Source organism: Oryctolagus cuniculus, chromosome 1 (assembly GCF_051225735.1).
Source record: "Oryctolagus cuniculus isolate XC-2025 breed Fujian yellow rabbit chromosome 1, ASM5122573v1, whole genome shotgun sequence".
NCBI lineage: Eukaryota > Metazoa > Chordata > Mammalia > Lagomorpha > Leporidae > Oryctolagus > Oryctolagus cuniculus.
This window is the reverse complement of record NC_142867.1, coordinates 15,581,394-15,653,482: the sequence shown is the minus strand read 5'-3', so window position 1 is coordinate 15,653,482 and position 72,089 is coordinate 15,581,394. Positions and strand designations below refer to the sequence as shown.

The following is a 72,089-nucleotide window of genomic DNA, read 5'->3' as shown; positions in this document are numbered from 1 at the left end:
ATTAAATACCTTGGAATAAACTTAACCAAGGATGAGAAAGATCTCTACAATGAAAATTGCAAAACATTAAAGAAAAAATAGAATAAGACACACACAGAAAAGAAAAATAGTCCATGTTCATTGATTAGGGGAATTAATATCATAATGTTTATACTACAAAAGGGAATTTGCAGATTAAAAGTAGTCTCAATCAAAATGCTCATGACATTCTTCTCAGTTCTAGAAAAAGTGATGCCCAAATCATCAACAAGAGACCCCGAATGTCTAATCTGATCTTAAACAATAAAAAAAATGGAGGATATAATATCACAAAAACAGATTTTGATGCATACTGTAGGGCAATTAAAATCAAAACAGCCTAATATTGGCAAAAAATAGAGATGTGGAACATTGGAAAAATAGAAACCTCAGAAATTAATCCACACTGCTACAATCAATATTTGACAAGTGAGCTGAAATAAACTCATGGAGAAAGGACAGTCACTACACCAATGCTGCTGGGAAAACTGAATCTCTGTATGCAAAAGCATGAAACAAACCCCTACCTTACACCTTATACAAAATTTGGCTCAAAATGGATCAAGGATTTAAATCCTGATATCATGCAAATTACTAGAGGAAAACATGAGAGAAATGCTGTAAGATATTAGAACAGCAGCATAGGCAACTTAAACAAAATTTGACAAATGGGATTACATCAAGCTACAAAACTTCTGACCTGCAAAGTAAACCCTCAACAAAGTGAATAAGCAACTGACAGAATGGGAGAGTTTGTAACTCTGCTACTGATAGAGGATTAACATCCAGGATCTATAAACAAGCAAATAATCCAGTTAAGAAATGGGCAAAGGACATGAACAGGCAATTTTCAAAGAATGAAATACAAATGGTCACAAATCCATTAAAAAAATCCCCAGAATCAAGGGACATCAGGGAAACGCATATTAAAACCACAATTGTTGCAGTTGATTTCTCAACAGTGTTGCAGTGGATTCATTTCTGAGAGGAGGAGCGTGGTGGGGGCAAGAGGCCTGGAGTCACCACACAGATCCCGGGAGTCAGGTGAAAGTGGGCTTGAGGCAAGCAGCCCGCAGACTCGTTTATTTCAGTTGGTACAACATGTTATATAGCTAAGACCAGCCAATCCGGTCAAGGGGCGGTCTATGCCCCAACCAATCACAGACTGTTGCCATCCAATCCAAAGCCATCCGATCACAGCCAGGCAGGCTCCATTGCCAGGTGGGAATCAAAGACATACAATCACAGCCTGTTACCAGGCAGGCTCCATTGCCAGGTGGGTTTCAAAGCCATTCCTGAGTAACTGACGCTTGCTTGCCAGTGGCCACCTTGGCATGGCCTTCTCATTCCACCACACACAATGACATTTCATTTTAGTCCAGTTTGAATGTCTATCAGCCAAAAATCAAAAACAATAAATGTTAGTGAGGATGTGGGGGGAAAGGTACCCTAATACACTGTTGATGGAAATGTAAACTAGTAAAACCATATGGAAGACAGTATGGAGATTCCGTAGAAATCTGAAAACAGATCTACCATATGACCCAGCCATCCCACTCCTAGGAATTTAACCAAACAAAATGAAATCAACATATGATAGAGTTATTTGTACCACCTTGCTTATTGCATCTCACTAGATCTTAGCCAAAAGGCCAAGAAGTGATGTATTGCGTCTCAGTTCACAATAGCTAAGGTATGGAATCAACCCTGATGCCCATCAATTGTTGACTGGATAAAGAAAATGTGGTAAGTGTGTATACACTATGGAATAGTATGCATCTGTTAAAAAAATGAAATCCTGTCTTTTACAACAAAATGGGTGCAACTGGAAACCATTATGCTCAAATAAACCTGTTTCAAAAAACAAATATCATATATTTTCTCTGATACATTGCAGGAAACATAGAATACAAAAATTAATAGAAATGAAATGGTCACTTTTGCTTATGATTGTCATTTTTAGCCCTTGTCTGTACTCCTGTGCAGTCAGTTTGTTTATACCAGCACCACCACAAACCCACAAATAATGCATTGCACTACTATGTTATGATGGTTACAACATTCCTAACAAATAACAGGTTCTTAGAACTATTATGATCATATGAGGTCACAGTTATATATGCAATTTATCACAACCAAAGCAGCATTAAATGGCACATGACTGCATCTCTATGTATGTATATATATACATATATACATATACATATATATTTTGTAAAAGTAAATTTACTAAACAAATTAAATTGAATTTTAAAATGTTGACCGTTTCATATATATATATATATATATATATATATGCACACCTTAGCCGATTTTGTGCTTCTCTAACAGAATACTACATACCGGGTAATATATATAAACAACAGAAATTTATTTCTCAGAGTACTAGAGCTTAAAAAGTACAAGATTAAGATTTTTCTGTCTACTGAGGGCTATTCTGCTGTATCCTTAATAGTAGAAGGAACAAAGAGGACAAATAAACCCTTTGTAAGGTGACTTCAATCTGTTGCAGAAAGCAGAGCTGTAATGGCATAACCACCTTCAATAAAGCCCTATATGCCAGCATGGTTGCATTAGGGATTAATCTTATAACACATGTATTGTGGGAGAACAAAAACATTCAAACCATAACTTTCTACTCCTGTATCCCTAAAACCCATGTCCTTCTCACATATCAAATACTCCATGCCAACAAACTAAAAAGTTTTAACTTTTCCAGCATTCCCCTTAAAGTCCAATTTCAAAGTCTTGTGGAATCTCATGAGTTAATCAAAATATCCCTCACCTTAAGGCAAATTATTCTCCAGCTGCGAGCCTACAAAATCAACCAAGTTATGTGCTTCCAAAATGCAACAGTGGGACAGGCATAGATTATTCACTCTCATCTAAAGGAAAGAAATGGAAACGAAAGTGATAATAGGCTCCAAGTCCAACATCCAGTTAGGCAAAAACTAAATCTTATAGCCATATAATAGGCTTTTTTTACTCCAAGTCCTACCAATTCTACATAGGGGCAGAAATTGAACACTGAATGGGTTCTGGTAACCCATCCACAAGGCTTTGTTTGAAGCAGTCCATATTAATCTTAAAGACTGGAGTCAGGTGCCAGTAGCTCTCCCAGGCTAGAATTGCATGTTGCTGATTTTATGGTTCTGGAACCTTTGGGACAGTCTCAATCTCAGGGCTGCACTAGGCAGACCCTCTGTTGTGGCTTTACCCTTGATATTTCTATGCAGCATCCTTTAAAATCTAGGTGGATGTGCTCACATCTCAACACACCACTGCTTAACTACAAAATTAGCACCTTAAGAGCTCTCCTCAAGGTTTATGGCTTTGCCTTCTGGGACAACTGCCAGAGCTGTACCTGGGCTCACTTAAGACACAGTTGGTGTGCTGAGAGTTGCTGCAGTACACTGGGGAAAGCAGCCAGCCAAAATGGTACAGGATAACCAATGCTGAGGGCCCACAGGTGCCCTGGGCTTCTACCTAGAAGTTTGTTCTCAACCTTGGCCTTTCAGACCTGGATAGAAGACACAGCCTCAAGGGTCACTGAAACGCCTCCCATCATTCTCTCATTGCCTTCATGAATATGACCTGGCTTCTTGGCTTGGCTATATCTTGGGCTTTCTCTCTTAAATATTCTTTTTCATTCTTTAAATGACCAGGGTAAAAGTTTTCCAAATCTGTCATTCTTGGTTCTTCTTCAATTCTCAATTACATTTTGAATCATCTTTGAATCATCTCTCTCTTCTTACATCTTCTTGTGTATTTCATGATGCTAGATTATAAACATTTGAAAATAGACACAGTCTTATTCATTATTGTATCTTCGAATATTATATTATTATAAGTATTTTTGTAAGATGCTACAGAGGATGCAGTACAGTATAAAACCTTTCTGTCCTCAATTTACTCAGACACACACACATGGCACATAGACAAAACAAACCCATCCCCAGACTTCATCACACAGCTTACATACACCAAAGATACAAACATACATCTCAGACTCAAGAGAGATTTTAGATTTTTATTGTGATTTGTTGTTTTTGAGACTGTCTAGGTGAGAATTTGTAGAAATTGGAGAGTGATTATTGAATCACAAAAATTTAACAAAATTCAACAGCAGAGACTGTCACAGTAGACACTCTGAATTTTAAGTCTCACTTCAAGAACTTCATAGTTCCAGGCATGGTAGAAACAACTGAACTTTGATAAAATTTATAGGCAGGTAGAAGTAGTCACTGTTAAGCAGGTAGAAGTAGTAAAAGTTATTGTATCTAACACATGTGTTAAACACTGTATATATTACATACATATACAATATTCTAAGTTCACTCTATACACCATAACTATACAAACATATTGTATTGGCAGCTGTGTGTGATTGTGGTAATACGGAATAGGGTTTGTTTTCCAACCTGTGGGTCCACATTCTGACCCTTTCCCACAGTAATGTATCATACAAACTACTGTCTGCTATGCATATTTTCCTAAGTTGATTAATAAATTTCATTAAATTAATCTTAAGCTAAAATTCATCTAACCACTAAAAATGAAATTTGGTACCTATCACCATAAAAGATAATAAAAATTATAAGTAGCAAAACATTAAATACTCAGCCTTTGTGTGCAATGTAAACTTTTCAATTATGGTAGTAAACATTTGCAAAAAATGTCTGTATTAATGTTAATATAAATTCTATTTTAATATGAATTCTTGAAAACTACTTCAGCTTAGTTCATTCCAAGTTATCTTATTATAGATTTCATATTTGGTTGACTCGAGCTCTTTTAATGCTTGATCACTTGTAGGCAATGAAAGCTTGACTTACTTAAGCTGTTAACCTCACAAAGAATTTAATGTTGGAAAAAACTGGAAGTAAGAAACAGCTTCAAGATACATTAACAACCTATGGTTTCATGAGATGATTCCCTGTGGCCAAAGATTATATTTTAAATGATCATTTAATTATAATGAAGAAAAGAAAGTTTTTGCTCTACGATATTTCACACTTTTAACATCAGACAACTTCTGCTAATTCCATAGCAAGCAGTAAAGTGGGAAAACAGACTACTGAAACACAAACATTAATTACTGACAATGTATACTGAGAACAAAACTTGGGGTTATTTTGATTGTATTAAGAAGCTATTTGGGACCAGCACCTCCGAGGCTCACTTGGCTAATCTTCCACCTGCGGCGCGGGCACACTGGGTTCTAGTCCAGGTTGCTCCTCTTCCAGCCCAGCTCTCTGCTGTGGCCCAGGAGGGCAGTGTAGGATGGCCCTAGTGCTTGGGCCCTGCACCCCCATGGGAGAAAAGGAGGAAGCACCTGGCTCCTGGCTTCGGATCGGTGCAGCACGCTGGCTGTAGCAGCCATTTGGGGGGTGACCCAATGGAAGGAAGACCTCTCTCTCTCTCACTGTCTAACTCTGCTTGTAAAAAAAAAAAAAAAAAAAAAAAAAAAAAAAAAAAAAAAAAAGGCTTGGCCGGCGCCGCGGCTCACTAGGCTAATCATCCACCTTGCGGCGCCGGCACACCGGGTTCTAGTCCCGATCGGGGCGCCGGATTCTGTCCCAGTTGCCCCTCTTCCAGGCCAGCTCTCTGCTGTGGCCCGGGAGTGCAGTGGAGGATGTCCCAAGTCCTTGGGCCCTGCACCCCAAGGGAGACCAGGATAAGTACCTGGCTCCTGCCATCGGATCAGTGCGGTGCGCCGGCCGCAGCGCACCGGCCACGGTGGCCATTGGAGGGTGAACCAACGGCAAAGGAAGACCTTTCTCTCTGTCTCTCTCTCTCACTGTCCACTCTGCCTGTCAAAAAAAAAAAAAGCTATTTGGGTTCAGCGCTGTGACTCAGTAGGTTAAACCACTACCTTCAGTGCTGGCATCTGATATGAGCACCAGTTCTAGTTCCAGCTCTTCCTCTTCCAATCTAGCTCTCTGCTATGGTCTAGGAAAGCAGTAGAAGATGACCTACTCACTTGGGCTCCTGCACCCACTTGGAAGAACTGGAAGAAGTTCCTGGCTACTAGCTTTGGATCAGTGCAGTTCCAGCCATTGCAGCCATTTGGGGAGTGAACCAGCAGATGGAAGGCCTTTCTCCCTGTCTCTTTCTCACTGTCTGTAACTCTCTCTCTCAAATAAATAAATAATGTTTTTAAAAAACAGAAGATATTTGACAATTTGTCTCACAATTTTATTGTTAAAATGTGTTTACGTGTTAACATTTCAAACATTTTAGGTAAACAGGGTTCATCAAATTTTAATAATCAAGGGAAAAATATGACTTCTTTTTTCTCCTGAAGTGATATATCTTACATGAAATCCTGCTAAGGAAAAGGCATGCATGGAGAAAACCTTAAGACAGAGTTCACTTCTTACAGAAGTTCAAACTCAGATACATTTGATTAACTTTATTTGTAAGGCCCTCTGATAGCTGAATTCAGCACAATTTTACATGCATTCTGAGGAAACGGTGTTTATTTTGTTTTCCTGTGTGTAACAGAATGATAATAAACCATGCTTAGTACATAGAATACATTTGTGTGGTAAAGTATGTCTGGTTTCAAATGTAACTTTAAGTGTATATAAGAGAGTCCTCAGAAAGTACTTTTTGAAAAAATTTTTTGAAATATTTTTGAGAAAGGATCTTTATGCTAGATGTTTGAAATAAGGACCTCACACCGCTAGCATACCTATTAAAGTTTATTGTCCCAAGTTGGCCTTGGTGATTGCTTTGTGGACTGCTTCTTTCACATCCTTGTTCCTCAGGCTGTAGATCATGGGATTCAGCATGGGGATCACAGTGGTATAGAACACAGCCACCATCTTCCCCTGCTCCACCGACTCCTCTGTGGGCCGCCGGAGATACATGAATATGAGAGTCCCGTAAAACATGGAGACAGCTGTCAGGTGGGATCCGCAGGTGGAGAACGCCTTCCTTCTCCCAGCAGCAGAGTGCATGCGCAGCACAGCTACTACAATGAGGGTGTAGGAGACGAGGACCACTGAGAGGGAATATGTGAAGTTAATCCCAGCTATCACGATCATTGTGTATTCTTTGATGCGCACTCCTCCACAGGCGATCTTGATGAGAGGGGGATCTGCACAATAGAAGTGGTTGATTTCAAAGTTCCCACAGAAATACAAGCCGTATGTCCAGAGTGTGCATATTAGACTCACAGAGAATCCGTAGACGTAAGGCACAGAAATGAGCCGCACACACACTGTCTTGGTCATTTTACTGCCGTAAAGCAAAGGGTTGCAGATGGCCATGTAGCGATCAAAGGCCATCACTGCTAAGATATAGACCTCTACGTGGACAAGGGCAATGAAGAAATAACACTGCACCAAACACCCCACGTAGGAAATGGTTTTTGTTTCTGACAATAAGTTTTCCAGCATTTTGGGGGTAACATTGGAAGAGAACCACACATCCACAAAAGACAAGTGGCTCAGGAAAAAGTACATGGGGCTCTGAAGCTGGGGACTGATACTTATTAAAATGATCATACCAACATTTCCAAACAGAGTGATCATGTAAACTACCAGGAATACCACAAACAAGAGAAGCCGGAGCTCCTGACGACTGGTCAACCCCACAAGAATAAATTCTGCTACATCCGTGAAATTTGGCATTGCCTTAATATAGACAAAGAATATGTTGCCTATGAAGAAATTAAAGAAAAATAATAGTGAATTTCTTTTATTCTTGCAGCTTTTGAGTTACTTTATCCTTATTCTCATAAGATAAATTTTAAAACGTTGAATATTATTCTCAATTGCAAATCTGAGAGTTAAATATGCTACTTTTAAAATAGCATGGACATAATAGACCCTATGGTTATAGTTCTGATCTAGGGCCTGTCTTGCTGTAAATTGCCATAAATGTTGGTGATCTGTTTTCCCGTGTTTAATATTTGAAACTTATTAGGCATGTGAGAATCTGGTTGTGAAACAGAGCTAAAATTAAGGCTTGCTTATGCCAAAAATTCTAACCTCAACTCAGTACACTGTAATTTCTCATTAACATAACTTGATTTGGAGATTTGGAGTAATCTTACTACCATATTGTTTTAACTATAAAACATTTCAGTAAAGCATCAAGGATTCTAAGACACAAAAACTGTCAACGCTTCTACAATTTGGTTTCAGTTTATGTGTGTATTTTTCTTCCTTTACACCTAATCATTTGCTTTTAGGAAATAGAATTTGCTTTGTTGTCTTTAAAACTCCTTAATCTGACATACTTAGTGATAATATTAATGGATCTTCAGAAATAATCACAACTCCATTTTTTTCTAAATGTCCTGAACTCTGGAATAGCTTTCTTCATTGAATACAGTTTTCTAATGCTATTAAAACTCTCCAAGAAAGATTTTTCTGCTGATAACAATCCTAAATTATATTATTTGTAAGAATAATTAGCATTTATTAGATGCTTACTAAACCATTGCAAGTCAAGATTCCTATGAACCAAGTTCGGTCAGCATGCCCCCATTTTACAAATGAGAAAGCTGAAGTACTGATGGATTTAAGATCTCTCTGGGTCAGACATCTATTAATAGGCAGGTTTGGGATGCAAATCAAAATATTTGACTACAGTTTCATATCATCAATAACTTTCTATTTTAATTCATCAATACCTTATTATATAATTATGTTCTATTCCATGTATTATTCAATATGATTGTCTTCCAATACAAAACAAGGTTATCTCTTTAATACTTCATCCTCAATGTACAGAGTAATATGGACTCTCATGACCTCAGAGCAGGCTGAACTAGAGACAGTTAACCACTGATACTCCCTACCCTCCACATTTGGATGATCCCATCAACATAAGATCACGTGACAAATGACTTCTAGGAGAAGCTAAATTTTACACAGATGTGCACCATCTTTTTTAAAGCAATCGAGAAGAAAGGATAAGTAATTCACAAATAAAAACCAAATTCAGCTTTATTAGAATTTCAGGAGATTCTAAGAAAAGCAGTAAAGGTACATATACATTTCTGAATCAGTATTCCTAGACTCAATATCACAAATTCATTCCTGTGTAGTCTTTATAGCCAAATGAAGGTTTTATAAATCTTCATTGAAACAAAATCAAACTTAAAAACATTTGAGCAAACTATGGATATAAATACACAGATTTGCCAGTAATGTAATTCCTACTGATAAATCACACCAATGACAAATAAGTCTATGAATAACATTTCTCTTCAAAATAAGAAATAGAAATTAGATTTGAGTGGAAATCGTAGAAACGATCTTTATGGCAAAGAGTGAAATTTTCAGACCTACCTTCAGCAGATGAGATCAACAAATAGTAAATTCTCCCTATTTATAATAGAGTCTTAAGTGTCAGGAGGTTTGGGAACATCCCTTTGGGACTATTTAGATAATTAGGTCAGGGAAGAATGATAAAAATTCTCAAAACACCTTACAGGTAGGAAAACTTAAGGAGTGCTGATGGGAAAAAATAAATAAAATTAACAGCATCAAAACATAACGTGTCACCACCCTCACATAGATCCTGGCTTCTTTCATTCATAAAGCAGCAACTGCACATCTCAGGAAAATATTATGGATTTGTACTGTGCAAAATTTTAGTCAATCACTTTCTTACTATGCAAGTGTTCTGAAAAGCACCATTTACAAGCCTAGACAATGCCCCCAACAGGTGCTTTATACAACTCAAGGTGGTTTTCTGATGTCAGATGCCTCACACTATAGATTACTTGGTGGTATCTAGAAGAATGAAAATGAATAAACATCTCTGGTGGAGTAGGAGATAGACTAAATTTCAGTAAGTCAGTGCTGGCACCATGGCTTAGCAGGTAAAGACAATGCCTGCAGGGCCAGCATCCCATATGGGCACCGGATTGAGTCCCAGCTACTCCACTTCCGATCCAGCTCTCTACTATGGCCTGAGAAAACAGTACAGGGGATGGCCCAAGTCCTTGGGTTCCTGCACCCATGTGGTAGACACGGAGGAAGCTCCTGGCTCATGCCTTTGGACTGGCACAACTCCGGCCTTTGCGGCCACTGGGGAGTGAACCACTGGATGGCAGACCTCTCTCTCTCTCTCCTTCCCTCCCTTCCTCTCTCTCTGTACCTCTGCTTCACTCTGTGTGTAACTCTGACTTTCAAATAAATAAAAAATAAATAAATAGATAAAGTTCAATAAGTCTAGAGATAGGCATTTGGCCTATGTGTTAATCAGCCACTTGGGATGCCTATATCCCAAATTGGAGTATCTGGGTTGGAATTCCAGCTCCTCTCCTGACTCAGGCTTCTTACTAATGCACACCCTGAGATGCACCAGGGTCAGTTGAAGCATTTGAGTTCCTGTCATCCACACAGGACACCTGGATTTAGTTCCCAGCATAAAGTTTCAGCCTGCCTGGTCCATTGAATTCCTTTGGAGAATGAACTAGCAGACAGGAGCTCTCTATCTTATGACTAAATTGTTCTTAATTTAAAGAATAAAAATATATGTATGTAAAATAGCCTAAATTTAACCTTCATACCAAGTTTAGAAAACTAACAGTTTATGAAACGAACACCCTATATTTTTCATAAATACTAAACCAATATACTATTCCAATTTAGTCTGGATAATTTTGGACAGAACTGTATTCAATCAAAGTTCTTTCCTGCATCTTTCAATGCCCAAGGACCAAGAACCCCTGAATTCCTTCTCACTTGTTACAGAGAAAGCCCATTTGTTGAATTCATTGGCATCAGAGAATTATGACTTAATATGCTATATATTAGAATAATGTATATTTGAAAAGAGGAAAATATGTGGGAGGATGCTAGAGGGGGAAACATGAGAAATACAAGGTGAGAGAACTAGGATTTATGGTTAGATGTCAGACATGTTTAAATATAACTCTGATGATAGGCTCAGAAACAATGATGACAACAGTTTTTGCAAGTATTTTACAAAAACAGCATGAATTTCAGCAGATATAAACATTGTTTTAATTTCTGCCATAGAATCTGTATTACAAGCCACAAGAGAATGTGTAAATGAAAGAGCAAAACTTAACCCACAGCAGAGTGAATGACCAACAGTGTCTTGTCCAGTCACCTGCAAATTCATTTGAAATTTAGGATCCCAAACCATGAATATTATTTATTTTTAAAGATCTATTTATTTACTTGAAAGAGTTACACAGAGAGAGAGTAGAAAAGGCAGAGAGGGAGGTGAAGGGGGGCCTTCCATCGGCTGGTTCACTCCACAAATGACTGCAATGACCAGAGCTGCGCCGATCTGAAGGCAAGAACCAGGAGCTTCTTCCAGGTCTCCCACACTGGTACAGGGGCCCAAGGACTTGGGTCATCCTCCATTGCTTTTCAATGCCAAGTAGAGAGCTGGATCGGAAGTAGAGTAACCGGGACTCGAACCTGCACCCATATGGGATGCCAGCACAGCAGGTGGTGCCTTTTCCCGCTATAACACAGTGCCGGCCCCCAAGAACATGATTTAATCACATCTTAATATCATCATTCTTCACTTAACATTAAACTAACTACTAAATTAGTTCTCTAAAGGGTTAAATGTGCTAAAAATAATGAAGATGACCCAAGTTCACCTACCAACAGACTACAGAGATTAAAATGCTTCCCAATCATATTTTGAATTGTATTCTTTGCTAACCATTTTTTGGAGTTTACTACTAAAACAAATAATTTGGTATAGTACGCCATGTGTTTCATGAAAATGATGAATGTGCATCGATTGCCAAAAGCAATTGCTTTTGGGAACAGCATGGTGCCATATCAGGTTAACCTGTAGCTTTCAGCACCAGCATCCATGTCAGACCAACAGTTCACATACAGGCTACTTTGCTTCTGATCCAGCTCCCTGTTAACATGCCTGAGAAAGCAGCAGAGGACGGCTCAAGTACCTGGGTCCCTCACACACATTTTGGAGACCTGAATAGAGTTCCAGGCTCCTGTCTTTGCCATGACTGAAATCCAGCCATTGAAGTCATTTGGAGAGTGAGAGTAAACCAGCAGATGAGGGGCCAGTGCTGTGGTGTATCAGGTAAAGCCACTGCCTGCAGCGCCGGCATCCCATATGGGTGCCGTTCAAGACTCAGCTGCTCCATTCCAATCCAGCTCTCTGCTGTGGCTTGGGAAAGCAGTGGAGGATGACCCAAGTCCTTGGGCTCCTGCACCCACGTGGGAGATCCAGAGGAGGCTCCTGGCTCCTGGCTTTGGATCAGCATGGCTCCCATCTGGGGAGTGAACCTGTGGATGGAAGACTGACCTTACTCTCTCTCTCTCTCTCTCTCTGTCTCTTTCTCTCTCTGTGTCTCTGTCTCTGTCTCTGTCTCTCTCTCTCTCTCTGCTGCTCCTCTCTTTGTGTAACTGTGGCTTTCAAGTAAAATAAATAAATCTTTAAAAAACAAAACAGTAGATGAAAGATCAATTTCTTGAATAGGCCATCAAAGAAGGAGGTACCTTTCTCTGATGGGAGCAGAGAACTTCCACTTTGACTATGACCTTGTCTAAACAAGATAAGAGTGGCAACTCATGACTAGAGCCTCGGGTGATTACTGATGCCATAAAAAAGAGTGTCAATTGTTAAATCAACAACAGGAGTCACTGTGCACTTACTCCCCATGTAGGATCTCTCTCCTTAATGTGTTGTACAATGTAAATTAATGCTATAACTAGTACTCAAACAGTACTTTACACTTTGTGTTTCTGTGTGGGTGCAAACTGTTGAAATCTTTACTTAATACATACTAAACTGATCTTCCATATATAAAGATAATTGAAAATGAATCTTGATGTGAAAGGGATGGGAGAGGGAGTGAGAGATGGGAGGGTTGCGGGTGGAAGGGAAGTTATGGGAGGGAAAGCCACTGTAATCCATAAGCTGTACTTTGGAAATTTATATTTATTACATAAAAGTTTAAAAAAATAGAAAGATCACTTTCTCTTTATTTATCTCCCTCTCTCACGCTCTTTAAAGAAAATTAAATCAATCTAGAAATCGTTTTTATGTTGCCACCAATGAATCTTATTAAGAAAGAACTTAAAGTCCTTAGGAGTTTTAAGTTTTGCAGCTACAGACAAGTTACTATTATAATTGATCAAAGTTGACAATTCACTTACATATATAAATGCTTTTAAAGAGCTGCCTGTGGCATATGTGTGTGTATGTGGAATGAGTGTATATACATTACTAATTTGTCTCAAATATGAAAATCAATATTGGACAAAAAATGCTTTCCCCTATTGCAAAACTCTTGTATTTTTTTAATTTCATCTTTGCAGATACATATATAATTAAATGCATAATTGATAATGTTTAAACTGCATTTTTACCTATGCATTTCCTACAACAAAGCAGTTCATTTATGTATATGAGACACTTTAATGAAATAAGATCTTAATGTGTTGCTTCATTCATATACTTCAAGAATTGAAGTACAAGATAAATAACAAATTATGCTCACATTTAATGATAAGATATGTTGTGAATGATAACAGAGACTATCCTAAATATTTTATTTATTTGAAATGTGAAATTTAACTAAATATATAAGTATCACATCTTAGCTACAGGTGTTACATTATTGTGGAATTTTAACTTGTCAAGTGAAGTATGGAGAACCTTGGATTTTCAATAACACATGCGCTACCTGATTTTTACCCACTCTTAGTCACACTGAAGACAGACGATCATGTGAGCACTGAGTCCATGGTTAGAGTTCAAGTGTGGCAGGTTCTGGAATTTGCAAAAGACAGAACCTATGTTTGTTTGCTTTTTTCTCTTAAGATATATCAAACATCTTTAAAATAATTAAATACAAGAGTATTGTTATTTTCAAACACAGTCTTTGAACATAAGAATAATAACCAAAGTATAACGTATTAAACAATGTTGTAACCATCAAGAAGAAAAGTTTTATGTATTCAAATTACAAAACAAATATTTGTTTTTTTTTCTGACAAATTAGTTTCTAAATTAACAAAATAAATATTTGTCAAATAAATCAATTTCATGTTTGGAAAAGAAAAGCAAATATTTTGGTCTTCCCCCAGTGCTTAAATAATTTCAAATAGTCCACCTATGAACTTTGTCAAAATGAACTTTTCAATTGACTCCTTTTTTCATTCCTAATACATTTCGCATTTTCATCAGCAAAATCCGTTGATTTCTTTTTTCTTTTTTCTTTTTATCCCACAAAATTTTTTTAGCTTAATGGACTGATTTAGTGAAAAGTGACTCTTCAGGGACCAACACTATGGTGCAGTGGGTTAAAGCCCTGGCCTGAAGCGCCGGCATCCCATATGGGCACCATTTCTAGTCCCAGCTGACCCACTTCCCATCCAGCTCTCTGTTATGGCCTGGGAAAGCAGTAGCAGATGGTCCAAGACTTTGGGCCCCTGCACCCATCTGGGAGACCCAGAAGAAGCTCCTGGCTCCTGGCTTTGGATCAGCACAGCTCCAGCCGTTGAAGCCATCTAGGGAGTGAACCGGAGATGGACAACCTCTCTCTCTGTCTCTACTTCTCTCTCTGTCTTTCAAGTAAATAAAAATAAATCTTAAAGAAAACAAAAGAAGCAACTCATCACCAAACATCTGTGGAATAGAAGACAAAACTCATTCAACATTATTTTATTTGGTTAAACATTCTAGTGATCACTTTGCTCATGGCCTCTTTCACATCCTTGTTCCTCAGGCTGTAGATCATGGGATTCAGCATGGGGATCACAGTGGTATAGAACACAGCTACCATCTTCCCCTGCTCCACGGACTCCTCGGTGGGATGCCTGATGTACATGAAGATCAGAGTACCATAAAAGATGACGACAGCTGTGAGATGAGACCCACAGGTTGAAAAGGCCTTCTTCCTTCCTTCTGCTGAGTGCATTTTGAGAATGGCAATGAGGATGAACAGATAAGAGATGATAACTACAGTCAAGGAATATGTGAAGTTAAAGCCTGCAAGTGTGAGCATTGTGTATTCTTTAACAAAAGTCCCAGCACAGGCCATTTTGATAAGAGGTGGATCTGCACAGTAGAAGTGGTTGATCTCAATTTTCCCACAGAAGTACAAGCCGTAAGTCCACAATGTTGCTGCCAAACTAGTCAGAAACCCATATATGTATGGGAAAGAGATGAGTCGGATACAGACAACCCTTGACATCTTGCTGCTATAGAGCAGAGGATTTCCAATTGCCATGTATCTATCAAAGGCCATCACAGCAAGAATAAAGATTTCCACATGGACCAAAGCAATGAAGAAGAAACACTGTACTAAGCAACCGGTATAAGAAATAGTTTTTGTCTCTGATAACAGATTTTCCAACATTTTAGGAGTAACATTTGAAGAAAACAATATATCGATAAATGATAAATGACTGAGGAAAAAATACATGGGACTGTTCAGCTGTGAACTGATATTAATTAGCACCATCATGCCAATATTTCCCACCATTGTGATAATGTAGACCACAAGAAAAATGATAAACAAGACAACTTGCCATTCACGGTGGCTGGTCAATCCCAAAAGGATAAATTCTGTTACTTCAGTGAAATTGAGCATGTTCTTGATTCTAAATCAATGTAGTTAGAAATCTCTGTTGTAAATAAAAAGAAATAATTGAATTAGGGGCAGTTATGCATAGTACTACTTCTAAAATCAGGAATATTCTTACAGACTTATAACAAGCTCAGTTATAAATTGGTTAAATTATAATTGCTTCGGAGAATCAGTGCAATCCTAGGCAGACTTATTTTATATTTTTCACATGCATTATTAAATGCAGATTTTTTCCTAGACAATGTTCGAAAGTTACATTTTAATAAAATACTAGTTCATTATATAATATTAATAGATATTATGGTGAAAAACAAGTTTACTTCCATCTAATTTTAATAACAGGATACCTTCATATTCTGTCCAATTTCTCAGAGGCACACATATATGGGAAAAAAGCTAAATTATGAGGAGTACTGTGGCAAACACTTTGTTACCTTTACCCAGCATTTACTTAACTAAAATACATATATATGTAAATACATATTATATACAACATATATAAATGCACATATATGTAAATATGAGAGATTCCATTACTATCACTGAACATTCACACTCTGCAAAGATAAATGCATATAATAATCAAATTGAAATCTGGAAGCAGAATTTCAACTTTCAACAGGACATGAATTTGTTATGCATAGAATTATTTTTGTACTTTCAGATGGCTGACTATGCTCTCTAGAACAACTGAATATTCACAAACCTTTGTATCTTCAGGATTACATTTTGTCTTACTACAATTTGGTAGAGCCTATCCATTATTATCACTGGCTCATCACAAGGAATGTCAGTAAGCAAGAAGGTAAACTGCATCGCTATTATGAAATCAAATGGATTCTTACCCATAATCATATTCCAGAACTTTCCACCTACCCAACTTGAAAATAAAATTTTCTTGAGACTACAGAAAATTTTGTAGTAGATTTCTCTTGAAATCTATTACACTGCATCTGTATGACTCCAAATACTTGAGCAAATTAATAAAAATTTAAGCCTTTACCAAATTGGTAAATATTTTTAAAAGACCAGAAAAAGTGTAAACTATAAAATTTGAATAAAATATGTTTACAGATAGGATTCACCATTAATTATATGGTTACAAAAATCACCTGTAAGCTGATTGTGATTACGGATTACAAACATGTCAACAGGTGACACCATATTTGACTCAACAGTATATGCCTGTGGTTGCCTGAGGTGCTTTCACCCTTATGTAACATTCAGAGATTAAAGATAGAAAAATTCTTATTTGTAATTTTTTTTAACTTTTATTTAATGAATATAAATTTCCAAAGTACAGCTTATGGATTACAATGGCTTCCCCCCATAACTTCCCTCCCATCCACAACCCTCCCCTTTCCCGCTCCTTCTCCCCTTCCATTCACATCGAGATTCATTTTCAATTCTCTTTATATACAGAAGATCAGTTTAGCATATATTCAGTAAAGATTTCAACAGTTTGCACCCACATCTGATTGCTTAATGCCAAGGATGATTCAACACAAACGGGATACAGAATAATTAGTACTTCCCCAAACCTAAATGCAATGACACCAGAGTGGTGGGTTTGCCAGGTGATAGATAGCAATAGCCCAATCACAGGGCCCCTGATGAGATCAGGCCTGGATCTTAGAGGGTGGGAGATCTGCTAAGAAGTAGAGGCTTTGGAACCTGAGGAAATTAAGAGGGTTTTCATATCAATCATCTTCATATCAATATATGAACTGATACACACACACACACAAACATAGCCTTTCCTATTTTGTAACTCTATGTAAAGTTGAATTACCAGTAAAGTGTATTTTTCCCCAGACCAGGTATGAATGAAAATTAACTATCTCATTTAAACAGTTATACTTCTATCATCAGGCTTAAGTTGAATCCTGGCTACACGAATTATTTTATGAGGTAGAACATTTTTTACTTTATTTTAGATTTCTCTGGGTCTCAATATGCTTTATTAATAGTAACAGTACAAATTTTATTATGTTCTTAAATAAATGTGAAAGTACATTAATATTAGTACATACTAAATACACAAAAATTATTAGATGACCTTCACTGATCATTTGTAACAAATAATCTAATCTCTGTTGAAAAATAAATCATTTTGTCTCTTTTACAAACACACACTCACACAAACACACACATGTACTGCATGTGGAATCATTGAAATTAATCACATACTTCAGAAAGAATTAAAGAAAATAAAATCTAAGATGAAAGTTTCATGTGATAATTCCAGCAGATATGTTTTTCACCAACCTGAAAATTAAGAGAAATGTTCCTAAGAAGAAGGCAGAGGTGAAAGTGAATACTGTATATGAGAAAAGTAAACAACACATCTGGCAAAAGAGAAGAAGAAAAGTCCACAGGAGAAGCCTCTCTCTTAAATGTTCTCCTTACAAAACAAGTAGCAAATAGTTTTCCTCTAGAAATAACCCTGGGGAAAGACCTCTCTAGAGGAAGCATCAGCTGCTAGGATTTTTCTGTTTTTTTTTTTTAATTGGCACATTAATTTGTAGGATACTATATGATATTGCATACATACAGTGTGCAATAATCAAATTAGGGTAAGTGGCATTTCCACGTCCTCAATCATTTATGATTTCTATGTGCTATGAGCCTAGAGGAGGATGAAGGGTTCAAGTGAGGGTAGGAGACAGGATAGATTGGAAAATATAACTATGTTACTAAATCTGTATATATTGAAACACATGAAACTTGTAAAACATAAATAAAATTTAAAAAATAAATTTTGAAATGCCTATAAAATATTAGGGACTATAATATATGCTATTAAGCTATCAAACACTAGGACTAATTCCTGCTATATACTGTATTTTGGTACATATTTCCTAACCTCTTTTTTTTTTTTAATTTATTTGACAGGTAGAGTTATAGACAGTGAGAGAGAGAAAGACAGAGAGAAAGGTCGTCCCTCATTTGGTTCAGTCCCCAAATGGCCGCAACGGCAAGCACTGTGCAGATCCGAAGCCAGGTGCCAGCAGCTTCCTCCTGGTCTCCCATGCAGGCGCAGGGGCTCAAGCATTTGGGCCATCCTCCATTGCCCTACCGGGACACAGCAGACAGCTGGACTGGAAAAGGAGCATCCGGGACTAGACATATGGAATGCCGGCACTACAGGTGGAGGATTAACCAGATGAGCTAGGGCACTGGCCCCCCAACCTCTTTTTGAGCCTCCTCCTTTTTACCGTTTCCAGGAACACATTACTACTCTTCTACTATCTACATCTGTGATATTAACATTTATAGCTTCCTCGTATGAACATTTTTCTTTTGTATCTCACTTATTTCACTTATTTCATTTAATATAGTGTCCTCTAGTTCCATCCACTACATTTGTTTTTATTAGATTCTAGAATAAGATAACATTTTCCTTGGGTTTGTGCCATACTAAAACTGTTGATGGTTCTACTCAGCCAGCATATATTAACTCCACACTCTTTACTGCAGTTTATGCCATTTAGCTTGTCAAGTGACAGAAGTGTCAAGTGTTTTTCCCTGTAGCTAAAATTATGCAAATCACAGTAGAAAAAATGTATTTACGTCAGCTCTATCATCCTTTTAAAAAGTAGTAAGGACAACATAATGAATTTTTGAAGTAAACATATGCTAGATAGTATGATAATTACACGTAATTCTCATAAGTACCTCTAAAGCAATTATTGTTCCTCTCATTTAATAAACAGGAAAGTATTTTAGAGGTTCAGTAATTTGCTCAATGTTACATTTCCAATGAATCATGGAATAGATTCCTGAGGTCAGAATATGTACTATCACCCCTTTCATCATATTGCTAAAACAGTAACTATTAACAGGGAAGTAATCAAAAATAAATCCCAAACCTGAGGAATCTATTTTTTGCTAAATGACTATGCATCTGGTATTTTGTATCACAATTCATATTAACTCGAAGGAACAAAACTATAGTATTTTTGTAGTGAAAAGATTGTGGATGATGACAATGTTGCATTCAGTTGATCACATTCAGTTTTCTGTCAATTTATACCATTACGCAAACTTACATGCTTTTTTGCCCTATCTTTGGCACCATGCTCACACTAGGCTTCCATTAGCTCCTATAACAAAAAAGAGAATTTCACTTCTGATTCTCAGTTCTGGAGGAAATTGCTAGTTCTACCCCCACCCAATCCCTTCTGTATTATATTATAATTTTGATTACAGGGCCATTAACAAACTTCCTACTCCAGAATCTATTACCATATTTGGCATATGGCAGAAGTTTATAAAATACTTGCTGAAAGTAGTGGTTCAGTTGATCATGCTTTTAATGGGTGAACTGTATAAATAAGACAGATACATATCTAAATATGGATATAACTTATTCTCTCATGATTAGAGGTCTCATACCTAAAATAAGACCATATTTTGGAATCAAACTACCTTTTTAACACTATGCAATTTAGAATCCTAAGCAGCACATGAGAGAATTGGGAGACAATTGTTCTATCTATGATCAGAAGATCTCATTCCCTCATTATAAAAGGTAGTCTTTGGTTCTCTAAAGCCAGACTTACTTTAGACTGTCATGCTAACTCTCATTTTTAAATCTAATCCAACAACAATTCAGTTAGGAAATGGGCAAAGGACTTGAACAGGCATTTTTCAACAGAAGAAATTTAAATGGCCAACAGACACATGAAAATTGCTCAGGATCACTAGCCACCAGGGAAATGCATATCAAAAACACAACGAGGTTACACCTCACCCCAGTTAAAATGGCTCTCAAACAGAAACCAACAACAAATGCTGGTGAGGATGTGGGGGACAAAGTTACCCTAATCCACTGTTGGTGGGAATGTAAACCAGTACAGCAACTGTGGAAGAGAGTGCGGAGATATCTCAGAAATCTGAATACAGACCTACCATATGACCCAGCGTTCCCACTCCTGGGAATTTATTCAAGTGAAAATAAATCAGCATATGAAAAAGTGATCTGCTATCCCATGTTTATTGCAGCTCAATTCACAATAGCTAAGATACTGAATCAGCACAGATGTTCATCAGCTGAAGACTGGATATATAATTATGGTATATATACACTATGGAATTCTGCACAGCAGTTAAAAATGAAATCCTGTTGTTTGCAAAAAAATGGATGCAACTGGAAACCATTTTACTTAATGAAATAAGCCAGTATCAAAAAAGAAAAATATCATTTTTCCTTGTTCTGTGGTAACTAATAGCATACCTAAAAAGTAATCTGTAGGAGTGAAATTAACATTCTGAGATGTAATGATTTTTAACAGCCCTTGTCTCCACTGTTGGAAATAAGTGGTTTTTTTTTCTTCATACTATTTGTTGAACTCTTTATTTAGTGGAGGGTTAATCTTATGAGTGCAAAGTTAATTAAAATAAATCTTTGTGAAAAATAAGAATGGGAATAGGAGAGAAAGGAGAAAGAACAGTGGGAGTGTAGTTGGCAAGGAGGGTACAGTAGAAAGTATCACTTTGTTCCTGAATCTGTATATATGAAATATATGAAATTTATATATCTTAAAAATATTTTAAAAGGGAACAAAAAATCTAATTTTTCTTGGACAGTAAATAGCCTTGTGGGATTCCTCTGGCTTTGATATTACAAATGTTCATCTCAGTGTAACAAATTGTGAGGACCATTCTTTACCGCAGAGAAATTCAGATAGGATGACTTCCATAAAGCAAGAAAATGAGTTTTCATTGTACATCAACCGTCAGGACAAGAGCTGATCAAGTCACTGTTTCTCATAGTGTCCATTTCACTTCAACAAGTTTCCCCTTTGGTGTTCAGTTAGTTGTCGCTGATCAGGGTATGACTTAATATGTTATCCCTCTTAGTATTTTTTTTTGTTTGTCCTACTTAATACTTTTGGTTGAATACTGTAATCAACACAAAATTATTCTTAAGTGCTGAAACTTAACTGAAAAGTGATCACTGTTAAATATAAGAGTGGGAATTAGAGGGAAGAGATGTGCAAGTCGGGACATGCTCAAGCTGACTTACCTCAAACAGTAGAGTTAGAAACATATCAGGGGATTCCAATTCAATCCCATCAAGGTGGCATGTACCAATGCCATCTCACTAGTCCAGGTGATCAATTTCTGTTCACAACTGATCATAATGATAGGACTAAAAACCAAAGGGATCACATAAACAAGAATAGTGTCTGCAAATACTAGCTGATAGAATCAAAAAGGGAGAGAATGATCCAACATGGGAAGTGAGATACACAGCAGACCCATAGAATGGCAGATGTCCTAAACAGCACTCTGGCCTCAGAATCAGCCCTTAATGCATGCGGATCCGGCTGAAAAGCCCATGAGAGTATTTCAGGCATGGAAAGCCAAGACACTCTGGGGAAAAAAAAAAAAAAAAAAAAAAAAAAAAAAAAAAAACCCTAAATGAAAGATCTCCGCGAGTGAGATCCCAGTGGAAAGAACGGGTCGTCAAAGAAAAAGGTACCTTTTCTGAAGGGAGGAGAGAACTTCCACTTTGACCATGGCCTTGTCTAAATATAATCAGAGTCAGTGAACTCAGGGGGCTTCCATAGCCTTGGCAGCTCATGACAAGAGCCTAGGGTGATTACTGATGCCATAAACGAGAGTGTCAATTTGCTAAGTCAACAACAGGAGTCACTGTGCACTTACTCCTCATGTAGGATCTTTGTCCTTAGTGTGCTGTACATTGAGATTTAATGCTTTAACTAGTACTCAAACAGTATTTTTCACTTTATGTTTCTGTGTGGGAGCAAACTGTTGAAATCTTTACTTAATGTATGCTAAACTGATCTTCTGTATATAAAGAGAATCGAAAATGAATCTTGATGTGAATGGAAGGGCAGAGGGAGTGGGAAAGGGGAGGGTTGCGGGTGGGAGGGACGTTATGGGGGGGGAGCCATTGTAATCCATAAGCTGTGCTTTGGAAATTTATATTTATTAAATGAAAGTTTAAAAAAAAATGAGTTTTCATTCTTTTAGTCCTAATGAGATTTTCTCCAGGCCTGGAAAAAGGGAACATAATCTAAAGTCAACCTCAGAAACAATCTGTGGGATTTTCCATATAATAATGATTTTTATTCGGGTATTGAGAGCACTGCCATGGGAAAATGCAATCCTTCATATTCTGTGGGTGTTTTCAAAGAGATTGATGGAAGGGGAAGGTCTTAAAGACAGAAAGGGAGAAATGTCCATAAGCTGTGTGGACACAGAGTTCTTGGAGACAAAAGGCAGGCATTAGCATCAGCTCACTGGTGAAAGTGCTATTGCTCAGTATGTGTTCTGTACAGAGAATTTGCCTACATTGTTATGGTCTAAAAATAACTTAAAAATGACCTTAGTGCATATGTGACTGTCGCTCCCTTGCCCGCAAAGGAACGACACTGTTCACAGCTTATCGGTCTTCAGTAGACTTTTAATGAGAAAATAACAGTGACAGAGAAAGAACGAAGGGAGGAGAGTGGACAGAAAAGCCCCCTCCTTCCTCAGCATACAGCTTATATACAAAATCTGGCCAATTGCAAGCGGGCTCAAGTCCATGCATGGAACACTCCAATCCACTGTCTGTTCACGCAGTGTGCATGCTTCCTCGGGCCAATCAGATGAGGTGTCACCCAGCAGGCAGGCTCACTGTGCGGTCCTCGGCGCCATCTTGTTGTTTACAACATTCTCAACTCCTCTGGAAAGTCCAGACCACGGGAAAGCATTGCCCTAACCGAAACTAGCAACATCCGCCTTGTGATAAAGACACAGCAACAGCTATCAGACCGACCTTGACGTGGGGGCTCCATGGCTGCGCATCCCATGGAGCCCCACATGTGACAGGTGTTCAAAGCATAGAATATGAAAGGAAAGAAGATTCTCTTATGGGAATTTAGAAACTTTTTGACACAGTATCTATCTTGGGCAGGCATGAACCCTCCCCTTTCATTGCCTCTCAGCTGTAATTTTCTCTAGGTTGATCAGGAACGATTTTACCTTGGTATCAACAACATCTACAAGAGTTACATATGTCAGTCACGCAAAAATTACCTTCAAATCATTTCCTAAAGGCTCCCTATTTAAGACTGATAATCTCCTGCCCAGAATTTCCATATGAATTAGTTCACATTGCAGATAGTTTTCAGTGTATGCTTCATGGTGCTGGAGTGCATACATGTTGTCTTATTCATCTTTCCTTCGCCGATGATCATACAATATTCTGGAGGATCTAGTAAGGTGTATAAAGTTTCCTTCCCACCTGACTCACAGACACACACACACACACACAAACACACAAATATTACATACACTAGATAGCCCAGGTTCTTTTGAGATTTAGTGTTTGTTGGAACTTTACCTGTGAGAACTCTGAGAAATTTAAGATGGCTTATTGGTAAAGCCTGTCGCTCCCCCTCTCGCAGAGGAATGACACTAGACCCTGAGCTATTCCTTTTGCCCGGCCCTTCCCCGGTTAGCTGCCGTTCCCTCACTCGTGGAGGAATGACGCCATCCCGGGTTAGCTGCTGGCCCCCCGCCTCCGTGGAGGGGCGGCACCCCTGCCACTTTCCCCGCTTCAGCAGAGGAGCGGCACACCGCCGGCCGGCTCTCTCAGGGGTTGCTCAGATGTTTCCCTCAGATGTTCTCCAGATGTTCCTGGTGCATGTTGTTTCTCTCCTCTTTTGTAGTCCTCTTCCACCAATCCATGCTCTGCTGCCCACATGCCGAGCACGCTGCTCTCCTCCAATCAGGAGCAGGATCAGCTCTGCCACTTGTTAGTCAAATTGGCGAGGCAGCTGCGTAGAAGTTGTTTGCTCTCTCTCAGCACCATATTGTGGGAGACCAGATGCATAAAATTAGTCCTAGTTCCAGTAATTTAGTCTAGTCTCAGTTGCTCCCCAGAAAAGCCAATACCTGTGACACCGGCATCCCACATGGGCACTGGTTGCAGTGCTGGTGCTCCACTTCCCATCTGGCTCCCTGCTCATGTGTCTGGGAAAGCAGCGGAAGATGGCCCAAGTACTTGAGACCCTGCTCCCATGTGGGAGACAGAAAAAGCTTCCAGATCCTGGCTTCAGATTGGCCTGGCTCTGGCCATTGCTGCCATTTGGGGTCTGAATCAGTGGATGAAAGAACTCTCTCTCTCTCTCTCTCTCTCTCTCTGTAACTCTGCCTTTCAAATAAATAAATAACTCTTTTTAAAAAAAAATGGGATTTAGCCGTGGGTATCCAGTAAGGTTTTATCTTCTACCAGGAACCCAAGAACACTTTAAATAAAATTTTGGCTTACAGTTTTAATATAAAATGACTGATCTGTATCTCTAGTTCCATCTATCTCTATCATTTCTATCTATCTCTATTATCTTTCTCTCTCTCTTTCCTCTGCCCTCCCAATTGATATCTTCTCCCTTCACTGAGAATCAGGTTTAATAATCCCAAGTTTCTTGCTTTCTCCATTTAGAAAAAGATGTTTTTGCTTGAAACTTTAGCAAGGTTAGAACACTTATAGTTACAGACTGGCACAGGCTCTTCTCATGTAAGTGACTATTTAAAAATTTCCTTTATTCATGAATTCTTCAGACAGCAGGCAGCACGCCAGCCTCATAAAAGGGAACTGTATCTTTCCTTTGCAACCCACAGGGCCAGTGAAAACAAAACACCCACTCAGTGAAGATTCTTAGGATAGACAGATGTCTGCTTTAGCAATGTTAAGAGCCTTAAAATTTTAATTCTAGCAATAAAAGAGAATTTCCATGATTGCCTACTAAGCAAGCTGCTTTTAACCATTTAAATGGTATTTAGTGTTCAATGTCATCAGAGCAAATTGTCCTCATTAGATTTATATAAATTTGTTGATCTAAAATAGAAACAGGAAGCCAAAGAATGTCTTCATTTTTTTTTTTTAATTTTGAGTGGTGTTTTCTTTTGAAGTCACATACACCATCCTAACCTTGTTGAAGAAATCCAGTGTTCTGTTCTTCCATTGTGAACCCTACCCAAACTGACTACTGTACCACAGACATCAGAAATGTTTGACAGGAAGCCCCCATGTGCTCCAGGAGAATCTAGTTTAAAATACTGTTATGGCTGAATGGAAGCCTGGGAACTTGATGTATTGACAGCAAAGGATGTGGCTGATGAATGAGCAGGCAAGAAGGACATTTGAGCATAGTTTTGGGAAGAGACAGAAACTCCTACACCTGACAGAGCAGGTAGGCATCTCAGTAAAGGGCTAACAGCCCAATCTGCATTTGGACTGGGGTTTTTATGGACATGAGTACGGGCCCCCCACTTCTTCTCCCCTCTCCTTCCTCTGGGAATGTCTCAGTGGAGGGATTTTGCATGTGGAATTGCACATAATAAATTATATAGAAATTATATAGAAAATAATATAGAAAAATACTTGAAGTAAAGTAAATATTTGAAATAAAAATACTTTAAATATTTAATTTTTAAATATTTTCCAAGAACACATAAAGATAATGGAAATAAGTAAACAAAGCTATGAATAATAGCCATATATATTTTAATAAATCATATATTAAAACAACTAGAAGATATATACTAAAATCCTTATTGTTTTAAACATATAAAATCTAAAAGACAAAAAGATTAGTATACAATTCATCTTTAAATTAACATTGAATTATTAAATAATAATACACTATTGCTATATATTATATAATCACAATGATTAATATTTATTATTGAATAATAATATTTATCTATATATCTTGTTACTAAGGAGAAATAAACACTAAAACTATATTTAAAGTACAACATTCTGAAATTATACATTTTGCAATGCATGATATGATGCAAATCTGGAAGAAAACACAAGCAGTTATTATCGTGAAATAAGAAAAAATGTAATTGGTTTAGCGATTAACTCCAAATGATATAAAATTTTTGAAAAATCTTGAAGAGGATAGAAAAATGGAATTCATAAACACAAATGCAGGAATAACAGAAATAATAGGGTTGATTAAAACATGATTTAAGATGTAGTTCTTACAGATTAGGGCTGTAGCATGTAAGTGTATGGACAGATTATCAGTTAGTAACATTGACATTGAGGGGATGAAGACATAAAATTTTATGAGGTTTTATACTTTCTCAACAAATTTATAAACTGATGTTGAAGATCATGGTTACTCACTATCATTCAAAGCCTCAAGCTGTCAATTCCTTTGCTTTCTATAACATATACCTTATGGTGCCATCTTGAGCACTAATATCCAGATGTTGGAGAAGGTGACAGGTGCATGCATATTTTCTAAACAACCCAGTTTAGAAATTTTACATGTAAATATTAGTTCCATTGCTACAAATTAATCACTCTGTAGTGCTTAGATACTGGAGTAGTTAAAAAATATTTTTGATGGTAGAAAATGAATTCCAAGCCAAAATTCTACATTCAAAATATCTACATTGAAACACAGTCAGAGTCTGAGGTTCTCTTGCCATCTTTAATGCCACTACTTTGTTCTGAGTAGCTATATCTCTTGTCCTGATTACATAACTTGCTTTGAGACTCCCCTCCCCAGACAAACTGGAATCTAGTACCAGAGTAGCTAACAACCCTGCCCTAAAGGGAAATGAAGGACAGCTGAATGTGAGTATTTACACTGCACTTCTCATGATACACTTCTTTTGGTTGGCAAATGGCTCAATTCTCAACCAGGGGCCCATTACACTCATTTGTACTGGCAGACATCCTGAATGCTTTTGTCTGATCAATGTCTAGGTTTTGCCAACTTGAGCATTGCTTTGACCTTGGGTACATGATCTTGTGTTTGTTCCAGCATCAGGGAAGGAAAACCTGGGGCATAGTCCCTGGTTGTTCAAATGGATGCTGCAAATTTAATACAGCATTAAAATACAATAGAAATTCAAATATTTGTTACTCACAGATCCTGGACAAAAAAAATGTTTGATGAGTCAGTAAGGCAGTCCTCTGTCCCTGGTCATCTGAGTTAGAAAAGAAGGGTCAGGTAGAGAGAGAATGACAGAAAGAGAGAGAGAGATAGAGAGGTGTAACCAGAGGTATAAATGAGTATATGATATCCTGGAGTACTGCTTTATTCTCCCTTCTACAACATTTAAGTTTATAATTCCAAATGCCTATAGGATTTGGTGATACCCACTGTTTCAGGCATCTGCACAATGTCTCCCACTGTATCCCCTTCATAAAAGAAGGAACCATTGTAATTTGCCAAAATAGCTTTGGAAAAGTGCATTCAGAATTCCAAAATTCCCAAATACCAATTAGGTCATAACCTCCTGTTAGTCCATACAAATGTATTACACACACACACACACACACACACACACAAACACATCCAAGTCTTAAATGGATACTGTGGCATATGAAGTAATTTTTTTTTTTTTTATGACAGGCAGAGTGGACAGTGAGAGAGAGAGAGTGAAACAGAGAGAAAGGTCTTCCTTTGCCGTTGGTTCACCCTCCAATGGCCACCGCGGCCGGCGCGCTGCGGCTGGCGCATCGCGCTGATCCGATGGCAGGAGCCAGGTGCTTCTCCTGGTCTCCCATGCAGGTACAGGGCCCAAGTACTTAGGCCATCCTCCACTGCACTCCCTGGCCATAGCAGAGAGCTGGCCTGGAAGAGGGGCAACCGGGACAGAATCCAGCCCCCCGACCAGGACTAGAACCCGGTGTGCCAGCACCACAAGGCGGAGGATTAGCCTATTGAGCCAAGGCGCCAGCCATGAAGTAAATCTTTTATAAATAAATTTATTTTATAAAATCATACATGTTTGCAAATAAAAAGCAAATAAACAGGTAATGTCACTTAAAATGTCTTAAAATATTCTCTTGTCATGAGTATTGTGTACACATATAGTAATAGTTAATGGTAAATTCATAATCAATTTCAGCATTTTGAAACAACATTTAATCTGAAAATGACTCTAGGTGCAAAATGAGACCCTAAGTAGCACTATAGTCCTTTGACAGACAGAATTGAGAGGATGGATTTGTGAAATATCAAAGTCATGAAAAATCATGCCAAATTATAGATTAACCTACTGAATTTGATACTGGGTTGAAGGGAACATCTTAGAATTGATATTCAACCACTTTCCATCATTACAGACTTCCTGACTGAAAAATTCCTTTCTTCTACCCCATTGTTTCCTTTTCAATAATATACCACTTTTGCCCATTCACTATAAATGTAAATAGCAAATTTTCTCAAAATTATACGAAAGAAATAATTCCCTCCCCTTCTAATGCACATTGTGGCTCTCTTAGCCCAGAGTAAATGTTTATTTAGTTAAAAATGCTCTATTTATCACTTTGTTCATGGCCTCTTTAACATCCTTGTTTCTTAGACTGTAGATCATAGGATTCAACATAGGAATCACTGTGGTGTAAAACACAGCCACCATTTTCCCTTGCTCCACAGCCTCCTCAGTTGGGCTTCGAAGATACATGAAGAAGAGTGTTCCATAAAATATAGTCACAGCTGTCAAGTGGGATCCACATGTGGAGAAGGCTTTCTTTCTTCCTTCTGCCGAACGCATTTTTAGAATGGCAATAAGGATAAATATGTAGGAGACGATAATGACCAGTAAGGAATAAGAGAAATTGAGACCTGCCAAAGTGCGCATGGTGTATTCTTTAATGAATGTCCCAGCACAGGCCATTTTGATGAGCGCTGGATCTGCACAGTAGAAGTGGTTGATTTCAATGTTCCCACAGAAATATAAACCATGGGTCCACAGCGTTGAGATCAAACTAATGAAGAAGCCGTATATGTATGGAAAGGAGATCAGTCGAATACAGACAGTCCTTGACATTCTGCTGCCATAAAGTAAAGGATTGCCAATTGCCATGTATCTATCAAAGGCCATCACAGCAAGAATGAAGACTTCCACATGGACAAAGGCAATGAAGAAAAAGCACTGAACGATGCATCCAGAATAGGTAATGGTTTTGTCTTCAGATACTAAATTCTCCAACATTTTAGGGGTGACATTGGAGGAGAACCACACATCTGCAAAAGACAAGTGACTGAGAAAAAAGTACATGGGACTGCTGAGCTGGGGACTGATCCTGATTAATATGATGATGCCAATGTTCCCAAGCAAGGTGATGATGTAGACCAGTAAGAAAACCACGAAGAAAAGGAGTTGTAATTCAGGACGACTAGTTAATCCCAAAAGGATAAATTCTGTCACATCAGTAAAATTGAGCATTTTCTTAAATCTGACCCAAAGAGGGCTCCATTTTACCTAATAAAATAAATTAAAATGAGTAAGTACAGAGACAATTTATAGCCATTCACTAATATTCTCTTCATGCCACTTTCGTTTCACTGCTTCTGCTAATTTTCTATCTCCTTCCATTATTTTTTATTTATCTTCTCTCAGTAGTATTTATCTTACTCACACATCTGCACATCAAAGTTTTTAAAATTGGTGAAATAATATGAAATTATGGAAGCATAGTCATGTAACCTATTGTGTCTACTTTTACATGTACAGAAAAAAAACTTGACAAAGAAATTTTTATTCTTATTCTTATCTGACTCCAACTTTTAAATGATATATACTTATTATGTGCTCACTAGATTTATAAAATTTAGATGGTCTTTCATGTATTAGAATTTAATTCAAAGCCACAACAAAGAAATACTAAACCACATTATCACAAAGTAAACAGGTATTTACTTTTAGGCAGTTTGCAAATTTGAGATGATTATTACAAAAATGACAACAAATGCTTTAAGATAATTTTATAGTTAACATCATAAACCAGAAAAATAAATAAAAAGTCTCTCACAACATCATGCTGATGTAGCAATTTTTATTTTTTAAAAAAATTAACTTGAAAAAGAATAAAATCCATATTGACCATGTCTGCATTGCAAACAAATATGATACAAACACCTGTTTCACATTCTCTTCAGAATTTTAAACCTTTTGACTTTGAAATGTTAACAAATTGTATGGCAGTTTCTAACTTCCTTCCTCTCTATTAAATTAAGTAATATTAGGAAAAATAAAATATTTATTGAAAGTCTATGTTATTCTTCCATTATTTCAAATCAATTAAATAAATTAAATCAAACCAGTTAAAATGTACCAGAAAGTTTAGGAAATATATTGAGTGTTTGGGAAATAAGCTGTTTTTGGTTTTCTGCTTTGTCAAAGAACTAGCTATCTAGATTTTGTACATATTCTAGAACATCCTAAATCTCTAAATATTTTAAGCCAATGTATAAGTAGTACATAAGTACTGCTTTTCACATCCTACTCACATTCAGTTATTCATGGGCCAAGAAATTGCAAAACCAATTATTCTTCATAAAACTATCCTGTATTTTCCAGCAAAGTACAAGATATAAAAATCTCATTATCTTTACTCATTAGCTCCATTCAATTGTTCCAGGAAAAGCTGAGAGAGAATGGAGATGAATGGATCCAGTGTCTAATTTGTTGTGTTTAGTATTATATGGTAGTAAGTTTGAAATGCTTTGTTGATAGTAAAATAGTTATAACTTTAGGTTCAACTCCAAGCTCTGTTCGTTACTAGATTTGTGGATCCTTGTAACAGTTTCTTCATGTGGAATTCAGGATAATGAGAAAGTATTCCTTTGGGAATGTACTGAGAATTAACTAAGGTGACAGACATAGATGATTACAGGAGGCTATACTGATGAGAATTCCATGTTAGGTGTCCTAGTCCTGTTTCCATTATCAGAATTACTTTAATGTAGTCTCAATTTTCTTATTAAAATTAATCAATGGGTTTGGCCAAGTGATTTCCAGAACTGTTAAATTTGGCATGCAGATCTGTTAAAGGAATTCAATTTAAATTGTGTTGTCTTTTTTATAGTTGGGAAAAATATTTAACAGTTGCTATTTTCTTAATAGCTTTCAGTTTATCTTAGGGTGACGAAAGAGAAACTACAAGAAATCTTTGTTAATTCTAGAATTTCTGTACAGAAACCCATTTTCTAACATCCTGCTAGAGGATGCCCACTACTGGCTAAGAAAGTCATACATTTGTATGAAGAAGTTTCTCAACTTTTAATAGTAGAGACTGTTACACAAAAATGGCTCATACTAATATTGTGTTTTGGTGCTGGCATTGTGGCATAGCAGGTTAAGCCACCTCCTGCAATGCCAGCATCCCATAGAGGTGGCAATTTGAGTCCCAGCTACTCCACTTCTGATCCAGCTCTCTGCTATGGCCTGGGAAAGCAGTAGAAGATGGCCCATTTTCTTGGGCCCCTGAAACCACATGTGAGACCCAACCCTGGCCATTGCAGCCATTTGGGGAATGAACCAGAGATGGAAGTTCTCTCTCTCTCTTTCTTTGTCTATCCCTCTCTCTGTGTAACTCTGCCTTGCAAATAAATAAATAAAATTTTTAAAAAAGGATTGTGTTTATCTTAGATAACTAAAATCATAATACCTAGAAAAAAGGAAGGAACAGGTTAATCTAAATCTCAAATTTCAGTAAGATTTTATAAAATAGAAATATAGCTGAGTAAAAATACCTAGGAAAACCCTCTGACTTCTCTTCTTTAATATACTCTAGCTTATTTGTTGAGTACGTTCTTTTAGGATGTCAACTGTTCAGTAAGATAAAAATAATAACATTTATCATTTCTATTGAAAAAATATCAGGGCTGTGCTATGGCATAGTGGGTAAAGCTGCCGCCTCCAGTGCTCCCATATGGACACCTGTTGGAGTCCCGGATGCTCCACTTCCTATCCAGCTCTCTGCTATGGCCTGGGAAAGCAGTAGAAGATGACCCAAGTCCTTGGGCCCCTGTACCCACATAGAAAGACCCGGAAGAAGCTCCTGACTTCTTTCTTTGGATTGGCGCAGCTATGGTCATTTCAGCCAGCTGAGGAGTAAACAAGTGGATGGAAGACATCTCTTTCTCTCTCTCAGCCTCTCTTTCTCTCTCTGTGTAACTGTCTTTCAAATAAATAAATAAATCTTTTTTAAAAAAGAATATCAAATATGCAATTATCTCCTACACTCTTCAAAGTAGCTATTGAACACACATTCACATGCACACATTTATACACGCATATCTATATAATATCTATGTAATTGTACAGAAACATCTCATACATTGTTTTTCTGTAATGTAAAAAAGAAACAGTTTGTACCTACCTCAAATAGTTATGAAAAAGTTGAATAAAAGGTGACTGAGATTTAAATGAAAAATATTATTAAGCATATTTGTACAACAATCACACATAGAAAATTATCTAAAGTCTACTATATGAACAGAAACTTTTTGAGGTAGTATAAATTTACTTTAAGCCTATTGTAAAAGATGGATTACATACCTGTATGTGTTTAAGTGTGTATACACATACATACTGTGCTTTACTCAAAGAGAAATGAAGTAAGGATCTGGTGGTTTCTAAGCAGTGTAGGGACACTTACTAACGCTTCATGCACAGGAAGGCTTCTCTGTCAATACTGATTTGAAAACATATCGTTGGTATCTTACAGATAATACTACAATACAGAAGTTATGTTCAATGACTCTGTCCATGTTTATGAGAACGATAAAGAGACACAGTGATAGAGAAATTGAATGACAGTTAAACTAACAAGAAAAGGTATTTTATACAGAAAATAGAAGCATAATTTTCAGTTGCTATTTAGTGACACTTTATAGAAAGGAATGCCACTATTTGTGTAGGTGGATATTGTACATTTCTATCTGTTGAATTATATTCTTGGACTGCATTGTCAGGCCAAAAGCAACACACAGAAAGTCTTCCACAGCAGCAGCAAAGTTCCTACAGAACATTTTCCATAAAACATTTTCTTCCTTTTCATAATTACAAAGAAAACCTAGAAGGCTGACATTTCAGTATGATTCTGTAAAAACGCGTTGACTCTTCCTATGCATGAACTCACCTGTCTGTGAAGAAAAAAATGTTATTGGAAACATCTCATCTCCATCATAGATGGGTAATTCAGAAGGATACATAAGGGTAGGATTTTCCCACCGGGACGCTTTCTCCCTGGAGAGTACAGATAGAAACCAAAGGAAGTAATTAAAATGCTATGTATTGCATCATCTATATTAGAAAATTAGTCTTAAGAGAAAAATGGCTCTCAGAATAATTAGAATTATTTTAAAAACAGTGAGAAATAATTAAGATTTTTACCTTCTTCCTATTTAAAATGTTTCCTTTATGTATTGGCAGCTGTGTTTCATTTATTTGGAGTATAAATGGTCTTGGTTTCCCATCAAATCAGTATTGTATCAGTCACAATATATGTCGTGAATGACCTGTGCCTGACATATGGCAAAAACCAGCCATATTTTACACTTCATTGGAGTGCAAACTAAGTGTGTGCTGTTTCTCCTAAGGTAATCATTTAGAAATACAGATGTCTAAATCTAGCATTAGATTTTTAGGTCTGAGAACACCTAATTGTCATGAAGAGAATTTATGTATTTATCCTCATCATTTCAAAATCGCTATCATGTTTCCTACATTGTTTGTCCTGTAACAGATTCATGTAGCAATATGTACTAAGTGCAAAGTTCAAGACTGCTTAATCTAAAATAAAAATTAAAATATCCCTTTTCTAAAGAAGCATTCATGATAATGAAATACTTGCCAATGTAAGCAATATTATTTATAAATGACCAATTTCTCAAAGAAAAAAAAAAAACCTTGGAGTGCCATGAATATCTATTCATGGTATCTATGAGACTAACAACTACCAATAATAACAGCAGCTAATGGAGACAATGATCAATAATAACATTAGCCGGCGTCGTGGCTCACTTGGCTAATCCTCCGCCTACGGCGCTGGCACCCTGGGTTCTAGTCCCAGATGGGGCACCGGATTCTGTCCTGGTTGCTCCTCTTCCAGTCCAGCTCTCTGCTGTGGCCCAGGAGGGCAGCAGAGGATGGCCCAAGTGCTTGGGCCCTGCACCCACATGGGAGACCCGGAGGAAGAACCTGGTTCCTGGCTTTGGCTTGCCGCAGCACCAGCTGTGGCGGCCATTAGGGGAGTGAACCAACGGAAGGAAATCCTTTCTCTCTGTCTCTCTCCCACTGTCTATAACTTTACCTGTCAAATAAAAATTTAAAAAAAGTTCATATTCCAATAGCTAAGTAACATATTTTGCTGATTTTTAAAAATCAACAAATAATAGTACCTATCTATGGATAATTCAAGACATGTGTACAATGTGTAATGATCAAACACATAATAGTACATATCTATGACAATTCAAGACATGTGTATAGTGTGTAATGATCAAAACAAGATAATTAACATTTTCCTTTCCCCAAATATCATTTCTGTGTTGAGTATTTCCACATTTCTCTTCTAGCTATTTAAATAATATACTATTATAAACTATAGTTTTCCACCAGTGCTAAAGAACACTATGACTTCTTATTACTCCCTAACTTTATTTTCATACCTGTTATATACCATAATTTCCTATCCTTTGTATGGGTAGAATTTCATTCAAGCAAAAAAGAGGATGAAATTGTGATTTGTGACAATGTGAGTGGAACCAGAGGATATCATGTTAAATGACAAAATCCAAACATAGAAAGACAAAAATTGTATATTCGCATTTATTCATCAAAGCTAAATAATATATTTAATTTATTACTTATAAAATGCTTCCTATGTTCAGAAATCTTTCTTAAAATTGACTCCAAAATGGAACTCATAGCATACTTAGCTCAAATGATGATTGAGTAAATTTTATTTCTACCCACCTCCCGGCTAATGATCTGGGAAATGCAGTGGAAGATGATCCAGGTGATTGGGTTCCTTCCACCGATGTGGAAGACCCAGATGAGGCTTATGATTCCTAGATTCAGCCTGGATATGTGCTGGGCATAGCAACCATATGGTAAGTGAACCAACAGGTGGAAAATAGTACTATCTCTGTCTCTCCCTCTCTCTCTGTAACTCTGATTTTCAAAATTAATTAATAAATCTTAGAAAAATACTATTACTGATGCTAAAATATAAATATTATTATTCAGGTATTATTAACATCACAGTCAGAGAAATTTTAAGAATTAGTATTGATTTAACCAGAAATTCAAATGTAATTTTATTTTGAACATGAAGAGAGGAAGTAGGTTTGTCAGACTGGGACAAATGAAGAGGTAGAAGAATGCTAACAACTCACCTTTAATAAAAAAGTTAATAAACTATTTTGTATTTATAAAATCAATAATAAAAATACTAGCCTATGAATTAAAGTAGGTTAATTCCTGAAGGAAATAGCAAAATGTTTTCTATGAGGAGTTAATTGAAAAGTATTTCAAGTAAAACTTGTAACATTATTTGGCATGTAACTTTTAATTTTTTAAATTTAATTTTAATTACTTTTTAATAGGTTCAGTGTGACTTGTAGATACAATTTTAAGGTCATAATGATATTCCCTTCATTGCTCTCTCCTTCCCTCACTCTTTTATTCCCCTCCTCCTTTGTTTTAGTTTTTGAGAAAACATATTTTAAAATTACATTATAATAAAAAGGATTAATACTTCATCAAATAGGAAGCTTAACAAGTAAAAAGCCAAATGACTATAAACAATAATTGAATAGGAAAATGACCATTTATCCTTATGCAGCAAATTTTAAAATAATCACAGATCATTAAAACTGTAGTAGTATAACAATCTTGACAATTGGTTTGACAAAGTTATAAAACAATGTTTTGCAAAACCACATTTGCAGCAACATTGATACACACAGACATTTCTGTTTTTCTTTCTTTTTTGCTTTCTTTTTCTTTTTAATTTTAGCTCCCACATATAAGGGAGAACATAAGGTATTGGTCTTTCTGGGTCCATCTTATCTGAATCAGCATGAGGTCATCCAGTTACCTCCATTTTGCTGCAGATGGTAGAATTTCATTCCTTTTATAGCTGAATAATATTTGATTGTGTGTGTATATATATATATGTACACACACACACCACATTTTCATGATCTGTTCATCTGATGATGGACACTTTTGTTGGCTCCAGATTTGGGATACTGTTAACAGTGCTGCTCTAAATATGGTGGTGCAATTATCTCTTTGATAAATTATGCTCAAGTCTTTGGGGTATATTCCTAGTAGTAGGATGGCAGGACCATGTGGCAAGTCTATTTCTAATTTTTTAAGAAGTCTCCACAGTTTTCCATAATGGCCACACCATTCTCACCAACACTGTAAGTGTTCCCTTTCATCCATATTCAGTCAGCAATTGTTACTGTCTGTGTTTTGGATTTTAGCAATTCTGACAGGGATGAAGTGATATCTTATTGTTGTTTTGATTTGCATCTCCCTGATGGCTAACTATGTTGAGCATATTTTCATATATCTGTGGACCATTTTCATTTCCTCAAAAAACTGTTGAAGTCCTTTGCCCATTTCTCAACTGGATTGGTTGTTTTAGTTGTTGAGTTTTTTAAGTTGTTGAGATATTCAGGATATTAACCCTTTGTCAGATAGATGGTTTGCAAATATTTTTTCTCATTCTTTTGGATGTCTCTTCACTCGATTTTTATTATTCCCTTTACTGTGCAAAAACTACTGAGTTTGATATAGTCCTACTTGCTTAATTTTGCTCTTTTTACCTGTGCTTTGGGGATCTTGTCCAATAAATCTTTCCCTTACCCATATATCAGAATGTTTCTCCTATATTTTCTTCCAGCAACTAAATAGGCTCAGGACTTAAATTTAATATTTTATGCATCTTGAATTGGTGTTTGTATATGGTGATAGCTATGGATCTAATTTCATTCTTCTACATATACTTATCCAGTTTTGCCAGCACCATATGGTGAAGAGATTACCCTTATTTCACAGTATGATCTGAGATATGAGCACTTTTGTCAAAAATAAGTTGGTTGCATGTGTGTGGTTTAATTTTGGGGCTCTCTATTATATTCTATTGATCTGTGTATTGGGTTTTATCCCAGTGCAAAGCTGTTTTCTTTACTATAGTTTTGCTGTGTGCTTTGAAATCAGGTATTGTGATGCCTCCAGCTTGCTTTTCTTGCTCAGGGTCACTTGGCTATTTAGGATCTTTGTTATTCCGAATAATTTTAGAATTTTTTCTAACTCTGTAAAGAATGCCTTTGGTATTTTGATAGGAATTGTGTTAAATCTGTAAATTACTTTAGGTAGGATAGACATTTTAATGATTTTGATTCTTCTGATCCAAGAGCAAGGGATATCTTTCCATTTATGTATCCTTGATGATTTCCTTCATCAATGTTTGATCATTTTCATTATAGAGATATTTCACTTCTTTGGTTAAATTTATTCTTAAATATTTGATTTTTGTGGCTATTGTGAATTGGATTTTTCTCAACAAAATACTAGCAAATCAATTCCAAAACCACCACAAAGGGAAATGAAGATGCAGAATTTTTGCACGACAAAATTGCATATATTCTTTGAAGGTCATTTTGTTTATCTTCTCTGACTGTTTTGTCTCAAGATACAATAGAAATAATTATTTCATTAAAACAAGGTATAATTAATAATAAGAGTGCTCAGACTGGTCACTGGATCCCAATCACAGCTCAGCTTCAGGTATTTTTAGTTTCTAATTTCTCTATTGTTTTTCTCTTTTTATTAATGTTTTGGTTCCTGACATTTCTTAACCATCTTTATTCCATCTCTGTTTTACATTTTGCTTTTCAACTTCACATCGTTTTTCAGTTCTCAGAAGGCACCACTCATTGTCAACAAAAAGTGAATACTTGCCCCTTATCTGAATTAACTCAGTAGAAGTGCAAAAGCTTGAACCTGAAATTCTTTTTCTGATAATGATTTTTCCTTCCAGATGAGGCCAGATAAAAATCCCTTAGGCTTTTAATGTATTATGTATTATAAATTAAAGATAAAGAGGTAATCATAGTTTGAATGTGATTGTTCTGAGATTGAAATGACGACTACATCTGGGGTTGAGAAGGAGGCTTCGGCTTACACTAGGGAAGCCAATTCTGCTGAAGAATGGGACTCCTCTTTCATTGGAAAAAAAATCATCAGGAGCAAGTTTTTGGCACAGTAGTTTATTCTAGAAACACCAAAGTTCCATATGGAAGAACCAGGGTTGAGTCCTGGCTCCACTCCCAATTCCAGCTTCTTATTAATGCACACCCTTGGAGGCATCAGATGATGGCTATAATAATTGGGTCCCTGCCACTGACGTGGGAGACAAGTATTGAGTTTTGTTTTCCTGACTTTGGCCTCGCCCAGCCTCAGTTACTGTGGGCATTTTGGGAGAACAAGCAGATGGAAACTAGATCTCTATTTTCTCTTTCTCTCTATGCCTTTCAAATAATTAAAAGCAGAAAGCTAATCAGTATTCAAGGGTATGGTGTTCTCAGATTCCTCAGGGTCTTCCTGCACATCCACATCTTAATACGTAAGAACCCATCTTGTCATTCTGTAATTATTGGTTCAGAAGATAAGGGTCTCCTTAAGGGCACACCTAGAAGCTCCAAGGCTTGAGCTGGGAACAAAATCCCTAAATTCATCCTTTTTTTTTCACCACTTTGTCTGGTGGCATTAGGAACAACCCATCAACATCATTATATTTCCTAGTTTTCTAAAACCATTCTATAGAATCATATGCAGACACTTAGATCATGGTGTGTTATAAGTGGCTGATGAGGAGAATCCAATACAGATGGTTTGTGCATCTCTACAACAGTACATGCCAAGGACTACCAATGTTTATTCGCTACTGGAAACAGAGTCATTATCACTCAATATAATCACTTTAGACAGCCAATTCTAGAAATGTCAGAACCAATTCAGAAAAAAATACAGTTAAAACTATGTTCCTCTGCAACTATTCTCAACAACAAAATCTGTATTAGTCAAAGTTCTCCAGAGAAATACAGTCAAGGAGATACAGATGTATATTTTATGTGAATTATCTTATGCAACTACGAAAAACAAGAAGTACCCAGGATCCTTCACCTGCTTGCTGGAAATCAGGAAATCAAGAGTATAATTTAGCCTCAGTTGTAGGAAACATCACTTCTGCCCAAGCACTCTCAGTGAGGACACATCCTCCTGGACACAGGGTGTGGCCGCAGGAACTGATTAAGGATAGTAAATAACCTATTATAAAGGAGAGCATTGAGTTCTCACAGGGACGCTGGATCCCACAAGGACATGAAGCTGTTTTCCCAGACCTACTTGTCTAGTAAACCAAGTCACAAGGTGCCCTACCAATGTATTGAAAATCATGTCCTGAAGATTATCTAGTAATGTGACAAGTAATCCGAGAGTTGTATGAGCATGCACATGCACTGTACAAATGGTTGATGTAAACCTTGTCCATAAAAGAAGCACACGGGGGCGGCATTGATCATTCTGGCAGCATTCTTCAGAGGAAGCCTTCCCGTGTCCTGTCTCTCCTTCCACTTGTACACCCAACACTTAGTCTGAATGCCTGAGACTCAAGAGCACTGATGTCTAAGGACAATGAAAATGGATGTCCCAGCTTGAACATGGAGAAAAACAAATCCCCATTTCCTTTGCCTTTACACTCTATGCATGCCTTCAATGGGTCAGACGATGCTGGCCCACAGTGGGGAGGACCATCTTCTTTGCTAACTCTACTAATTCCATCCGCAATCATTTGCAGAAGCGCTTTCTTAGATACACCCGGAAATAAGGCTTTATCTGGGTAGCCCATCACCCTTTGAAGTCCATACATAAAATAACCACTATTTTCATTTTTTAAAGATTATATTATTTCTCATTACATTTATGTAGAGATTCAAAAAGAGAATCACAAACATGTAGGAAAGATGTTATTTTCATTTTGCTACTGATTATTTTAATAAAATGAAATTTCCTAGTCATATTTATAGAATAGGATGTAAAAATAGACACATTCATCTGTCTTACAAAATATATAAAGAGCCCTAATATATTGGCAAAATGTACCATTGTGACTTCACTCACTCATAAGCACATTCTGGGAGTACAATCAGGTGGATGGAAAACCTGATTAAGTGGCCAGAGGTGGTGATCTTCCACTTTGTTGTCTCTGGAGAATAACAACTGTGATATTAAATAGAACTACAAATGTAGGCAACTATAGTTTAATAAGTGTGGAGCATTTTGGATGCAATATTGTATAGATATGGAAGGCAGAAGACCATGTAGATTAGATTGCCACAGATGGCAGCAGGAACAAAACATTGAATTAACAGGATTTTACAATGTTCTACTGCACACATAAATTGGCCTTTTCAAGTCAGAAGTTAACCACATTTTGTGCGATTCCCAGATTGGTTAGGAGACAAAATAAAAGGATGATCTGCAGAGGCAAACCCAAGTTCTGCATAGGAAAGGGGATGGATATTACTAGAAGCAAGACAAAGAATACAGGCCACAGTACAGCACCACTGGTCAGCCTCAGGAAGCTAAATTCCTGCTGATTGGCCTGGTTTCTGAATATTTCAAGGTGAAATTTTCTGTTTATTGAAATTGAAGCAGACTTATTATACATGAAGGAAGTATACACATTTAAGATCCTATCATTATGTTTATATGTTTTGTATAAACGTCCTATCATCTTACAAAAGTGATATTATAATCTTTATTATTAAGTTATCTATCTATCCATACATATATCCATTTTACTATCAGTGGTTCATTTTAGGGAAAAGACTATATTCCAGCCTAAGCAATAAAAAATAATTTGCTTTGAAATCGTTGTTTCTGGAGGCAGAAACTGTTGCTCAGCAGGAAAAGCCGCCTGCAGTGCTCACACCCTACTTCAGAGTGCCAGGTTCACGTCCTGGCTACTCTCCTTCAGAGCCAGTTTCTTGGGAGGTGACACATGATGACGCAAGTACTTAGGTCTTGACACCCACATGTCAGCCTCAGACTGAACTCTGGGTCCTGGCTTTAGCTTGGCCCAGCCCTGGCTGTTTCAGCCATTTACAGAGTGAACTCGCTGATGAAAGATTTCTCTCTCTCTTTCTGCCTTTCAGATAAATAAAAATAAATGAATAAATAAGCATGGTTTTTCTGATCTTGTGGAACTTCCAGTTAAGCTGAGAATGCAGACATTAAGCAGGTCCAAAGTATAATAAATATATTAAAGGGAAATACATACAGTGATACAATAGTGCCTAAACTTAGACAAAAATGTGAGTTAAGGTCCAAACATTCTACAAAAGTATCAAAATCATTCTTCCTTAAGTTGGTATGATAAATATTACTTATTTTCCTTTAAATCCTTCCTTGATTATACTGCCCAAATTGCTCAATAAGCAAAGAAGCCAATAGAATTAACTTTTAAAAGAATGACATGAAATCAGAGACCTTTCCTGATATTCCTCGTGAAAGAGTTAAAAAGGAAATTTAAAATAAATTATTAGTAAGGGAATCATTCTACAATGTAATGTAGACCATAAAATCTATTATCTTAAACAGACCACCAGTGTATTTCTAAGCATGTCAACTCCTGTAAGCAAACGGGTAATAATTCCCTTAACTCAAACTTAGGGTTTCATATTGCTGGAGTCAGTGACATTATGGTCACTAATTTCTGAAAAGTACCATTGACTTATGATAGTACATTCAATATTTTTATTACACAATACAAACAATATACGTCCTCAAGTCATTTTTGATTGATTCAAAGATATTTTTCGTGCATAGCTGTAGTCACTAACAAACCATTATTTGTTATTAAATTAGAACCTTAAGAAAGAAACATGGTCCAGTAGATTAAAAAATCAGGTATAAAAAGGGATTGGTTTTGTGTAACTAAATGTGTATATGATTAAATAATAACAAATCTAATTGTATAAGCAGAATATGACAAAGTAATAATTAAATGCAAAAAGATTCAAAAAACGTTCTTTGTTTATTTGTGTGTGTGTGTGTGTTTCAACAGAATTTGTAGGCAATCTGACTTTCCAATGAAGAGATTAAAATAACAATATGTAGTAATACAAATGTTTAAATAAAGGTATTGAGTAATACAGGATGAATGAATCTGCAAATATCATCCTACAGCATGCATTTAACATAAATCAATTCTAAGGTAGAAAGCTTGAAATAAAAATAAGAAAAAATGTGTCTCTTGAGGGGTAACTAACTATAGTCCTATGCCTTTTCCTGTGTCATTGAGAGTAAGACCTATGTATCTGATCAAAAATTGGTTCTAGCACATGCTTTGCTCAGATTCTGCCTGGTCTGACACAATGCTGTGCTGGGAGCTGTGCAAGGACTGAGGAGGACGGCCAAGGGATGAACAGGTTCTTGTCTTGCACAGTCACAAGGCTAGCTTCACTTTGCTCAGTTAGTTGTCGCTTTCCTGTGTGTGTCGTAGCACCTCTGTATTCTGATATTATAGCACTTAACAGAATGTGTTGATTTTTTCTATTTACAGTTCAGAACCTCCACAAAGCTATACCATTCTAGAGCTCTTTGGTACTAGGAGTAGCATGTGAATTTTTGCACAGACTCAATAAAAATTCATCAATTCTAGTAATGCTAGGCATCTTCACAATAGTCAGAAATATTCCATGTTTTAAAATTAAAATTGACTTTTATTTCTGTTATTTTATTTCTGTTATTTCTATTAATACTACCAAACAAGTCAACATAATAAATCTAATTACTAATTCTGGTATAGGAAAATCAAGGGTAAATTTTGAACTATGATAAAAGCATCAGGTCTTTCCCTTCCTGAACAGTAGATTAATAAGGCAGAGATGAGGATGGTAGGAAGAAGTCCAGACCCAGAAGTATGGTATATCTTTGCTAAACTATGAAGAAGTGGCAATTCTTTGAGATTAGCCATAAATAATGATATTTGCAAAAGTTCATTGAAAATGGAATGGAAAGATAAGTTTATTTAGGAAAAAAAGTTGAAATCCATTCATACAAGGGATCTGCAAAAAGTACATGAGAAATATATGTAATAAAATAAGTGTGGATTTCCAAAAAATGTGCCAGAGTAAACTTATTTTAATTTATTTTTCTGCAAACTTTCTGAAGTAACTTCTAATCTTTACACAGCCACACTGTGCCTGTTTCTGGAATTAGCATCCTTTAAAAAACCATTGTTTGGAAGTTTCAGTATCCTGTTGTGGCAGGAGGCAGGTATATTCTAAAAGTGGGGAAAAGTAAAGAGGTATTTCACACAATCATTGCGTTGTTACCATAAGCGATCTCTCCTAGAGTAGTCTCATAAGCAGTCCTTGCTATAGGGACTAAATCAGTGCTATCAAATTACAAACCACTAAAACTCAACTCATGACAGTCAACTGATGTTTTAACAATTTTGTGTATAATGTATATATTGCTTAAAATGACTTTTTTGTAGGCAGGTAGAAATTTTCTCGCAAGAAATTCTTAGTAGTGCTAACTCTGGGAAGCAAGAATGGAAGAGCTGGGTGGAGGAAACAAAAAGTAAATATTTTACACTTTTATTCCATATCCTTCCATGCAGACTGGATGTCTTACTACAAAAACATATCCTTAATGATGCAAACATAATTTGAAGATACTTCACAAATTTGTGGGAAAATGAAGTTTATTTTGATTAAAATATGAAATCTATGCATAATTTTTATAACATTTTCTACACTCTTTTTGAAGTGTCATCATATGTAAGTTAGAAATATAAAATTATATAAAAATAACTTCCCACATCTATAGGTACACATTCCCATCCATCACACAGACATTGCACCAAATGCCACAAACCTATAAATCTTCTGTACCTGTGTCTTTTATATTGTGTCATTAGATCATTTTTCCCTCTCTTATTCCCACTCTTATATTTAACAGCGATCACTTTTCAGTTAAGTTTCAGCACTTAAGAAGAATTGTGTATTGATTACAGTATCAACCAAAAGTATTAAGTAGAACAAACAAAAAAAAAAAATACTAAGAGGGATGACATATTAAGTTGCTCATCAACAGTCAGGGTGAGGGCTGATCAAGTCACCGTTTCTCATAGTGTTCATTTCACTTTAACAGGTTTCCTTTTTGGTGCTCAGTTAGTTGTCACCTATCAAGGAGAACAAGTGGTATTTGTCCCTTTGGGACTGGCTTATTTCACTCAGCATAATGTTTTCCAAATTCCTAACAGGGATCACTTTTCAGTTAAAATTTAAACACCTAAGAATAATTGTGTGTTAATTACAGAGTCCAACCAATGGTACCAGAACAAAAAAAAAATACTAAAATGGATAAAGTATTACATTGTACATCAACCGTGAGGACAAGAGCTGATCAAGTCACTGTTTCTCATCTCGGATTTTAAAACAACTTTACTGCAAATGTTATTGAAGTTGGATAAAATTCTCATAAATAGATGGGTTTTTGATTCATAAAGAAAAGTACCCGATATTACTTGGAGAGCACGTTTCTTCTGATTAGCTTCCGAAATGCTTGTTTCACATCGTTGTTCCTCAGGCTATAGATGATGGGGTTCAACATAGGGCTCACAAAAGTATAGAAGACAGCAATGATTTTGGACTGTTCCACTGACTTGTCCGTGGGAGGTCTAACATACATGCAGAACAGGGTCCCATAAAACACAGTCACTGCCATCAGGTGAGATCCACAGGTGGAGAACGCTTTGTGCCTGCCTTCGGCAGAACGCATCCTCAGGATGGCAATGAGAATGAACGTGTAGGAGATGAGGATTATGAGGAGAGAGTTGGAGAGGTTAAATCCTGCTACCACAAACATGGATGTTTCCTTAATGAAAGTGTCAGAGCAGGAGAGTCGGATGAGGGGGGGGTCAGCGCAATAGAAGTGGTTAATGACATTGGAGCTACAGAAGGTCAGCTGGTATGTCCACATGGTTTCCATCAGGCCACTAAGGAACCCATAGACATAAGGACCAGCAATCAGGCGAATACAGACACCTGTGGACATCTTGCTGCTGTAAAGCAAAGGGTTACAGATGGCCATGCACCTATCATAGGCCATTACAGCTAGCATATAATATTCAGTGATCACCATGGCAATGAAAAAATAACACTGGACTAAACAAGCAGCAAAGGAAATGGTTTTCTTTTCAGACAAGAAGTTCACCAGCATTTTGGGACTTACATTAGTGGAATAGCACAAATCCAAGCAGGACAAACTGGCAAGAAAGAAGTACATGGGTGTATGGAGCCGTGAATCTATCCTGATCAACACAATCATCCCAAGGTTCCCTCCCACAGTAATCAAGTAGATCACCAGGAACAGCACGAAGAGGATGGGCTGTAGCTCTGGACGATCCGTCAATCCCAGGAGAATAAATTCAGTCACCAAGGTGGAATTTCTTCTGACCATTTTCTTGGGTGCCAGCATTGCTCACTTAGAGGAATTAAAATAAATTTAAAAGGTCAATGAAAAGTACATAATTTTCTTTCTCTCTCTCTTATTCTCCTTATCTCTTTTTCTTTGTCACATTATCCTCACATAGTCTGAGATAGTCTGAGAACGTAGGAATTGGTAGACTTAAAAAGGCCAAAGCCTCAATTGTCTAGGTATTTAACATGCAGATGATTCCAGAAGATAATATGCCACCTTGCTTTTGAATATAAGTATGACCCAAAGTTTGTCTAGAAATGGGTGGAACCACCACAATTTGCCATTAAATTTGGACTTCTCCTGAAATCTGTATCCAGGACTGGTCCTAGATAAAATGGCAATAGGCATTGGGAAAACGCTGTTCAGTCACTAGCAGTGTGCATATTCAAAAGCTTCACCTTTAGAATCTCATGACTGTGTGCAGCATCAGAAAGCTTTGACTTAGAGGGGTTTGAAGAAAATGTGGGGTCCGGTTTCAGGATATATTCATGAAAGACAGAGCATGTCATTTCTGTGTGAATAGACCAAAGATAAGGTTCATAAATTTAGAATAACAAAAGCCTACATGAACTGATGAAAAACTTTTCATTCATAATTTACATGAATAAAGCTAGTGAGACCTGGGTAGAGGATGAGAATCATCAAACTGGATCATATTTTTAATTGTTTATTTTTTCCAGGAAACATATAAGAGGTTCACAGCATGTAACAAAAATTGGCCAGACATACTGCTGATGGGACAAAAATTCTACACTCCCTAACTCTTAGCATTCAAGTACCATGTGTAAATAATTCAACCTTCTTCTTTATGATATTTGTAAGGTCAAAATTATAAAACAAAAATATTCATCAAGAGAGATTGGGTTGTTCTAAGACCAGAGCCCAGACATTGTTAATTTTCACAGATTATACTTTCAGATAGTGTGAATCATAATGGAAGGATAAAGAGAGAGATTACCATGTTGGAATTCCAGAATTTTAAGATCTCAAGAGTTTCCAATTTAAAAATCTGAATTTATGGGGCCAGCACTGTGGCATAGCGGGTTAAAGCCCTGGCCTGAAGTGCCAGTATCCCATATGGATGCCAGTTCTAGTCCTGGCTGCTCCTCTTCCAATCCAGCTCTCTGCTATGGCCTGGGATAGCAGTAGAAGATGGCCCAAGTTCTTGGGCCCCTGCACCTATGTGGGAGACCCAGAGGAAGCTGCTGGCTCCTGGCTTCGGATTGGCGCAGCTCCAGCTATTGTGGCCATCTGGGGAGTGAACCATCAGATGGAAGACCTCTCTCTCTCTGTCTCTACCTCTCTCTGTAACTCTGTCATTCAAATAAATAAAACAAATCCTTTAAAATCTAAATTTATTATTTTAATATGAAATATAGCAAAGATAGTGTTAGCAACTAATTCGACTTCTAAAATTTATATGTTTCATTTATTTATAGAGGAGAGAAAGAGAGAGGGGCTCATCCCCCCTTTCACTCTCCAAAGCCCTCAAGCGCCAGGGCTGAGCCGGTAACTGAAGCTGAGTCTTCTGCATAGTTGACAGAGACCCTACCTGAGCCACCAGCAGCTGCCTCCCAGCAGGTGCATTAGCAGGAAGCTGGAATTAGAAGCAGAACCAGGACTCCAACCCTGACTCTCCTCCACTGGATGCAAATATCCCACAACATTTTAACAGCTTTGAAAAAATGCCTTCCTTAACTTGACTTTAAAATATATACTTTTTAAAAAGCACAGAAGCTGGGGTTGTGATGTAGCTGGTAAAGCCACCCACTGCGATGCCATCATCACATACAGGTGCTGGTTCTCGTCCCAACTGCTCCACTTCCAGTCCAGCTCCCTGCTAATGCACCTGGAGGAAGAGTGTAACATGGCCCAAGTGCTTGGGCCCCTGCACCCACCCACATGGCAGACCCAGAAGGAGTTGCTCATTCCCGGCTTCAAACTGGCCAAGCCCTGGCTGTTATAGCCATTTGGGGAGTGAACAGCAGATGGAAGACATCTCTCTCTCCCTTTCTCTCTCTCTCTCTCTCTATCTCTCTCTCTCTCTCTCTTTAACTCTGACTTTCAAATAATAAAGAAAAAATAAAAATAAATAAATAAAAACTAAAAAATCATTTTAAAGGCAGTGCAAAACCATAGACTTGATTTGTTGAGATCCCAATGAGAATTGCATGCAATGCCAATATCACCAACTGTATTCTTAGAGTCAACTATTCCTGTAAATTCAATCTAGTGTCCTTGCAATTTAGCTACTTTGACTCTGTGATGTTTCCAGGATGTTGTATGATTTAATCATTGCAGCAGGATATCCTTCTACACAAACAGTGTTGGACACTTCCTATAAGCAACCCACTTTGCTGGGAAAAAAAGAACACTGATAATATTGCTTGTCTTTAAAGACTGGTTCATGTTTTCATGGCAAAGGAGATAAAAATTAAGATTAATTGTCCAATAATAAATATTTTGACAAAATAAGTAATTGTTTTCAAGAATCAGAATAGACATCTAAGAATAAGACATTTGCCTGAAACTTGAAGAATTGCTAGAAATTTCTAAAGGAACAAGAGTAGAGCATACTCTAAGGTATTTTTCTCGAGAAGCTCTCAAGAGAAATAAAATAAACTCCACAAAGAAGCAGGGATTAGTTTTTATTGTTTCAAATAAACCGATTAGAAATTAAAAGTAGCTAAACTCAATGTCCCCATCACAGGCCAAGATTTGCAATCAGGCCTGAAAACTACAGGGTAATATATCAAAAAACTATTCTTTGATATTGTTTTGGAGTGAGTGTGCATGTGTGTATGTGTTACAACCAAGTGATTGTGGTGAATTAAAACTGATTTTCTCTGCTGTTTTCAAAAGAAATGGCTTGTAGCCTTAAGTCTACGGTTTTGACCTTTGGGAGGTAAGGGCAATAGTAAATCAGGATTTGTGTAAGTGGTAAAAGTACCCTTTCCTCACTCCTCAAAAGGGAGCAAACGTGCTGCACTCCCTGCGAGTCCACCTTCATTCAGCAGTGTCCTTCATGAGGTACTGAAGCACTTTCCAATATAGCACTGACTTAAGTTCTCCAAAAAAATTACTGAGTCGAATACTGAGCATGGAAGAGATTAGTAAATAGGAAGAGAATGAAAGAACCCTGAGAAAAATAGAATCAAACACAACAAGAGTTTGCACCTCAATTGTAGGTGAACATGCACGTGTTTTACCCTAAATATGCAATCTGTACAATTAAACACCAAACACCAGCAGCTGTCCACTCTTCAGATATACTTCACTAATAATGCATTGCTTAGTATTTATTTGTTATTAAGTGTTTCTAGAAAATTAATGATAGATGTGTATCAATAGACTGATATAGATATGATCCATGATACAAACTCCAAATATTTAAAATACTCTCATATAGTTTGTGTGGATTTTGACTTTTTCTCTTAAGCATCTCATATATTAATCTGTTCTCTGATCATATCTCCCTCCACTCTCCTACCCTTTCTTCTTTTAGCCCTCTCTTGCTATCATGAACTTCTTCCCCAAACCCATCCCATTTAGTTTCTTGCCCATTTCACATTAAAGGTTTAAATGCACCCGGTAAACAACATTCTCAATATCTCAATAAAGAAAATATCTTTGGGATTTCATCTGTATTCAATATCTGATTCAGGAATTATAATTACATTAAATATTTTATTTCAAATCTGGTTTTTAGTGCAACATGTGTATGTATGCATGTACTTATGTAAGAAAAATTAATAAAAGTGTGGGAGCTAGCATTGTGGCACAGCGGGTAAAGCCACTGCCTGCAGTGCCAGCATCACATATTGGTGCCAGTTCATGTTCTGGCCCCTCCACTTCTAAACCAGCTCCCTGCTAATGGCCTGGGAAAAGCAACAGAAGATGGGCCCAAATGTTTGGGCCACTGCTACCCAGATGGGAGACCTGGAAAAACTTCCTAGCTTCAGTCAGTCTCAGCCCTGGTGTTGCAGTCATCTGTAGAGTGAACCAGTGAAGGGAAGATTTCTCTCTCTCTCTCTCTTTCTCTCTTTCTCCCCCTCTCTCAGTAACTCTGACTTTAAAATAAATAATACCTTTTTTTGAAAAAAAGTGTTCATTTGACAAACATCATTGGAAATTTTTTAATATTTTGATAAACTCCTATGATGAATTTTTATTCCACTAGCACAATTTTTATTCTACCAACACTCAGTATCTCAGTGATTATAAAATGTTTAATACAAAACCAGATGAAGATTATTTCTATTTCTCTAAACAAATGTTTATACAATTTGTGCTACTATAATAATTCAAAGGCTAATATTTAATTCTGTGGGCACCACCTTTCATAATTCTTATTTATTGTTTTCTGTATCCAGGATACTCTGTGATTAGAAAGATCATTCATCTAACTGATATTTATAGAAGCATTAAGAAAATATAATTGCTATGGATCTTACTATTTTCTAAGTCTTATTACAATATAGCATGCCAAGCAATTCATATTGATATATGTAAGATTACTGAATCACTTTTACAATAGCCTAGTGAGCCGCTGCACCAGTCAAAAGTCTGTATTTCTTATTGCAGGAAATACAACTGAAATAAAACTCCAGGTAAACTTTCACTGGCTCAATAATGTTAAATTGCTTTCCTGCAGTTTGGAATAATCAAAGAAAAGCTAGCTGACAAAGTCAATACAGATTTGTATGCACTGATGGATATGATTCACAACAATGTCTATATTCACATATATTTATTTTTTGTTTGGAAGATTATTTAGTTTCTTTCACTGAGCAGAAAATCAGAGATTTCACTTATGGAAAACTGCTAAACATAATAAACATTTTGTTAAATTCATTTTATTTATTTGAAAGAGACAGAGAGAGAGAGACAGAGAGAGAATCTCCCAGCTACTGCTTCACTTCCCAAATGTGTGCAACAGCCAAGGCCAGGCCAGACTGAAACCAGGAGCCAGGATCTCAATCCTGATCTCCCATGTTAGGTACAGTGTCCCGAATTCTTGAAATATGTGCTACATGCCACAGTGCACAATTAGCAGGAAGCTCGAAAGGAGAGCAGAGCAATCCCAGGCCCTCCAATCTGAGATGAGGATGTCCCAAGTCCCAGCTTGACAGCTGCACCAAACACCTGCCTAACACATAGGAAATATTTTTATTCCTTCAACTCAAAATAAAGAAATAAATACATTAGATCAGCAAAAATATAAAATTCACATCTGCAGATATCTCTACTAGGTATACTACTTGTTGAAGTGTTTTTTTTTTTCCCCCTGTGGATAAATTTATGTTTTCCAGGCTTTATTTAAAATATAGAAGTCTGAGGTGATAGGATAACATTAAACGCTGCCACAGTTATTAATCAGTGTACATTAAGATCAGCATTATGTAGTCTAGCAAGATTGAATTGCAGCCTTGGAAACTTTGACACCCAGGAAAAGATCACAGAAAATAAAAGCACATTTATGGAAGTTTAGTGTTAGTCATCAAGCCCAGAAACTACCTCAACTGGGAATTTAGATGTAAATAAGATGAGCAAAAAAAAAAAAAGGATATTTAGAGGTAAGAATTGACGACAAAGGGGAATAAGTCACGTAGCTGATGGAGACAAGCCTCTCCATGTGAATATCAGTTTCCCTTCCTTGCCTACTCTGTCATAATGGACTTCAGCATACCTCCTCTCATTCAGTGTCTTACTGTGACAACAGCAGGAAAATTACCTAATTACAATGCATGAGCCTAATTTCTAGAGGATGACTTGCACTGTGGATTTGTACTTGTTTAGGATGTTAGTAGAAGTTCTCTTGAGTCTTATTTTAGAAAACACTTCACCTTGATGTAATGACTTACTCTCTAGGAGTCTCAGAGTCCTGATCTATTCCATATCAGATTGTTCCTAAAGGATTTCTTAAGTTCCCATAATTTCTAACATTGCAGTCTTGCACTGATGTTTTTACCAATCCTCACTCATTAGTAGTCATGTGCCTCTTAGTATATCTTTAAGAGCTTTATCTTTGCTAGAATGAGTATCATTCATGCTTAATCTGTCCCCCTTTTTTGAGTCCTTGAACAAGTTCTTTTTAAAGGGCAGGATGTGCTTTCAACAAACATGATTCAAAAAATAATAATGATATGATTTATTCAAGTTTTTACTCCAACATAGCCATTCAAAATGTATTTAATACCTAAATGATTGAGAGAATGTTAATTGTAAAGTAAAAACGATCATTGTAAATGCACACTTTCAGTAAAATTCTAATGCTTTTTAGTGAATAAACAAGAAATATATGCTGCCTCATTCCAACTAGCTAAGAATCTATACTAACAATAAAAGCACTTTTGTTTTCACCTGATTCTTTCTGATGAAAACCCAAAACTGAAACAAGTAGATAAAGTGAAGGCATAGAAGTAAGAATTTTCACTCCTACCTGACCCCAGGAAAGATTCACTCAGAGACACTAGCGGTCCAAGAGATAAGTTGCCGAGAATGATTTATACTCGACTTGTAGTTTGGATTGCTTATCCCTAAAGTATTTTTCAACATACACTAAGGAAATAATTACATTGCTACCAGAAAAGATAACTCCAGAGAGGAAACAGTAATTGATATAGACTCATACTATCAGTCTTGGGATTTGAGCAACATGATTGCATCAATTTGAAGTACTTTGAGCTGATTGTCTTGAGTTATCAAGAGCTACTTCTCATGGGAATGTTGCACTATGGATCCATTTATTAGAATAAGATGAATAGAATAAGTAGAATTTTTGTTACTTGGAAAATGAGAGAGAAAGAGAAAGAGAGAGAGATTCAACTAATTCAGAGAGAGGAAGAGACCTTACTGATAAAATTATTTTGTGTTCATCCTAATGTGTATTTATGTACACATAATATTTCACATCTTTACAGGCTATGTCTATCAAGAAAGGAATTATGGGCCGGCGCCACAGCTCAATAGGCTAATCCTCCGCCTTCTGGTGCTGGCACACCGGGTTCTAGTCCCGATCGGGGCACTGGATTCTGTCCCGGTTGCCACTCTTCCAGGCCAACTCTCTGCTATGGCCCCGGGAGTGCAGTGGAGGATGGCCCAAGTGCTTGGGCCCTGCACCCGCATGGGAGACCAGGATAAGTACCTGGCTCCTGGCTTCAGATAAGCGCGATGCGCCAGCCGCAGCGTGCCGGCCGCGGCGGCCATTGGAGGGTGAAACAATGGCAAAAAGGAAGACCTTTTCTCTGTCTCTCTCTCACTGTCCACTCTACCTGTAAAAAAAGACAGACAGGAAGGAAGGAAGGAAGGAAGGAAGGAAGGAAGGAAGGAAGGAAGGAAGGAAGAAGGAAAGAAAGGAAGGAAGGAAGGAAGGAAGGAAGGAAGGAAGGAAGGAAGGAAGGAAGGAAGGAAGGAAGGAAGAAGGAAAGAAAGGAAGGAAGGAAGGAAGGAATTATGAAGTATTCTGCATTTGGGAGCAGTGACAATTCATTAACTATTTTGCTGAGTGTTTAGCTTTTAAAAAATGAACTTAAGCTCAAACCTGGAAGGCAAATTTATTTTGCTTGCTGAATTTTTTTAGATGACAGCATAATTTTATTTTCTCCCCCAGATCACATCCTCATCCACACAGTGCTTTTAAAAAGATCATGAATTAGGGCTGGCGCCGCGGCTCACTAGGCTAATCCTCTGCCTTGCGGCGCTGGCACACCGGGTTCTAGTCCCAGTCGGGGCGCCGGATTCTGTCCCAGTTGCCCCTCTTCCAGGCCAGCTCTCTGCTGTGGCCAGGGAGTGCAGTGGAGGATGGCCCGAGTACTTGGGCCCTGCACCCCATGGGAAACCAGGAGAAGTACCTGGCTCCTGCCATCGGATCAGCGCGGTGCGCTGGCCGCAGCGCGCCGGCCGCAGCGGCCATTGGAGGGTGAACCAACAGCAAAGGAAGACCTTTCTCTCTATCTCTCTCTCTCTCACTGTCTACTCTGCCTGTCAAAAATAAAAAAATAAAAAAAAAAAAAAGACCATGAATTAGGAAAAAAATGAACATCACTAACCTAAACATAATTAGGACTAGAAATCATAGCCAAATCCATGTGGATACTTTATCTGGAATGATCCATTGCTGCCTTATTTTACCCTTTAACTTTAATCTTTTATCACTTGATTCTAAATATTCCAAATGCAAGTGATATGAAAAGTACGTTCCTTAGACTTGCCCTGAGCCTGTCTCTGGAGCTGTCTCTAGAGTGTGACTTTGGCTATGGATCTCAATCACTCAGACACCTGCACCACAAACTCACATGAAAGAAAATTATCATCACTCTATTTCCCTCTCCTTGCCACTCTCATCACTACACAACCACATTCACACAAACAGAAAAACATTATCAGGACCCATAGTTTCTGGCTTTACTTAATAAGGCAGGAAAGAAATAAGAAGGATGTGTCTCTTAAATACCCTTTAATCAAAATTACATGAGAATAAAAACTGAATAAATTTGAGGAACTGTAATAAGGTATGTTGTTTCTGGTTTCCCTTGTAAACAATATGAGCACACCAATGTCTCAAGGCATATTTCTTGGAGTTTTCACATTGGATAATGTTCATCATTTTAAGGTGTCTACAAATCTGGGATTCTGTTACAATTAAGGCTGATATAGTTGGTCTGGAGTGCATAATATGAATTTGCATGTCTGAAAATCACTGGAGTAAATCCTATTATGTTCATTTGTAGATGTATGTTGAAGTTCAAGGACCTAGAAGAGCAAGTACAGCTAATGTGTCCCCATACCTGAACCTTATAACTGAGAAACTTGAGAAATATAAGAGTATTTCAAAAAGTTCAGCAAAAAGCTGCATGCACATTTTTTTCATAATATGTATTTTTATGAATGTTTGAATACTCCTTAATGCATGGATTTTAAAAAATTCTATACCAAACATCCTTTAATTGCACTTTTCCACAAATCTTTTGAATTCAACATATATATTCATAGAATACTAAAACTCAACTTCAAATTTCAATTGTATTTTAATTTGAAAAGTTTGCTTATTATATTATACATATCTTTACACTTGATATGTGTTTACATTATGGAATGGCTAAATAAAACCAATGATTTTTTTTCTGGTGTAAATATTTAAAATCTACTCTCACATCAATTTTAATGTATGCGATGTATTCTAACTTGTCATCATATTGTACCTGTTCCATTTCCTGAACTTACTTCTGCTGTCTAATTGAAATTTCGTACTTCTCCCATTTCCACTCCCACTTCTCACCAGCCCCTGATGAATATCATTGTACACTCTACTTCTCTGAGTGCAACTTTTTAAAATTTTTCTTGAAGGTTTTTATTTAATGAATACAAATTTTATATGTACAACTTTTAGGGATATAGTGTTTCTTCCCCCCTCTCCACCTCCCACTCACACTCACATCCCACCTCCCACTCCCTCTCTCATTCCATTTTCCATTAAGATTCATTTTTAATTGACTTTATATATAGAAGACCAACTCTATACTAAGTAGAGATTTCAACAGTTAGCACCCACACAGACACACAAAGTATGAAGTCCAGTTTGAAGATAAATTTTACCATTAATTCTCATAGTACACCTCATTAAGTTCAGAGGTCCAACAAGGGAAGTAAGTGCACATTAACTCCAGTTGTTGATTTAACAATTAACACTCTTATTTTTGACATCAGTGAACATCCGAGGCTCTTGTCATGAGCTGCCAAGGCTATGGAAGCCCCTTGAGTCCACAAACTCTGTCAGTATTTAGACATGCATATGCAAAGTAGAAGTTCTCTCCTCCCTTCAAAGAAAAGTACATCCTTCTTTTTTGTCCCCTTCCTTCCACTGGGGTCTCCTGAGTGCAACTTTTGTTCAGATTCTACTACACAATGGAGACATTGCAATATTTGTATTTCTATGCCTGAATTATTTCACTTAAGGCTATATCCTCCAATTCCAGTATATTGTCACGAAATATGGATATTCCTTCCTTTTCTATACTGAATAGAAATAACATTTTCTTTCTCCATTAATCCTCTGATGAACACATGAGTTGATTTCATATTTTATGTATCATGAATAGTATTGCAATGAATGTGGGAGTGAGGATACACATTCAAAATACTAATTTTATTTCCATTGAAAATACATATATATGCATGTATGAAATGCTGCAACAGACACTAGTTCTATAATATTTTTGAATGTCCATAGTGTTTCCTCTAGTGACCGTACTTACAAAAAAGTGTAAGAATAATTTGCATATACACTTCAGCAACCTGTTTAGAGTCATGGCTTATTGGAAAATGTAGACCACCACCTTGACCAAGTATTTTTTAGGACATTCTTCAAGGCGTGTTTTACATCTTGGATTCAGCACTAGGCTGACTAAGGTGTAGAAGACAGCTATTATTTTGGATTCCTCCACAGTCTTGTTCCATAAAACAAAATTACAGCCATCATGTGAGAACCACAGAGGAAGATGTCTTTTGTTGACCCTCAGATGACTTGAACCAAAGGATGGCAGCAATAATGAAGGCATAGGACACCAGGATAATGGTGAAGGAGTTGGAGAGGGTTGCAGATATCCAGTCATAGGCCATTGCAGCCAGCATGTAAAACTCCGTGAGGAGAAGAGCAATAAAAATGTAACACTGCGTGAAACAGCCGACAAAGGAGATGGTCTTCTTCCCAGATAAGAAATTGGTCAGCATCTGTGGTGTTGCATTTGAGGCATAGCACAAGTCCACAAAGGCTAGGTTGGTGAGGAGGTAGTACATGGGCGTGTGAAGGCGAGAGTCCGTTCTGATTAACATGATCAAGCCCAGGTTGCCTAGAAGGGTGACAAGGTAAACAACCAGAAACAGCACAAAGAGGAAAGGCTGGAGTTCGGGGCAATCTGTGATTCCCAATAAAATGGATTCCATTACTGTACTGTTGTTCATGACGGATATTTCCTTAAAGTCCACATCTATTCTTGAAGCTAGGCAAGCAAAGCAAACATAAATGTACAAATCATGTTGATGACAGTTGAAATAACATTTCTCTAAACATCCTTCAAAATGAATGAAGGAAAATATGACTTTTTGTCTATATGTGCTCGTAAATATGGAGATAAGCAGTATTAATGAGATGAACAAAATCCTAAATAATAAATCATAAAGAATAATAAGCTGCTGCTCCTCCGCACGCGGAGGAGCCGCACCGGACCGGGCGCTTGTTGTTCCCTTTTTTTACAAGTCCTTTCTATAGTAAAGTAAGAATAAGTAAACAGCAAACTCCCAAAGCAAGAATGAGTAGAGAGAAATGAGAAAGAACGAAGTAACGAACTTCCCCGCAAACTCTCCAACGCACTCTCCAACCAACCCACACCACTATGCTGTCTCTCTCCTCCTATATAGTCCTCCTCCGCCCATCCCAACTCGGCTGCCCATACGCCGAGCACGCCGCTCTCCTCCAATCAGGAGCAGCTCCTGCAGCTTGTCAAGTTGGTGAGAGGCAGCTGGGTAGAAGCTGTTTACTCCTCTCCCAGCGCCATATTGTGGGAGAGCAGATGCATAGAATAAGTCTTAATTCCAGTAACAGTCTAGTCCGAGTTGCTCCCCACAATAAGCATTCAATTTTTAAGAAGCAATGGTCAATGGGACTTAAAATGATTATAATATAACTACTTCATTTTCTGGGAATGGAGAGATGCAGGAAAAAAATCAAGCAGATTTTTTTTGTCTTCAAGGATATATGAAGTTGTGATGGGAATTATAGTTAAAAATAAGCTAATCTCTATTTAAATCTGATTGCAAAATGATATTTTATGGAAGGAGAATGAATAGAATTATCTCCCTGCCCTTTTCTCTGCTTTTCCCACTTCTTCCAATAGCATTGATAAATTTTCTCGTAGATGGTGAAGTAGAGGAAATCATTGAAATGCAAGTGATAAGGATCTTGGAGAAATAAGAGCAATTCCCTGAGCATCTGCAAGAAAGAAAACCATGTAGGAAGATAGATGTCAGGGACAGTAGAGTGTTTTGTGTTTAGGCTGACATGCCATCCTGGTAAGAGTCAGCCTTTCTTACAACTACCACAAGTCACTAACTCATCTACAGGACACATCAAATGATCAGATCTGGGCAAAATCCAGTGGTACACCAAACACTACTCCTTGAGCTTTGCTGGAATAGTCAGATGTTCAGTCAGACAAACAAAAATTTGGAATGAAACAGAAACTAAACTAAACACAACCCTGCCTCCGACTAATTTCCCTGGTGAACTTAGGTAAGAGTACATTTGCACCCTTTGCAAAAGAAATGAATTGGCTTAACTGTTAGGCCTGGTCTGCCATCCCAATGTATCCAAGTCAGTACTTCAGTTTTTACAAACACATATTTTATGTTTAATTTCAATTAGTGATTCTGATTTTAGATCTGTTAATCATGAACTCAACTCATATTAGTGGCAAGTTTAGCAAAATCTGTCTGGCCTTTATTTTCTAAGCTGTAATATGTGAAACTGACAAGAGGATGAATAAGTTCCTTTAAAGTAATTTTTCATTCCCAAATGATTATTGTTTCATTCTGATGTTTTCCTAAAAGCTTTTGCGGGTAGCTGTGTGCATAATTGTAAGAAACTCATGGGAAAGACTATGCCAGAAATAGATATCTGATAACCTTGAACCAAGATGTCCTGGGCTTTAAAACCCTACAAACTAAAGTTGGATCACTTGATAGGAACCCAGGAGAATTCATCACAACACTTATATCCATGCTTCTTTCTTTGTGAGCCATGCAGAAAGTTCACCAGAATAACTGATGACATCATACAGGCATCAAAACTGCAACCTAGGAAAATCTCATAAACTGGATCTGTTATATCAGAGAATGCTACTTTTATGTCAAATAGTCAAGAAATGTAGTCCAAAATCTTAGAGACATGAAAGTGCAGACCCAGGTATTCACCAGATAAAGAAAGAACAATGGATCAATCTATTCAGTTGGCTCAGTCTTGGCTCTTGGGAACCACAGCTCCAGCATGGTTTTCAAATCCTTGGTATGATCTTTCCAGTAGTTATTTTAATTATCTCCATTGGGAGTTGTATTCTCTCAAGATTCTTAAATGTTTGTCACCACTTAGTCAACAAATGATCTCCATGAGGATTCAACAACAAAACTTACAGAGAGAAGAATCATTGAAAGAACTTGCTGAGCTTCTAGTTTTGTAACCTATGCTGTCTACAGAAAGAGGAACAGTATGAGGTGTCTAAGAGTAATGCTAAATACTTGAAATAGTCCAGCAGAGAGCTGGACTGATCACACTTAACTGAGAGAATGACCAAGAGGGAGGAATTTTTCTGGGAATTTTGAAAAAAGCAAGATACTTCTTCAGTAAAGCTTTGTAAATTGTGCTGTAGCCTTTGTGCTGATTCAAAGTCTCACAGTTCATGAACTCTCCTTTGTAAGCACAATACACATGTAAAGCTGTCTAACTTGGTCTGATTTTATATTTTATTTTAATAATTATCTAATAATATTTTATTATAATATCCATTATTATGAAAGTGGCCCCAAAAGTCTCTGATTTCAGAGCAAATATATATAAAGGGTCAGTAGAAGAAATATCATGGTTTAATATCTCTGGAATCATAAACTAAACATATTACTGTGTAAGTGGGCCATACTGACAAATCTACCTGAATTTATTTTGTTGAACTAATATTTAATTATATCCCAGAATCAAAGAGTAATACCTTGAACCTTGCATTTTATTTCAAGAGAATATTCTTATCTTGAATCACCAGTTAAAATGAGAAAATAGCTCTTTAATAGAAAAGACACTTAGTCACATGATTTACCCAGTATACCATTAGCTGTTCTTTTAAAACACAGTCACTTCATATTAACTTACTCTCTGAAACTTTGTATAGGTATCTACAAGGTTTTCAAAACCTAAATCCATAATAATGCCTTTTACAAAGCGCCTACAATCTCTGAGTTAGAAATAGATGAAATAGAAAATTAAGTGAAGTAAAGAAACACTGTAAAGAAGGCAGAGAAAATCACCATGGACATTCAGAAAAGAAGTTGGCTTTGAATATGGTAATTAGAGTTATGGAAAAGGCTTTATGATGATGAAGAACGGAATAACTTTTCTAACCTTCTCCAGAATTATTACTAACACTAAAATTGGTACTGTTTTTACATGTGTTATGTTTTTCACTCTCTTATTTGATTTCTAATCAAAGCACTGAATATAGTACAAGATGCATTAAAACTTCTAGTTATAAAGTAAAGACACAATGTCCAAAACAATCTCCTCTACCTAAAACAATTCTAGAAAGATAACTTACATATGTGGTAACTTTTTTATTATTATTATTTGATAGGTAGAGTTATAAACAGTGAGAGAGAGAGACAGAGAGAAAGGTTTTCCTTCTGTTGGTTCACTCCCCAAATGCCTGCTACTGCTGGCGCTGCACAGATCCGAAGCCAGGAGCCTGGAGCTTCCTCCTGGTCTCCTATGTGAGTGCAGGGGCCCAAGTATTTGGGCCATCCTCCATTGCCCTCCCAGGCCACAGCAGAGAGCTGGACTGGAAGAGCAGCAACCAGAAATAGAACCGGAGCCCATATGGGATGCCGGTGCCGCAGGTGGAGGATTAACAAAGTGAGCCACTGCACCAGCCCTATATGTGGTAACTTTCAATCCACAGTAACTTTGTCAGATGAAAAAGAGAGAAAAACACCCACATATCAAAGTAGAAAGACATGGTTGTTACCAGTTGTCACATTTGTTCCCACTATGAGTTTAAGTTGATTTAATGGAAGGATAATTTTATCCCTCAAAGGACATTTTTGTTACTCAAAATGTAAAAACAGATGAATTGATAAAAATAATATCTTTAAAAGGAATTCCTAGTCAGTAATAGAAAAAAAATATCAAACTAGTGATCCATGCAACAATTAATGATTTGCAAAAATTTCTGGCAACAAGCAGATATGAAATAGACCATGAAACTGAAGGTTTCTCGGAGTACCCATGTCGTGAATTCCACTTGGTTCCTAAGATCTAGTTGTTCCTTGTCTTGCATGCTCTGAAATAGTCACATGTTTATAATAGGTTTTCCCCACTGCTTTAGCTAATCTGAGGGGGTTTTGCTCCTTTAATACACACAAATAACATTTAAAAACCAAAACAAACAAAAATGTAGAAGTCTTGCTAATATTGTTATTTAACATATAATATACATTTATACATATATAATATATTACGTCATTTATTTTGTGTTTTGGAATGTCAGGATTTGTCTTTCAAGAAAACAACTGAGGAAATGACCAAAATTCAGGACCAAGTAAAAGACATTTTGGTGAAAAGAATAACTTCTACTTGATCCTTTTTTTTTTTATTTTATTTTATTGACAGGCAGAGTGGACAGTGAGAGAGAGAGAGACAGAGAGAAAGGTCTTCCTTTTTTTGCCGTTGGTTCACCCTCCAATGGCCGCCGCGGCCGGCGCACTGCGGCCGGCGCACTGCGCTGATCCGATGGCAGGAGCCAGGTACTTCTCCTGGTCTCCCATGGGGTGCAGGGCCCAATCACTTGGGCCATCCTCCACTGCACTCCTGGGCCACAGCAGAGAGCTGGCCTGGAAGAGGGGCAACCGGGACAGAATCCGGCGCCCCTACAGGGACTAGAACCTGGTGCGCCAGCGCCGCTAGGCAGAGGATTAGCCTAGTGAGCCGCCTCGCCGGCCACTATTTGATCCTTAAATCTTAACTCAGTACAAACTGGGAAGGGAAGTCTATTTTGCTCTCTTGGGTGTTTTGAAGATGCCAGGGCAATTTCATCTCTTCCCCTCTGTGAATTCATCCCTTACATGGCATATATAGAGGCCATGTGCCAGATCTATGACAGGAAGGAGAGAATCAAAATGACTTCTCTAAGCATAATTAAGACAACATGAGAATTGTCCAAGCAAAGTAGATACTCCATTAGATATGGCCCATTGCTTACTCACTGTTTATTTCCATGTTTAGTCTTTGTCCTTCCTCTCAGATCACCAAGTATTAATTTTTCAAAAGCAAATGAAACAAAATGTGATCCTCCTGGGCTGGTACTCAGAAAGCCACATCCACAAACTCAAGTGTAGGAACACTAAAAACAATGTTACCTTGTTTTCTGATTGTTACCCCCTAGTGCACAGGAACACTCATAAAAAACAGAAAACAACTATCATGATGCATGTTTATGATGTCACTTAATGAGTCAAGACAGGAGTGCAGAAGAAGGATGTGTTTCTTGAATATTCTTCAATTAAAAAGACAGGAGGTAAAGGTAAGAATATAAAAATTAACTGAGTTGAGAGTGTGTTTATCATGTGTGCTGTTATAAAAAATATCCCAGGGCATTTCAGTTCGGAGTCTTAACTAAATCAGTACTTCTCAAAAGTTACTGTGCTTACTAATCAATTGAAGATCTGGATAAAATACTGATCTGGATCGGGGGGTACAGCACATGGTTCTGCATGTGTAGGAAACTCAGAGATAATGCCCGTGCTGCTGATTTATGGGTCATTATGTGGAGAGGCAAAGACAGAAATATAAATGTAACTAATTTCCCCAGAAATGATCATTTTTGCTGAGGCACTCAAAACACAGAGGATACCAAAACTCATCAACAAAATGCAAATACATTTCAGATAACCTTTCAGAGCTGTGACTTATTGGAAAGTGTAAACACTGATACCATCATGATCCTATTTCTCGTGAGGACGTTCAGCAAAGCCTGCTTGACATCTTTGTTCCTCAGACTATAGATCAAAGGATTCAGCACTGGACTGACAAAGGTGTAGAAGACAGCTATTATTTTGGATTCCTCCACAGTCTTGTCTGTTGGGGGTCTGACATACATGCAGAAGAGTGTCCCATAAAACAGGGTTACAGCCATCATGTGAGAACCACAGGTGGAAAACGCCTTGCGTCGGCCCTCAGATGACTTGATCCTAAGGATGGCAGCAATAATGAAGGCATAGGACACCAGGATGATGCTGAGAGAGTTGGAGAGGTTGAAGCCAGCTGATATGAGCATGGCGTGCTCCTTGACGTAAGTATCAGAGCAAGAGAGCTTGATGAGTGGTGGGTCAGCACAGTAGAAGTGGTTGATGACGTTGGATCTACAGAAAGTCAGGCGGAAGGTCAGGATAGCCTGGAACAGCCCATCGGAGAAGCCATAGATATAAGGAATAGTAGCCAAGCAAATGCAGACTCGCCTGGACATTTTCATACTGTAGCGCAAAGGGTTGCAGATGGCCACATAGCGGTCATAGGCCATTGCAGCCAGCATGTAAAACTCCGTGAGGAGAAGAGCAATAAAAATGTAACACTGCGTGAAACAGCCGACAAAGGAGATGGTCTTCTTCCCAGATAAGAAATTGGTCAGCATCTGTGGTGTTGCATTTGAGGCATAGCACAAGTCCACAAAGGCTAGGTTGGTGAGGAAGAAGTACATGGGTGTGTGAAGGCGAGAGTCCGTTCTGATTAACATGATCAAGCCCAGGTTGCCTAGAAGGGTGACAAGGTAAACAACCAGAAACAGCACAAAGAGGAAAGGCTGGAGTTCAGGGCAATCTGTGAGGCCCAGTAAAATGAATTCCGTTACTGTACTGCTGTTTGTGAAGGACATTTCCTGTGAGTCTGGGGCTGAACTTGAAGCTAGGCAAACAAGGCAAGCATAAATGTACAAATCACGTTGATGACAGTTGAGATCATTTTTCTCTAAAAATATGTCACTCATAACTACTTGTACTAGAATCTAATGTTGTATTTCCATTGACATTATTTCATTCATCTTTGTATAAATTATTGTTTTATTTCTATACCTTTTTCAGACATTTAGCTGTACTATGAATAAACCAATACTTATGCATATACAAATGCATATAATGGAGCTACATCTCCTCTATCTCTCTGAGTTACTTCTTTCCTCTACTTATTCTACAAATCTCAGTCTAAAACTACTGCTTGTATGCATTTCTCACCTGATTGTCTTGATATAAGAGGTTGAATTATTCTGCACAACCTACATAGTTCCAATTTATTCTTTAGCATATTGTATCATAATAGTAACATCTAGTTTCTACTTCTAGAGTAATTCTTCAAAGGTAGAAACAAAGCCCAGTGTATCACTCTGTCATGACTATTGTGTATACATTTATATACTGAGTTATACTAAAAGAAAGACACAGCAGTGGTAGCAGGAAAGCTTGAATTATTGACAATGTTTTACTCATCTCTACCTCCTTTCCTTTTTTGTTTTTTTTTGATATTTTGGGTACAAAGCAACTATTTGGAAAGCTTGTTAATCAAGTGAATTTAGAGGTCTTTTCAGAAAATCTAATGTGGGAAACTGGAATCTAAGTATTAAATAATTATTCACAGGACTACAGTAGTCATAGCCCACACCTTAGAAAGGCACAGATACCATGCATTTTAAGCACATATTAAATAAATGAGAAAAATTGTCAGATAAACAAAGTCTCACATAGTATTTTGATGATGGTTACTGTAATGACTGAAAGTGTTTATAAAGAAAATATTAACAAAATATTATTTCATGTTACTATTATTTAAGCTATTACACATAACTTGTATCAGAAGAGCTGTTAAGGGCAGATTTTTAGTTCACAGTTAAGATGCTGATTAAAATGCCTGTATTATACATTACAGTTCCTGGGTTTGATCCTTGGCTCCATTTCTCAATTTCAGCTTCTTGCAAATATGCACCGTGGTAGGGAACAGATAAAAATAGCTCAACTAATTGAGTCTCTGCCAACCATATGGAAGACCAGGATTGAGTTACTGGCTTGACTTTGCTTGACCCTGGTGATAAAGTCATTTGGGGAGTGAATCAGAGGATAAAGGTGATCTGGATTAGAGCAATCTCTCTCTCACTCTCTCCCACTCCCTCCCTCTCACTCTCTCTCTCCCCCCTCCCTCATTTCTTTCCTCTCTCCCTCTTTAATAATAAAAAGTTTTTGAAGAGGCTTTAGGACCCCCCTTTTAAAAAAATTTATCTTCATATCCCAACCAGTGCTGAATGAATCCTTCTTTCTCTTAGATTTTTTTTTCCAATTTGTCCAATTCATACCAAAATTAGTTGCTGCACTTGCTTTACTGAAACTTTTAGGAGGTCAGTAATCCTCTTTTTGTTACCATATCTCTTTGCCCAGAGGAGTAGGTACTTTATAAACATTTTTCAAATACAGTGATAACAGTTATTGATAGCCTACACAGACCTTTAACCACGTACCAAGTTGCAGTTCTATTGCTTTGCGTGTAATCACAAACTTAATACCTGAAAACCTATATATGACAGGTACTACTATTAACCACACTTTACTGTTGAGAAAAAAATGAATTACAAAAAGTTTAATTACCAGGCCAAAATCACACAGTTAGTGAATACTGGATTTGAAATATTGATCTAATCTTAGACCTCCTTTATTATCTGCAATGCATTGCCTTCTTAAAAGTAGAATTTACTTTGAAATTCCAAACTAGACAAGGGAGACCTTGAGCTCAGTGAAGGTCATCAATAGCTGGGAATAGGAACAACCATGGAACCCTTGCATAGTGCAGCATGAGAACAGACCTGTGCAACTCACTTTCCCCTTACACAGCCATGATCTACCATGTGGCTGATTCATGCCTTGCAAGTACCTGCATCTGACTTACCCAGGAAATATCACATGTAGAGGTGATGACATATCTTGATGCTAAGAGTCACTTGGGAGCCCAGGATGTTCCTTCTGCAGCCTAAAAGCTTTGCATCTGATTGAATTACTACATTTTCCTAATTGAAGATGATGATAATACTGTCTGTTCTGCCTTTCTCTCAGATCACTGTGGACAACAAATTCTAGCATCATGAACAACACTTTTCATTACTTGCTATGCTGTGAAATTAATCAGTGTAGATGCAGAAATGAACAAATTTTCAAAAATCCCTGCCCTTCTGTATTCACTCCAGTGGACAGAGACTAATATAACTCTAAGTAAATAAATGTTGTTTAAAGACTAAACAGGAAATTCAATTAGACTTCAATTTAAAGGCATCTTTTTTTTAGCAACAAACTAAAAGAGGAAGAGAGCAAGGTATAGGGCCATTTATATTTATTGCTAAGATATTCTATGAAGAATGAGGAGCAGATGCAGATACCCAGTGCAATCTGCTTTAGTGTCTGCTTTAGTGACAGAATAGAGTTCATGCAGAAAAGTGAAAAATCCAACTTTAAGGTTCCCTAAAATACAGAGGGAGAGAAAGAGAAAGAGAGAGAGAGAGAGAGAGAGAGAGAGAGAGCCCATCTAATGGCTCACTCCTCAATATCTATGGGCTGAGGTCAAAGCTGGAAACCAGGAATTCAACCCACATCTCCCACATGGGTGGCAAGAACACAATCATTGAGCCATCACCACTGCCTCCCAGGGTCTGCATTAGAGGGAAGCTCAAGATGGGAGTTAGAGCTAAGAACTGAACCCAGGTACTTCAAAGTGGGACACAGGCATTGTAACCAGAATCCTAACCACCAAGCTGAACACTCGTCACACACCTGTAGAATTTTACATTATTTTGACTTACAAGCACTGTGACTTCTATGGGAACCTGCAATATTTATGTGAAGTACATCAGAAACACTCATAAGGAAGGGAAGCAAAATATACCAGGAAGTTTGTATGAAAAGATAGAAATTTCTAGTGCCTGTGTATTGTCAGGGTAAAAAGAAACACCTTCTAAATATGAAACCTCTGTGGTTGCAGGTCATTACCTGGGCATTCCTAACTGAAGGGTGAATGACCTACAGAGGAGTAGCTCAGGGACACCGGAAAACAAGAAGTTGCAAAACCCACAACTAAGATCACCTGCAAGATATACTATGTATGATACATAATACAAGTGTAAAATGCACTGCTCAAAAATGAATAGCAACTTCAAATCAGTGACATCTCATCAAATTCTGGGATCTACTGGGCATGAGGCCCTGCGCAATGCAGATATTGTAAACCTATGATTCAGCCACCCCCGGAACACACAATCCTTCAGAACTGACTGTGGGGATTTAAAAGAAGAAGGAGAGACACCGCTTCCCACAGAAAATGAAACTAGGGAAAGATGCTCCGAGGGAAGGACTTCAGTCCAGATGACGATGTAGGAAGGGGTTGTTGGCTACATTGTGTAGGCTGCTCAATTACAAGCCAGTGCAAAAAAGATTCTGTTTTAGAGAAAAAAGAGAGGTAAAGAAAAACTTTTAGCAATAATTCATTTGTAAGACTTGTTCTTGAGCTTGCTGAGAATTTTTTTTTACTTACATCAGCTCCTTCCAATTAAATATGAATCCTCAACAAAGATAATGCTCAAAATCTTACCCCAAATTATAAAGAGCTCATAGATTACTAATGACCTTACAGTTTGGGGTAGTGAGTGGAGTATTTTTCTTGATTCCTTTACACCAGTGACAGTTCTATAAAATATTATACAAACAGATCAAAGCTGAGGTTCAACCTCTGCTACTAAAATGAGAAAAGACTGCATGTCCATATTTTTAGGAAAAAAAAAAGGGCAACAATGTTAAATTTGTTCTAGAGGCATGCAGGGGAAAGTAGGATTTACTGACTTGTGCTTATAAATGTGCACATAGAGCTTTACATGAACAGTAGAAAGATAATAGCTTCTTCAAGTTTACTTAACATCTGAATAAAGTATAGCCGCTGTTTGAAATACAGTTAATACTTTTCATAGCTGGCCCCAGCAGCAGTTCTTTGCACACAGCCACAAAATAAAGAAGTCTTCACTAGGATTTAAGATTTCTCTCCCTCCACTGACTTGCAAGGTTAAAAAAAGCATAATTGTTAAGGACAATAAATGTGCATAATTCGCTGGCTTCAGGTGGAGAATTTTGCATAATTTTCTTCTGACTGAAAATAAAGAAGGTGAAACCCAAAACTTACCTATGGTTCTGATACACATCTATTTTCTCATCCTCTGCTGAAGGAATTTTCTTGACACATCTCTGAGTTATAACATGTGCTCCTATTTATAGCAAGCAGGGAGGTGGGACCTGCTCTTAATGCAAATCTCAGGGGGACTGAGGATTATCAGTGATGAATATTATGTCTGGAATCACCCCTCCTGGGCATCAGGGGGACATTCTGAGATCAGGAAGCTAACCATTTGCCTCACTCACATTTTCTGTAATTCCAAATTTATCAGTTTTTCTATAAGATCTGAGGAAAGCACACAGAAACTTCACATTATTTTTTTTTCTTTTAACGAGATAAAAACAGCTAACTTGAGATGAGAGAGAGACAGAGAGAAAGGTCTTCCTTTGCCATTGGTTCACCCTCCAATGGCTGCCACGGCCGGCGCGTTGCGACCAGCGCACCATGCTGATCCGATGGCAGGAGCCAGGTTCTTATCCTGGTCTCCCATGGGGTGCAGGGCCCAAGTACTTGAGCCATCCTCCACTGCACTCCCTGGCCACAGCAGAGAGCTGACCTGGAAGAGGGGCCACCGGGACAGAATCCGGTGCCCCAACCGGGACTAGAACCCAGTGTGCCAGCGCCACAAGGCAGAGGATTAGCATAGTGAGCCGCGGCGCCAGCCAAGATATACCTTCTTAATTTCTTAGTTTATAATATATTATCATTAACCTTAGGTGCAATGTTTTTACAGCAGAACTATAAAACTTAATCACTTTGAATATGAAACTTTCCTTTTTTAAGATTGATTGATTGATTGATTTTAAAGTCAGAGTTTCAGAGAGAGAGAGAGATAGTGAAAGATCTTCGATCTGCTAGTTTATTCACAAATGTTTCCAACAGCAAGGGCTGGACAAGACAGAAGCCATAAGCCAGGGACTCCATCCAGGTCTCCCATGTGGGTGGCAGAGGCCCAAGTACTTGCGTCGTCTCCAGATGAATCAGTAGGGAGCTGTATCAGAAGTGGAGTAGCCTGGACATGAAACAATGCCCACATGGGACACTGGCATTGCAATCAGTAACTTAAACCACTTCACTACAACACTAGCCCCAGAATGAAGCATTCTGCCTAAGGACAGACGCTCCCTTTGTCTGCACAGCTCCTGAGGATTACCTTTCTACGCTATTTCTGTTAAGTTTTACTATTATCAATTGTTCATATAAGGGTATTTCTAAAACTTTGCAGAAAAATGGAATTTAAATATGTTTATGTTAATTAAAAGACAATTATGTTGTCCATTAGCTTTCTACAGAACCTTGGTATAAGTTGAATCATATATCATTTGTCTGCTTGAAACTGGCTTATTTCGTCCAGCATAATGTCCTCCTGGTTTAGTTGTGTTGTTGTGACTGACCGGAATGTCTACATTTTAAAGCTGTACGGTATTCCATTGTGCATGTGTACACATTTTCTTATCTGTTCATCTATTGGTAGACAATATTAGGTTGTTTCTGTATCTTTTCTGAGCTGAGGAAGTATGTTTCATGTGCATTTCAAGGAAATAATGGACATGACCTTGGCAGAGAATATAGGTGTTTCTATACATTCTCTCTCAAGAAATCATAAAGAAAAAACTTTAATGTTTTTAACTTCCAGCTGAGAGACGGTAAACTTATTTTAATTGAGATAAATCTTAATAGAAAGGATTGACAATTTGATCCCAGAAAATGACCTCATCAACACATGGGTAGGCATGTTTATATTAAAAATTTGTTATATGACGATTTGTAAAAACATTTTGATGAGTATAATAAGAGGCATAAAAAATTTTTTAATGTAAAAATCATGCTTTTGGGGGGCCAGCACTGTGACATAGTGGGTAAAGCTGTCAGCAGTGCCAGCATCCCATATAGCACTAGTTCGAGTCCCGGCTGCTCCACTTCCTATCCAGCTCTCTGCTATGGCCTGGGAAAGCAGTAGAAGATGACCCAAGCCCTTGGGCCCCTACATCCCTGTGGGAGACCTGGAAGAGGCTCCCGGCTCCTGGCTTCAGATAGGCGCAGCACTGGCTGTTGCAGCCAATTAGGGAGTGAACTAGCGGACAGAAGACCTGTTTCTCTCTCTCTGCCTCTCCTCTCTCTGTGTAACTCTGCCTTTCAAATAAACAAATGAATATTTTAAAAAAAATCATCCTTTTGGCCAGCGCCGCGGCTCACTAGGCTAATCCTCCGCCTTGTGGCGCCGGCACACCGGGTTCTAGTCCCGGTAGGGGCACCGGATTCTGTTCTGGTTGCCCCTCTTCCAGGCCAGCTCTCTGCTGTGGCCCAGGAGTGCAGTGGAGGATGGCCAAGTGCTTGGGCCCTGCACCCCATGGGAGACCAGGAGAAGCACCTGGTTCCTGCCATCGGATCAGCGCGGTGCGCCAGCCGCAGTGTGCCAGCCACGGCGGCCATTGGAGGGTGAACCAATGGCAAAGGAAGACCTTTCTCTCTGTCTCTCTCTCACTGTCCACTCTGCCTGCCAAAAATAAAAAATAATTTTAAAAAATCATTCTTTTTATAAAAATATAGCTTGATTCTGTTTGATAACATTTATAGTACCAGGAAGACTAATGACCCTTAAAGAAAAACCTTGAAAAGTTGGAAGAAGAAATAGGAGAATACCATTAAAGTAGGAATAATGTAGATAATAGATGCAGTGTATAATGATACACAGAAGGTGTAATACATTTGAACTAGGTTAAAGTAAGAGGGAAGTGTGGTTGTCTTCTTGAAACTGTACCTATAGAACGCATAAAATCAGTTTATATTTATAAAAAAAAATCTTTTACACCCCCAATTGCATCGTGCACAGAAAATTAAATATATAGCATAAAATGATTGAAGATATTTTCATGGTATAGAGAATCTAAAGATTAGCATCTAGTACATAATACATAAAGAGGAATTACAAAGAGTTGAAATAAAGATTAAAACATTCAAGCAAAAAATGAACAAAGAAAAGGCCATACAACTGAAAAGGAGAGCTTTTGAATAAGCTTCAACACATTTGTAAATACTTAACTGGTAATTATTATTGAACATGTACGTGAAATGAGAATCTGTTTTGTACTCATCACATTGGAAAGCATTTGAAGTCTGACAATATCTTGTACTGGCAAGGATGCAGGATGAAGAGAGCATACAATTGGTGGGAATTTAACTTGGTAAAGTAATTGGAAATATACAGTAAATTAAAAGAAGTTTATTCTTATGGCACAACTATTAACCCCTATGAGAGAAATTCCTTCACTGGTACACATTTGAAATTACACAAGAAAATATTGCTGGGTTTTCACATTATCAGTGAAGTAGAAAAATGCAATTGCCCACTAGTAGTAGATGCATTTATGGTGAAAAATTTATATATTTGATGATGTCTGTGAAAATTCCTGCTACATGATTTAGCATGAATAAATTTTACAGTGCTTGTGAAAAATAAAATAAATGACACTTTATTTTATATTGAATTTTAAATCAATCAACATAACACTATGTAATTTTATTAATACATCTACATCTACCAAATGGTGTTACTCTACATAGGATAAAAAATTTCAAATTTATGTTGGAGTTGATGAAGTAAATGAGGAAAGGAACACAATCAGGCAGGCAGATTCAACTTTATAGTACAAAAAAATCTGAAACAAATGGACTGTATGAAGATTTTACAAACTTAAACAGATAATATTTCTATTATTTTCTACTTTTGGTTGTGTATTGAAGCCAGAATCGCCTTAATTCCTAAGCCAGAAAAAGATGCAGCATTGAAAGAGAATTACCGACCAATAACCCTGATGAACATAGATGCAAAAATCCTCAATAAAATTCTGGCCAATAGAATGCAGCAACACATCAGAAAGATCATCCACCCAGACCAAGTGGGATTTATCCCTGGTATGCAGGGATGGTTCAATGTTCGCAAAACAAGCAATGTGATACACTACATTAACAGACTGCAGAAGAAAAACCATATGGTTATCTCAATAGACACAGAGAAAGCATTTGATAAAATACAACACCCTTTCATGATGAAAACTCTAAGCAAATTGGGTATGGAAGGAACATTCCTCAATACAATCAAAGCAATTTATGAAAAACCCACGGCCAACATCC

General features: G+C 37.4%; 6 protein-coding genes across 7 annotated transcripts; all 6 read right to left on the bottom strand.

The window, feature by feature from the left end:
• Positions 1–6,725: 6,725 nt before the first annotated feature.
• Positions 6,726–8,052, bottom strand: LOC100352229 (olfactory receptor 5M9). 2 transcript variants are annotated; one of them, XM_089303144.1, is made up of 2 exons: positions 8,025–8,052; positions 6,726–7,636 (listed from the first exon to the last, which is right to left on the bottom strand). In XM_089303144.1, exons 1-2 carry the CDS (start codon positions 8,050–8,052, stop codon positions 6,726–6,728), a joined length of 939 nt encoding a protein of 312 aa, XP_089159270.1. The 2 variants fall into 2 exon arrangements, with proteins under 2 accessions (XP_089159270.1, XP_002708993.3); XM_002708947.3 differs by lacking the exon at positions 8,025–8,052 and having other exon boundaries at positions 6,726–7,658.
• Positions 8,053–14,665: 6,613 nt separating this feature from the next.
• LOC100352476 (olfactory receptor 5M3) lies at positions 14,666–15,601 on the bottom strand. The gene has a single exon (XM_002708948.4). It carries the CDS (start codon positions 15,599–15,601, stop codon positions 14,666–14,668), a length of 936 nt encoding a protein of 311 aa, XP_002708994.1.
• A 13,287-nt stretch (positions 15,602–28,888) lies between these two features.
• LOC100344041 (olfactory receptor 5M3-like) lies at positions 28,889–35,368 on the bottom strand. Its single transcript, XM_002709139.4, has 2 exons — positions 35,360–35,368; positions 28,889–29,824 (listed from the first exon to the last, which is right to left on the bottom strand). Exon 2 carries the CDS (start codon positions 29,819–29,821, stop codon positions 28,889–28,891), a length of 933 nt encoding a protein of 310 aa, XP_002709185.3. The 5' UTR covers positions 29,822–29,824; positions 35,360–35,368.
• A 9,630-nt stretch (positions 35,369–44,998) lies between these two features.
• LOC100344293 (olfactory receptor 5M5) lies at positions 44,999–45,955 on the bottom strand. The gene has a single exon (XM_002709140.3). The coding sequence runs from the start codon at positions 45,953–45,955 to the stop codon at positions 44,999–45,001; it is 957 nt and encodes a 318-aa protein (XP_002709186.2).
• Positions 45,956–56,434: 10,479 nt separating this feature from the next.
• On the bottom strand, positions 56,435–56,920 carry LOC149128310 (olfactory receptor 5M11-like). The gene has a single exon (XM_089326456.1). It carries the CDS (start codon positions 56,918–56,920, stop codon positions 56,435–56,437), a length of 486 nt encoding a protein of 161 aa, XP_089182582.1.
• A 5,747-nt stretch (positions 56,921–62,667) lies between these two features.
• On the bottom strand, positions 62,668–63,642 carry LOC100352736 (olfactory receptor 5M11). Its single transcript, XM_002708949.3, has one exon. It carries the CDS (start codon positions 63,640–63,642, stop codon positions 62,668–62,670), a length of 975 nt encoding a protein of 324 aa, XP_002708995.3.
• Positions 63,643–72,089: the final 8,447 nt, after the last annotated feature.

What these genes read in the sequence shown, in the direction of transcription:
- LOC100352476 (XM_002708948.4), bottom strand. Translation starts at nt 15,601, where the DNA reads ATGCTCAATTTCACTGAAGTAACAGAATTTATCCTTTTGGGATTGACC.
- LOC100352736 (XM_002708949.3), bottom strand. Translation starts at nt 63,642, where the DNA reads ATGTCCTTCACAAACAGCAGTACAGTAACGGAATTCATTTTACTGGGC.
- LOC149128310 (XM_089326456.1), bottom strand. Translation starts at nt 56,920, where the DNA reads ATGAACAACAGTACAGTAATGGAATCCATTTTATTGGGAATCACAGAT.
- LOC100352229 (XM_089303144.1), bottom strand. Translation starts at nt 8,052, where the DNA reads ATGTTAATGAGAAATTACAGTGTACTGA. An exon ending in GAGAAATTACAGTGTACTGA is followed by an intron (nt 7,637 to 8,024) that starts GTTGAGGTTAGA and finishes TCACGGATGTAG; the next exon opens with CAGAATTTATTCTTGTGGGG.
- LOC100344041 (XM_002709139.4), bottom strand. Translation starts at nt 29,821, where the DNA reads ATGCTCAATTTTACTGATGTGACAGAATTTATCCTTTTGGGATTAACT.
- LOC100344293 (XM_002709140.3), bottom strand. Translation starts at nt 45,955, where the DNA reads ATGCTGGCACCCAAGAAAATGGTCAGAAGAAATTCCACCTTGGTGACT.